This window comes from Papaver somniferum, chromosome 7 (genome assembly GCF_003573695.1).
Source record: "Papaver somniferum cultivar HN1 chromosome 7, ASM357369v1, whole genome shotgun sequence".
NCBI lineage: Eukaryota > Viridiplantae > Streptophyta > Magnoliopsida > Ranunculales > Papaveraceae > Papaver > Papaver somniferum.
In genome coordinates, this window is record NC_039364.1 from 223,855,728 (window position 1) to 223,927,816 (window position 72,089).

The 72,089-nt window shown below is 38.5% G+C and overlaps 3 protein-coding genes across 3 annotated transcripts; 2 read left to right on the forward strand and 1 right to left on the reverse strand.

Moving 5' to 3' along the window:
- The first annotated feature begins 20,615 nt into the window (after window positions 1-20,615).
- LOC113296022 lies at window positions 20,616-21,509 on the forward strand. The gene has a single exon (XM_026544363.1). The coding sequence runs from the start codon at window positions 20,616-20,618 to the stop codon at window positions 21,507-21,509; it is 894 nt and encodes a 297-aa protein (XP_026400148.1).
- A 13,189-nt stretch (window positions 21,510-34,698) lies between these two features.
- On the forward strand, window positions 34,699-44,485 carry LOC113299672 (mRNA-capping enzyme-like). The gene is made up of 18 exons (XM_026548745.1): window positions 34,699-34,963; window positions 35,991-36,146; window positions 37,026-37,155; window positions 37,367-37,518; window positions 38,405-38,488; window positions 38,591-38,653; window positions 39,012-39,143; window positions 39,253-39,459; window positions 40,117-40,236; window positions 40,523-40,572; window positions 41,391-41,553; window positions 41,676-41,813; window positions 42,056-42,178; window positions 42,267-42,365; window positions 42,865-42,954; window positions 43,066-43,150; window positions 43,843-43,973; window positions 44,056-44,485. The coding sequence occupies exons 2-18, from the start codon at window positions 36,015-36,017 to the stop codon at window positions 44,197-44,199; spliced, it is 2,043 nt and encodes a 680-aa protein (XP_026404530.1). The 5' UTR covers window positions 34,699-34,963; window positions 35,991-36,014; the 3' UTR covers window positions 44,200-44,485.
- Window positions 44,486-57,602: 13,117 nt separating this feature from the next.
- On the reverse strand, window positions 57,603-58,981 carry LOC113296023. Its single transcript, XM_026544364.1, has 2 exons — window positions 58,446-58,981; window positions 57,603-58,329 (listed from the first exon to the last, which is right to left on the reverse strand). Exons 1-2 carry the CDS (start codon window positions 58,979-58,981, stop codon window positions 57,603-57,605), a joined length of 1,263 nt encoding a protein of 420 aa, XP_026400149.1.
- Between the last annotated feature and the right edge of the window lie 13,108 nt (window positions 58,982-72,089).

Sequence of the window (72,089 nt, forward strand, 5' to 3'; positions counted from 1 at the left end):
AACGGGTACGCATACTGTCATTCCGGACTAAACTCAGGTGAAACCGTTCGCAAACGGGTATGCAAACTTGGTTCCCGGACTATGACAGTTAAAACCTTTCGCATACTGGTATGCATAATTGGTTCTCGGACCTGAATCACGCTACAACAGTTTGCATACTGGTATGCATACTATGTTGTATCCATACAATGGTTAATTGTTCTAAACTCCCATTTCAATCATTCAAACATCCTTAGAAGACGACAATAGCTGTCTCACACAAACTATTATCTTATAAGTAATTTTCATATGATTGAATGATCAATACGAAACATTCCGAGTCTACATCAAATGACCGTCTCACACAAATCATGTAAGATGTTTCAAGGCGATTTTCACATAATCAACTTTTGATTCATTGTTTAGTTTCCAAAAAATATATCGTTTCCAACTAAACTCGCCATGAATAATGATGAATGTAGTTAAAGCAAAAAGCTTACCAACACATATTTCGATAAAGATATAAGTGAGTTAAACTCATCTCGAAATATCAAATGCGTATAATGTAAAGTCTATATAGTTGTACGACTTAGTCTCAATATGAGATAAAATAGAATAGACTTCTGAGTGATAGATAAGTTTTAGTCTCCACATACCTTTTGTAGATGAAGTTCCTCCAAGCTCTCGTCAGTAGATCTTCGTCTTCAATTGATGAACGCTGTGAAGTCTAAAGCTCAACTACACATTCTATCCTAATCCTAGATATTGTTATAAGTAGACTAGAAATCAAGACTTATAGTTTTGATCACCTAAACTTGACAAACAAGCTTGAGATAGCAACGCTTGCGAGTTCGACCGAGCAGTGCTCTAACACTATGTGATTTATAATTAGATCGTTATCCCGAGGTGAGGAAATCTGTTTGCAGTAGATGAAGTCCAGCAAATCTCAAAATACGGTTCTCATACTCCCGAATATCAGCCTAGATTCTTGTTCTCTTCACAAGAAAAACCTTCTCCGATTTCAATTAATAATCGTTATAGAGGTATATATCTTGCGGAATCACAAAGTTTGAGACGAAGAGAACTTTGCGATTTCTATCAATCTTACCTGAAAGAGATTACTAAAACCTCGATAACAGTGGCAAGATCAGGATACATGAACTATCAAGATAAAGATAGTCGGACTTGGCTTCACTAATCCGTATGTGAAGTCTTTAAGTCATTAACCTAATTATGTTCACAAAGGAAACTTAGGTGAAAAGACGAGAGTACACAAAAACACCACTTTCGAATATCAACCTATAAGTCTTATACCTTGTGTGATTGTCTATGACGAGGGCGAGACAATACGACAACAAAATATTTACTTGATATTAGTTATGATAATAAATCCGATCGACTATTGGAATCAATGTCAAGTAATTCAGATTAACGTACAATAGTATTATTTACTTAATTATAACAATAATTATAATGCGGAAGTAAAGTAAATAACACAAAAAGATTTTGTTAACGAGGAAACCGCAAATGCAGAAAAACCCCGAGACTTAGTCCAGTTTTGAAAACTCTCATAACTGAGCCGCTACAAAAAATTTAATGTCAACTTCGTATAGTTGGGACCAAGTAGACTACCCCTATATACTTAGTTTCCTCAGTATTCATGCACCTTTGACTTCTAGTGTCACGCACGTGAATAACAACTCCTTTGGATCATATTCCAAACAACAAAGGAATGAATTTGACCACTCTAATCAATCTTTGGTAAAAGATAGTTTTGAGTTGTTGACAAAGGCTCTTCCGTTTAAACTAATAAACTCCTTTGTCGGGTATGATCAATCCAAATCCGAAAGTTTAGATCTGGATTCACAACTATCAAATCGTAGGAAACTACCAAATGATAGTTGCCGATCAATACGACTACATGATCAAATTTATCAAAGATAAATATAATCTTAGTCGGATCCTAGCCGATCAAGGTGTATGCAAAAATTCACAAGATATGAAAACTAATAAGAAAATCTTATTCGTCTTCAAATCTTCAATTTCCTTCTCAATAACCTGCACAATACAAACTTGAATACTCTTGTGATCAATCACGCACAAAACGGAGTCCGTTAAAATGAATTATCACAAGATGTCTTTAGATCCATAAATGGTTCTAAAGATCCCGTCGATACTTTGATTAGTTTGAGTAACCCTTATGTCAGAAGAAAAGGTTCTCAAGAATAATCAAACTAGGTGCAATCAAAGTTTCAACAACCATTAGTCAATCAAATCAATAATCGAAAACTAAAATAACAACGCAATTATCTAGTTTCCCATCAACGGTACTCCTCTTAGAGCTTCTTGATCCCACATCGCGGTCGTAAGATATTTCTCCTGATTAGGGTACTCTCCTCTCCGGATAGACGGCTCCACTAGAAACAACTCAAATGAAGTCTGCCTAGCTCTTAGGTTAGTTTGCAAGAAATGCAAAATCAAGTATTTATATACCAAGGTTGTTTGGACAGTAAGGAAATTCCAAAACCAAAAATATTTTCAAGATATTCATTAAAGTACATAATTTCGGATTTCCTATTCTAATTAAATGCCAAACAATATTTCTGAAATATATCTTAGAAAACTTTTAAGATATATTTCTGAGTGATAGATAAGTTTTAGTCTCCACATATTTTTTGTTGATGAAGTTCCTCCAAGCTCTCGTCAGTAGATCTTCGTCTTCAATTGATGAACGCTGTGAAGTCTAAAGCTCAACTACACATTCTATCCTAGTCCTAGATATTGCTATTAGTAGACTAATCACCTAAACTTGACAAACAAGCTTGAGATAGCAACGGTTGCGAGTTCGACCGAGCAGTGCTCTAACACTATGTGATTTATAATTAGATCATTATCCCAATGTGAGGAAATCTGTTTGCAGTAGATGAAGTCCAGCAAATCTCAAAATCCGGTTCTCATACTCCCGAATATCAGCCTAGATTCTTGTTCCCTTCACAAGAAAAACCTTCTCCGATTTCAACTAATAATCGTTATAGAGGTATATATCTTGCGGAATCACAAAGTTTGAGACGAAAAGAACTTTGCGATTTCTATCAATCTTACCTGAAAGAGATTACTAAAACCTCGATAACAGTGGCAAGATCAGGATACATGAACTATAAAGATAAAGATAGTCGGACTTGGCTTCACTAATCCGTATGTGAAGTCTTTAAGTCATTAACCTAATTATGTTCACAAAGGAAACTTAGGTGAAAAGACGAGGGTACAAAAAAACACCACTTTCGAATATCAACCTATAAGTATTATACCTTGTGTGATTGTCTATGGACGAGGTCGAGACAATACGACAACAAAATATTTACTTGATATTAGTTATGATAATAAATCCGATCGACTATTGGAATCAATGTCAAATAATTCAGATTAACGTACAATAGTATTATTTACTTAATTATAACAATAACTAGATAATAACCCGTGCTCCGCACCGGGTATGTTTTTTTGGTTTGATTATGAATTTTTAATGTGTTCCCTTTGCGACGCCGCATTAGCAGCCTTATATCCTTTTTATGGTGCCCGTCAAGTAAGATAATTATCTAAAGTAAATAGATGAAATATTTGGAATAATGTTACATTTTTATATCTATAATAGTCAAGTTTACTTAAAATTGTTCAAAAATACTGGCAGCACATGAACGTCAACCGCGTAGCAGATTCTATTTAAAATAAGTGAGAAGTAAAAGAGTTGAAATGTAGAAATGGAACTCCATTCTTATTGTACTCTTCACATTGAAGAAACCGGGGTGTGGATGTCACTTGTTTCCTTCGCCCTTTTCACTGGTTCAAGTCCATTATCTTTGTTACTGCACCAACAGTTTCTCGTAGCTCCACAAACACTACCTCTTCCTAGTGATCTTGAAAATTCCAAGCAATCCACTAAAGCAATTCTTAATAAATATGCTAACGGGATTTGGAACTTGGTCTAATCTGTACATATCTAATTAAATATACATCCTGGTCCAATGACATTAAGAGACCATTACGGAAGCATGCACCGTTTTGTATCATCATTTGTATGTTTAATAGCTAGATAACAACAGTTTATATGTACAGAAGTACTTGGGTATGGTCCGCAATGCCAAAGGTAGCCAGATTGCCTTGATGTTTCACCCAATGAAGTGGTGGTGCCCTTTTTTCGATCTGCATCAAAACCAAAACAACTAATTAGTCATCCATATTAAGAAGGAAAGAGAGAGGGTGAGAGAGATGTTATATGCTTACCAGTGGAGAGGCATTTGGAAAAAGAGAAAGCAGATGGAAAGAGTGAGTTCTTGGAGGTAGAAGAGGAAGAGTATTTAAATGTATTGGCAGTTGAAGTTGCCCCCACCCTCATTTCCATTGTTGATTTGCTTAATTTTCTCACAAACGCAATGTTCTTACAACACTTTGTCTTGGGTTGCTAGATATAGATGGAACAAAAAAGTGGGTAGTCTTCAGTCAGTGAACATGTGTGGCTGGATAAAGTATGGGACCGATGTTTTGGATGATTTATAACTGATATTTTAGAAATAAAAAAGATGAAAAAACAATAAAATTGGAGTTTTAGGAACCTTCATATCTGATGTTCCGTTTGTAATATTGAATTCCAACAATAGCAAAAAAGTGTGAAATTAAGATAAAGAACATAAACTAAATGTAACTGCACATGTACATCTGCAGTTTAAGATTTCATGAGAATTAAATAGAATTTTATGATTTTTTGAGGTTGCTAACCTTGTATCAAGTTATTAGATGTTGTTCCGGAGCCGTTAAAGATGCTTTTACCCGCCCAATAGTTGAACTCTCACACAGGGAATGAAGACTCCAAGCTTGGTTTTAGAAACATATAAATGATTGTAACTACTCAAGTCTGTCTCATTGTTAATGTAATGTTAGTGGGAATTTGAAAAAGAGATAACCAGAAGACAAACCTTGTAAGCCCTGAAAAATCTCTTCTTCCATCAACATGACTGATTCTCGAACCCATGCATTTCATTTCCCAATGGACCTCAATATTGATCACCCGGATTTGATGATGATAGTTTGTCTGCTTAGGATCTTCTATAGTTACCCTGCCAATGGGGACCATCATTAAAATTCAAACCACAAAATTGATAAATTGATAAAGAGAAATAGAGAATCACTACTGGGAATTTTGGATATATCGAGTTGTCGAGAAAAATAAGATAAGGCGGATTTTGTATCAATCCCGTTGTTAAGAATAAGAATAACTTTGACGCAAAAAAAAAAAGAAAAAAAAAAAAGAGTAAACATAAAAATGAATGAATATGATTAGCGAGTCACATTACCCAAAATCTTCATTATATAACATTTTATTGCTGGATCTAGTATCATCCATCGTCATCATACCTATTGCCATGAAAAAAAAGAGACGGAGAGAAAAAGAAAGTGAGGTAAAGGAGTTTTGTGATTCATTAAACAACTTGTTCTTACCTTATTTTCTGGTTTCTTTTTCGAGTGTGGATCTCCCGGTAACTTCTTTTGGTTGTGGTGATGTACGTGGTCTTATTGGTGAAGAAGAAGTGGGAAGTTATTTACTGACTTAACGAACTTGAAGGTAGAAAGTGTGGCAGTTGTTTACCGGGATTCTCTGTAAGTTACGGGGTGTAAATAGAGTGTCAACTCATGAAAATTTATAGTTGATGTGGAGCCACAATCAATGAGAGATCTCTATTTTGGAATACTCAAACCACAATTGTCCACATCAGCTTTTGGTGTGGTCAGAATGAAGGAGAATTCAATATTTAGTTTCAATTATCATCTTGTTTGATTATAATGCGGAAGTAAAGTAAATAACACAAAAAGATTTTGTTAACGAGGAAACCGCAAATGCAGAAAAACCCCGAGACTTAGTCCAGTTTTGAAAAACTCTCAGAATTGAGCCGCTACACAAAATTTAATGCCAACTTCGTATAGTTGGGACCAAGTAGACTACCCCTATATACTTAGTTTCCTCAGTATCCATGCGCCTTTGGCTTCTAGTGTCACGCACGTGAATAACTACTCCTTTGGATCATATTCCAAACAAGAAAGGAATGAATTTGACCACTCTACAATCTTTGGTAAAAGATAGTTTTGAGTTGTTGACAAAGGCTCTTCCGTTTAAACTAATAAACTTCTTTGTCGGGTAAGATCAATCCAAATCCGAAAGTTCAGATCTGAATTCACAACTATCAAATCGTAGGGAACTACCAAATGATAGTTGCCGATCAATACGACTACATGATCAAATTTATCAAAGATAAATATAATCTTAGTCGGATCCCAGCCGATCAAGGTGTATGCACAAATTCACAAGATACGAAAACTAATAAGAAAATCTTATTCGTCTTCAAATCTTCAATTGCCTTCTCAATAACCTGCATAACACAAACTTGAATACTCTTGTGATCAATCACGCACAGAACGGAGTCCGTTAAAATGAATTATCACAAGATGTCTTTAGATCCACAAATGGTTCTAAAGATCTCGTCGATACTTTGATTAGTTTGAGTGACCCTTATGTCAGAAGAAAAGGTTCTGAAGAATAATCAAACTAGGTGCAATCAAAGTTTCAACAACCGTTATTCAATCAAATCAATAATCGAAAACTAAAATAACAACGCAATTATCTAGTTTCCCATCAACGGTACTCCTCTTAGAGCTTCTTGATCCCACATCGCGGTCGTAAGAGATTTCTCCTGATTAGGGTACTTTCCTCTCCGGATAGACGGTTCCACTAGAAACAACTCAAATGAAGTCTGTCTGGCTCTTAGGTTAGTTTGCAAGAAATGCAAAATCAAGTATTTATAGACCAAGGTTGTTTGGACAGTAAGGAAATTCCAAAACCAAAAATATTTTCAAGATATTCATTAAAGTACCTAATTTCGGATTTCCTATTTCTAATTAAATGCCAAACAATATTTCTGAAATATATCTTAGAAAACTTTTAATATTAGAACCTAATAAACCTTTTGCAGGGGATACGCTTTAATTGTTGGTAATTAAAACATATATATTTGAAAATCATAATTAAATGTTTTTCAATATTTCGGTTTGGGATCACCTTGAGCATCAAGGAATATCTTTGAACAATTAATGATAAGAGTTATGTGCATGTTCAAATAATGTCGACATCTAGAAGTTTCTCATATTAGAAAACCCTAATTTCAAAATCACACAAAAGATAAAGAGATATGTGAATATTGGAAACTAGGTTTTGCTTCTTGGGATCGGTTATACCATGACTCACAATATAAGTTGTGACCGATTATACCATGCTTCCCAAAATATGTTGTGACCGCTTACACCATGCTTCCCAAAGTAGCTTGTGATTAGTTATACCTTACTTCCCAAATTATCTTGTGACCGGTTACACCTTGATTCCTAAGTAGCTTGTGACCGATTACAACTAATTTCCCAGTGTAGCTTGTGACCGGTTACACCTTTCTTCACAAAGTAGCTTGTGACCGATTACAACTTGATACACACTATCGGCTATACCTCAATTCTCAACATAAGTTAAGATAAGTTCTACCTTGTTATCTTGTATTCATCATCTAAATATATTCAATAAAGAACCGGACCAACACACTCATGATTTCCCTTTCGATTATGAAACAAGTTCATACATCTACATCCTTAAACCAATGTAATAAAACATTTTTTTCTAGGATGAAACTACACCTATATGCTACACATAATCAAGTAACTAAATACATAATTGGTGTCGTTTTTAAGAAGTTCAAAATATAAGCGTTATACTTTGTAATTCAATATAATTCCTTGACACTTTGATTAGAATGATATGACCAAGTCTAATCACTAGAGTATTATATATACATCTTTGTATGTTATGTTTTCAATATAATACGACTTGAAAGATATATTAGGAATGGAAACAAGTCAAGTTAGTATTACTAATCTCAAGTGGAAGGATGATATCTCTGTTGCATTCATTACTTCTTCACATTCTTCTGGTCTTCAGAGTAATACTTATATGTCTCAACATTCATAGATTTTCTAGCCTAACCTAAACGAAGTTGATTCTAGTATTTAATTAAGAGACTCTAGATGAGTTTTGATACTAAAATATGACAACCAAACTTGACATACCAACGCTTGGTGGGTTCAACCGATTTATGCTCTAACACTAGGTTAATAGAGAACAACTCTAGCATACAACTAGGACATATGAAAGTTTCAGAGATTGAATTTTTCAGTTGTTTGAGTCTCTCTATTTAAAGACTTTCAAGATCGAAGGTTGCTTAAGATTCAAGCTAAAATAACTTGGGAATCAACTAAATACTTTCTTTGTTTAATTAGATGAAACTCTAATTAGGGTTTCACCTAAGCATGTGAGAAATTCTACTTGAAATCACATAACATAATATATATTATGGTCGGCCGTAACTGAACCGTGTATAATGATAATTCATGGTCGGTTAACCACTTAAACCATAAGCTTAACCATATTCATTTAACACTTTAGAGTTTAATCACAAGTGACTAACTGACCAAATATGTCTTAGAGGTATTTTCAAGAGTTAATCAAATGCCAAACATGCCTTAGAAAAATAGTTTCATTGCATCTGAAAATATTCAGCAGGGTAAGTACGTGTACTAGACCCAATCGGTGAACTCGGATTTCCAAGGTACGTATATCGAGTATGTGTACCCTTTAGGAAATTCTCGGATAGACTATATGTTGATACACATACTGGGTACATATACCATAAGTCAGTTATCAAACTCAGGCTGTTTTGGTATGCGTACTGAGTACGTGTACCATAAGCCAATTCATGAACTCAGGATATTTTGGAATGCGTATTGGGTACGTGTACCATGAGCCGTTACCGAACGAAAGCTACATTGGTATGCATACTGGGTATGCCTACCACTGATCCAGAACCAATACAGTTACACCGGTACGTGTGTCGTCCCTTATTCAGAATTGTAGTAGTTATATTACTTTCTTCTAATCAATTCGAAACATTCCCAAATGACATCAATGACGAATATCATAGCTCGGGCTATTTTCAAATGATTAACTTGAATCAGAAATTAGTTCATAAACAATAAATTATTCTTAACTAAATTCATCAAGTATATGAATGACTATTGCTTTGAATCATATTTCGAGATATTTAACAAGACAAGCTTGACTTGAAACTTCTTATATGCAACATTTAAAGTCCACTTAGTCATACGACTTAGTCTCAAAGATAAAATAGTGAATATTTGAGTAATGTGATGGTTTAGTCTTTACATACCTTTTGTTGATAAAGTTCTTCAAATGACTTTAGTTTTCACTCATCATCAATAGGCGATTCAATGATGTATGATACTCAACTACACACTTTTAATCCTAGTCCGAGACCTGACTAATATGTAGACTAGAAATCAAGATATAGTTTTGTGTAAACTAAATTTGCCATCTGATTAAAAAAAAAAAAATTGACAACAAGCTTGAGATAACAAAACTTGCGAGTTCGACTGAACAATTCTCTAACATTTTCATTGGCAGACTTTATTAAAAGTTCAGAATCATATTCTAAAATAAATTGCTCATAATCTTTTGAGATAACCCAGACTATTCCTTCCATCAACACCTTGTATTCCAGCTTCTCAACTTCATGTTCAACATTCACACCTCCAATAAAGTATTGTCCTTTGGATCTATAACAGGTCTCTACAAAATCTCTAATTATGAGTCCACGACTGCTTTACCTGTTTCCTTTTTTAAAACAAGCATCTAAGTTTATCTTGTAGCAATTAATTGCAGGAGGAACCCAATTATTAGAATGTTGAACCAGTAAGACATTCAGATTTATAATTTGGTTAGAAAAAACAAGACATCACTAATTAACTAGCAATTGAATTCTTCTAATAGTATGGGTTCCATTAGGTTTAAACTTCTGAAAACTGCAGAACATCTATCTTTCCATATCATCCAAGATGTAATCATCAAAGTACACAAGAAGTAGTCCTTCTGATGAGAAGTTTGGCCAGCACAAGAGCTACATACATTAAACCAACTTATTACCCAGTTAAGAAAGCCAGAGTGATCAGAAAGTATGACTGAAACATTTATACCTACACCAAATCAGATAGGCCTAGCATAAGGACAATAAAAAAAGTAAGTGTTTAGCAGATTCATCAAAAGCATTACAAAGGAACAATGTTTCCCCATGTCTTTCTTATATCTAGCTAATTTGTCTCTAGTATCTCATACATTTACAAATCAAAAGTTTTACTCTATTAGGGATTTTAACTTTCCATAGAGATTTCCAGACCTTGGTGGAAACACGGGATAAAGATTGATTATTAGGATTATGAGTGTTGAGAAGAGTATTATAAGCACTCTTAACAGTAAAAAACATCGTATTATTTGGTTCAAGATAAAAGTATCCTCTCCCTATCTAGAGATGTGCATAGCTAGGTTTTTACTAGAAGTATCTGTTGAAAACAGACTTTGGATCAAATTCACATTCCATTATATAATTTCCTGAACAAAAAGTTCACAAACAAAAGTATAGGCAGAAGAGAAGCTAGCATTGACAACAACAATAGGTGGGTGTTGCAAACAACCCACTTATCCAACCGGATTTTTACCCTGTGTCACATCTTACAAACTAACAAGAGTAAGCTTTAATAGTTTCCATACCTTTATATATGCCCATCTATATCCAGGAACAATTATCATTAAGTTTATCAAGTTGCAGAAAATCATTATCTTTAAAGTATTTAGCCTTCAAGACTTGAAAACATGAGTTTCTGGAAATTCTGATTACAAGCTTTCCAAGCTAACTTAGCAACAAGATCTTGATTAAAAAATTTTAGGTTTCTGAAAGAAGACCACTAAAATCGTTAGAAACACAAAGACTCATCTAAGAAATAAAACAAATACCTCTATTTTCTTTGTGCCCCTACCAGAATTTCCTTTGAAGAGAATCAAGCTTAGTAATAATGTTGTTAGGAATGTTAAAACAACCCATCTGACGGGTAGGAAGGAGTTCAAAACAGACTCAACCATAGTAGCTACCAGACCAATTAAGAGAAGTGTTATTCTAATTATTATGCCTGACTTCAAAAATTGGACAATAAGCTGAAAAGATTTTTGTTTGTTTCTACCAAGAAGCAAATGAACACCTAGATAAGTGTCAAAATCGTTGCCTATGTTCATATTAAGATCTCTAGTGAAGTCAGCACAAACACCTGGACTAATCTTATGTTGAAGTAGACACAAGATTTCTGAGAAATTGGCCAGAATACATATCAAAACGTCGATAAAGAATGTTATTCCCTTATAGGAGGGGCTGGGTTTTTGGTGGCTTTGGGTTGTCTATATTAAAGTAGTCGAAATCGTTCCTCGGTCCTACTCGGTTGGGGAGTTTGGAGCGCGGAGCAATAAGTTCGAACTTGGAAATCACCAAAAATCGGTCTAATACTGGGAATCTATTTATTAGATACTTGTATATTTATGATGATAAGTCATAATTTACACCTAATTAAAATTAAAAGTGTAATACTTAAGTGTGTAATATTATTTTTCACCTAATCATAGTTATAAAAAGGTATGGTCTTTGTCTCCATGATGACAAAAACTATCAGACGGACGACGTTTAATACAGACCCGATCTGAAGGTTGGGAAGCTACGGACTGGAAAGTCACGGCTACGAAAGAGTCACCACTACGACAGACTCTCAGTTTTTACCATAAATACAATCACCATAAATTTCCCATTGTCGAAAACGTTAAATACCTTTCCGAAGTTTTTTTTTATGTATTTACGCACTAAACATTCAAAGATCGATAACTAACCTAAATCCTCTCCTTTTGTTTACCAGATATGCCATCAAATCATGATTTTCTCAACCTTAACAGTATAGGTTCAACAGCTCAGACACAACGTCGTTCGAGAGAGAGATGTGAAAAAAACGCTACACAGATTACCAAGGTATGATCACTTTTGCGCCAGGGTTATAGACACTTAATCAGTGTCTTTTCATAGTAGAGACATCCACAGATTATCTTTACAGGGAATCATTGTTAACATTATGCGGAGGATCATTAGTTTATGTAAAGTAAGTTGCCTACTTTTTGATTTTCCAGCGATCCAGATCGGAAACACAATTTGCACGCTGGGAGAAGGTACGCCAAGAGAAGGAAATTGGACAAAGCCAACAACTCACTGACCGCGATGGCCATCCCGGAGAAAAAAACAATACACGTATTGTAACTAAAGTACGCAGAGAATCATTATTATCCTCTTTAATATTATTGTAACGTATTGTAACATTATGCAGAGGAATATGCAAAAAAAATCATTATTATCCTCATTCCGTTGGGAATCAAATAGGTGGTTTCTGATAAGTAACTTGCCTACTTTTTGATTTGTGCAGCGTTCCAGATCGGAAGCACAATCTGCACGTTGGGCGAAGGTACGCCAAGAGAAGGAAGGATAACAAAACACTACATGCATTGTAACAGTAGATCATCACCCAAATTTGCATAACTCAAATATAAGGGCTAAAGTATGGTTACGTAGGCTTAGTTATAATTGTGTTTTTTCTATTTCAAATTATTTCTGATATGATTGATTTGTTTCTGAATGGCCAGGGATCCTGTTAGAATACAGACATCCAACTCAAAACCAATTGGCAATGAGTGGAGAGGTCCTAAGGATTATTAACCGCATGATCTTAGATTGCCCGAACAATGTGGGACTAATAATCTCAACACGCCCCCTCACGTGTAGCCTCGTTGGGTCTAACACGTGGACAATTAAATCGGGTGACGCGGAGTAAAGGCTCGGTCTAATGACTCGTCGCAAATAGCCTGCTCTGATACCATGTTAGAATACGGACATCCAACTCAAAACCAATTGGCAATGAGTGGAGAGGTCCTAAGGATTATTAACCGCAGGATCTTAGATTGCCCGAACAATGTGGGACTAATAATCTCAACAGATCCCGCTCAACTGCTCAGAAAGCACGCCAAAGTAAGGTAGTGCAACAACGCCAGGATGAGAAGGATGAAAACCAGGTGATTTATCTACACAGAGTAATAACAAAAAAAATAAATTAAATATCATATACTAGATAAGTTTAGATAGAGGATGTTTAAGTGCTTGACTTAAACAAAGGTATCTTAGGTAAGGAGATTCAGTCAACTACAACGAATGAAAAGCTTAAGAAAAAACAAGTACTGAAAGACCAAAACCTGCACCAATTTAAGACCAACAGACATTTTACTAACAGGTTCGTTAGATGAATAGATTTAAGACCTGTAGGGAACATGTCCGAGATGCTCCATGCTCGGCTTAGTCATAGTTTGCAAGGACCTTTGGATATTAAGTGATACACTGATAATTATGTGATTATAATTTTTCTTTTCCTATGGGATTATTCCCTATATGCCTTTCCTTCCATAGGATGTTCATGTTCCATGTCAGCTACACGATGCTGCTGACAGTGCTGAGCTTTTACATCAGCTGATTCATATATATATAGGAATCAAAAAGTTAAAAGAACATGCATGAATCTGTTGAGCTTTGAGATTGATATAATAAGTACCTCAACGTGCAGCATACTATTAGGATCGCAAGGATTTTTTATAAACTCGAGATCCTGCGGTGTTGAATTTGTGGGAAACTAAAATATTAATGCATAGCCATATCCCCACAGTTTCAAATGGTATATATGGTTTCTTAATCGAATCTATAGGTGTTTCGTCTCTTGCCATTTTTCGGTAAAAAAAAGGAGATGACAGAACCAGATATTTTAGTTTTATGGCTTAAAAAAAACTCAACAGAAAATGAAAGTGCATTCAGTTTTATGGCTTCCCATGTTAACTGAGTCATTTGCTTAGTATCATTCTTTGTAATTAGTTCTGCACTACATTTTTTATTTGTGTCTGCCCTGAAATAATGTTTATTGTTTTCTTTATTGTTTTTTGTATCAAAATGGACAGATATCCTCGCAATCACGTCGTAGCAGGGCAGACCTGAAGAGGAAAGATGCGCCCTTAGAAGAAGTATGCACGTAAAACTGATTTGCAATGATAAAACTCGATGCTGCGACTGGCGTAGTTTGCACAGACTTTCGTATGCTAATATGTGAAAAATTTAATGCTTATATTGCAGGTCCCAAGGCTTAAACGTTCACGCACATGCTGTTCAAATAATGTCTCAGAAATTACGGTAAGAAAACAGGTAACAATCTCTTAGGAAAATAAGCATTATGGAATCTTGTATCTTCTTAATGTATATTAGAGAGTAGATTATGGCTGTTTAATTGTACTCCAAACTACAGATGAATCCAAACATCTCAGATGGAGATGGTAGTGCAGATCCAGGCGTGGATTCAACCTGCATTCAAATGTAAGAAAGCAAATAATATGTTTGTATTCGTAAATATAAGGATTCTACTAACCTTATGTATTTGAATGTTGTGTACAGACGAGCTGCTGACGAAGGTTTTTCATCAGATGGTCTGGATGAATTCTGTGGTTCGTCAGATAATGAAGACGATATGCATGCACAACAACTACAAAGTCAAAAGGTCGATCAGTTCTTATGTGTTCGTCATTATCTTGGTAAAATGGATATTGAGTGCCTAATGTGTGGAGCACTTCATTGGATGGATGAGAAGAAGTCTATATCAACCAAGAAGAGGATATTCTTAAATGATGGATGAGAAGAAGTCTATATCTTAAATAGAGATATTCTCAAAAAAATTCAGAATATGCTTACAAAGTATAATGAACTATGGGGTAAGTATTACCATGCACACGAGATACTTGGCAATGTAAGTCCCGAAGAGCAAGATGTTAAGGTAATCATGCACTACAAATAAAGCACGGATGAAAGGCGTTATAATTTGCCAACGACTGACGAAGTTTCTGTAATACTACCTGGTGAGTTAACTGAGAAACCTAGCTTCCGGGATATCATACTACATCTGAAAGCAGGTAATGCACTTGACGCATTTCTGAATGTCACCCTGCGTACTTTCCCCTGCATTATGTTTTGCTCTTTCCCTACGGAGAAATGGGTTGGCATCTAGAGATGAAGCAGCTGAATCCGAAAACAGGTAAACATACTGAGAAACGATTAACTTTGAAACAATTTCACAGTTTCCGCCTCTTTCAGCGTCCAAACGAGTACTCTACCATCTTGAGGGGAAAAAAACTTTTTCAGGAGTACTTGGTAGATGCCTGGGCATCCACCGAGCAAAACAATCTGTATTTCCTTAAGAAAAATCAGGAAAAGCTGCGAGCAGATTCTTACAACAATATAAAGTATTAAGGAAAGTGGTAATACTTTCCAAGACCGTAGTGGTTAGTCTATGGAAAGTATTGTCCATATCAGTCACGAACTTGAGACTGATAAGGTAAGTGGTATATATGGAAAGTATTGTCCATATCAGTCACGAACTTGAGACTGATAAGGTAAGTGGTATATATTAGGAAAGGATTGTTTATGTAAGTCATGATTGTGAGACTTATAAGGAAAGTCTCAAATCAGTGTCTTAGGTAAGTTTTGAGAACCGTAATGTATAAATATCTATGAAAGTATTATGAATAAGATTAAGGAAAAGAATTACCAAAGTTTTGTCATGGCATCACGAGCCAGTTGATTGAAAAAAAAAAAAAAAAAGAAGAATGGGTGGTGATGGAGAATCAAGCAAAGACAAGGATATAGAATATGATACGCAAAAGAAGAATCCAGTATATCATCTAGGATCAAGTGATGGTCCAGGTATAATTATCACACCTGTTGTTCTAAAAGGACATAACTATGATGAATGGGCTAAAGCCATAAGAAGATCATTAATAGCTAAGAGGAAGTTTGGTTTCATTGATGGAACAATCAAAGAACCGAAAGAAAGTGAACAGTTGGAAGAATGGGTGGCAATTCAGTCGATGCTTGTTTCTTGGATCAGCAACACATTGGAGCCGTCACTTAGATCCAGTTTGGGAGACTTTGATGATGCAAACTTGTTATGGAACCACTTGAAGAGACGGTTTTGTGTTGTAAGTGGAACACGGACATGCCAGCTGAAGACATCTTTAAGTGAATGTAAACAAAAGCAAACAGAAAGTGTGGTTGCTTATTTTGGAAGATTGAATAAGATATGGGATGAGATGATCACATATATGAAGGTACCAACGTGCAAGTGTGGCAAGTGCGAATGTGATATTGCAACACAGGTTAGTACTTTGAGAGAAGAAGATTTATTACATTATTTCTTAATTGGACTAGATGCTGTCTATGGTTCCTTGCGTGAACAATTGTTGGCAAGAGATCCACTGCCTTCAATAGATGTAGCATATCAAACAATGATAAACTCGGAACGTCTTAGGAAAGGAGATGTAGCCGCCACACCGGAAGTTCATGACAATGTGATGGCGTTCAAGGTACAATCTGATCAACGTCCTCTCAATAACACTTATGATCCAAATAAATATTGCAAGCACTGTAGCAGACAAGGACACTCGGATGAAGGTTGTTTTCAGCTTATTGGATACCCTGAATGGTGGGGAGATAAACCTAGAAGTGGAAGAGGATATGGTAGAGGTGGAAGAACTGGTGGTAGAGGACGTGGTGGTTTTGCGAATGGAAGAGGAGGTAGAGGACAAGGAACGGGAAATCAGGTTCGAGCACATAATCTAAATATAGCAGAGACAAAGCAGTCAAATAACACATATTCCTCAGACGGCTCAGATTTGATGGGAGTAACCGCAACACAGCTCAGACAGGTGCTTGAGTTTTTGAATGCAAAGAAAAATACGTCCCAACTGCAAGGTAAGCAAACTAAACCGAATTGGATTATTGACACGGGAGCTACAAATCATGTCACGTGTAGAAGAGATGACATGATTGATGTGAAAGATATTGTGAAGTGTACTGTTGGACTCCCAGATGGGAAATATGCACAATCTGAGAAAATAGGGACTATTATTCTGCAGGGCGGTTTGAGACTTGATAATGTGCTTTATGTGCCTCAAATAACCTGTAACCTAATTTCTGTCACACAACTTATTGATGAATTAGTATGTACGGTACAATGTACTAACAGTTTATGTCTTATACAGGACCGGTTGACGAGGAAGGTGATTGGAATGGGTGAACGACAAGGTGGACTATACATTTTCTGTGGTGTGCCTCAAGTTGAAGTTATGGCAGTCAGTGGAGCATCATACGAGCTGTGGCATCGACGAATGGGACATCCATCAGAAAAAGTATTGCAAAGGTTGCCGGGTATAAGTAGATTGAAGAAGCATAATGAAGTTTGTGATATTTGCCCAAGAGCGAAACAACATAGAAGTAGTTTTGCTAGTAGTCTAAGTAAAGCCAGTTGTATTTTTGAATTGATTCATATAGATCTATGGGGTCCTTATAGGGCTACATCGTCTTGTGGAGCACAGTATTTTTTAACAATAGTAGATGATTTTTCAAGAGGTGTGTGGATTCATTTGCTTCAAAATAAAACTGCAGTTGAACGAACGTTTCTTGATTTCATAGCTCTTGTGAAACGACAATTTGATAAAGATATCAAAATTGTTAGAAGTGATAATGGTACTGAGTTTAATTCATTGCGTGGATATTTTAAGACTAATGGGATAGTGTTTGAAACATCGTGTGTAGGCACTCCGCAACAAAATGGAAGAGTGGAGAGAAAGCATCAACATATATTGAATGTGGCAAGGGCTTTGAGATTTCAAGCCAACTTGCCAATACGGTTTTGGGGAGAATGCGCATTGACAGCTGCGTATTTGATTAATCGTACTCCTACACCTATTCTGGAAAATAAAACGCCGTATGAAATATTGTTTGGAAAGCAACCTCCGTATAATCAGTTGAAAGTGTTTGGATGCCTGTGTTATGTGCATGATCAAAATAACAAAGGGGATAAATTTGCAAGTAGAGGAAGGCGGTGTGTTTTTCTTGGATATCCATTTGGTAAAAAGGCATGGCAAGTATATGACTTGGATGAAAGAAAATTCTTAGTGTCAAGAGATGTCCAGTTTTATGAGAATAGTTTCCCATATAAGAATGCAACGTCTGTGGTGCAGCAGTCACAGTTGCAACTCGCACCGAGTGATCAGCCTGGTCATTATATTGAGACCGAGGGATTGGTGTATCAGCTGAGACTGCTCAGTTGAATCCAGCGTGTGACTGGAGCGATGATGAAGAGGTGACAGCAACAGCGACAGCAAGTGAGAGTGTGGCAGTACCAAGCGTAACAGCAACAGCAGGAGACGCTGTAGGCATAACAGCAACAGCAGGAGACGCTGTGGCATACCTGATGCAACTGCGACAAACGGAGATGGTGAAAGAGTTCAAGATATGACTGCGACGGAAGAAAACGTGCAGCAGTCCAAGAGAGATCTGCTGAAGCAGTCAGTCCGGGTAATAGTGTTGCTGTAGAAGGTGATATGGGTAAAGGAAAGCGTATGAAAATTCCATCGAGTAGGCTTAAGGGTTTTGTGACGCACACCACTAGAGAAAATGGTCCATCTCATCTTCATACATCACAATCATCCTCCTCAGGTACGCCGTATCCTTTGACATATTATGTTAGTTGTGAAAAATTTTCTACACCATATAAGAAATTTCTTGCAGCTATAACTGCGAGTTCAGCACCTCGCAATTTTAAAGAAGCAATGAGACATCCAGGATGGCGGAAAGCAATGGAAGAAGAAATACGAGCACTAGAAGAACAAGATACCTGGGTTTTGCAAGAATTGCCGGAGGGAAAGAGAGCACTAGGAAGTAAATGGATATATACAGAGAAGTATGATGAAAATGGGAATTTGGTTCGCTTAAAAGCAAGATTGGTGATCTTTGGAAATCATCAGGTGGAAGGCTTAGACTACAAAGAGACCTTCGCACCGGTAGCAAAAATGACAACAGTGCGCACTTTTCTAGCTGTTGCAGCTGTTAAAAATTGGGAAGTACATCAGATGGATGTACACAATGCGTTTCTACATGGAGATTTGGAGGAAGAGGTGTATATGAAAATACCACCTGGATTTGCGAAAGGCAATCCTAATATGGTATGTAGAATGAAGAAATCATTGTATGGTTTGAAACAGGCTCCACGTTGTTGGTTTGCGAAACTATCAACAGCTTTGAAGAATTATGGTTTTCGGCAATCTTATTCAGACTATTCTCTCTTCACTATGATAAAAGGAAAGGTGCAACTTAATGTCTTGGTGTATGTGGATGATTTGATTGTTGCAGGAGATAATATAGTGGAGCTAAATAAATTTAAGACATACTTGGGACAGTGTTTCAAGATGAAAGATTTGGGAAAATTAAAATATTTTCTGGGCTTGGAGATAGCTCGCAGTAAACAAGGCATTTATGTTTGTCAGCGGAAATATGCATTAGACATTATTATGGAGACGGGGTTATTAGGAGCAAAACCAGCAGAGTTTCCAATGGAAACTAATCATCGTTTGGCTTTAGCAACAGGGCCGTTGTTGAGTGATGCAGAAAGGTATCGACGATTGATCGGAAGATTGATTTATCTGGCTGTGACTAGACCGGATCTAGCTTATTCTGTGCATATTTTGTCACAGTTTATGCAGCATCCAAGACAAGAACATTGGGACGCTGCACTTCGGGTAGTAAGATATTTGAAAAAGAATCCTGGGCAAGGAATTTTGTTGCGCTCTGATAGTAGTTTAAGTTTGAAAGGATGGTGTGATTCAGATTGGGCAAGCTGTCCTTTGACTAGACGATCGTTGACAGGATGGTTTGTGCTTCTTGGAGATTCACCAGTGTCTTGGAAGACTAAAAAGCAGTACACAGTTTCTCGGAGTTCAGCTGAAGCAGAATACAGATCTATGGCTGCAGCTACTTGTGAATTGAAGTGGTTGAAGCAATTACTAGGTGATTTGGGAATTCGTCATACACAGGGAATGAGTCTTCTTTGTGATAGTCAGTCGGCATTGTATATTGCTCAGAATCCCGTATTTCACGAAAGAACTAAACATATAGAAGTGGATTGTCATATCATCAGGGATGCGATAGTACAGAAAATTATTTCTCCCTCGTATACGCCCACAGGAATACAGTTGGCGGATATCTTCACCAAAGCATTAGGCCGAGTTCAGTTTCAAGGTCTTTTGTCCAAGATGGGCATTTGTGACCTGCATGCTCCGTCTTGAGGGGGGTATTAAGGAAAGTGGTAATACTTTCCAAGACCGTAGTGGTTAGTCTATGGAAAGTATTGTCCATATCAGTCACGAACTTGAGACTGATAAGGTAAGTGGTATATATGGAAAGTATTGTCCATATCAGTCACGAACATGAGACTGATAAGGTAAGTGGTATATATTAGGAAAGGATTGTTTATGTAAGTCATGATTGTGAGACTTATAAGGAAAGTCTCAAATCAGTGTCTTAGGTAAGTTTTGAGAACCGTAATGTATAAATATCTATGAAAGTATTATGAATAAGATTAAGGAAAAGAATTACCAAAGTTTTGTCATAAAGGCATCGAAGGACTCTGGAGTGGATCCCAAAGATGGGGGAAAGCCATTTGTTTTGCCATCATCTTTTATTGGCGGTCGTAGGTATATGTCTGAGATCTACCAGGATTCAATGGCCATTACACGGTTTCATCATCATCCAGATATCTTCCTAACAATGACTGCAAAAGAAATCAAAAAAGGAAATGTGTTTGGAACAGTTGTTGCGCATGTCCACACGATCGAATTTCAAAAGCGTGGTGTACCTCATATTCACACTCTTATATTCTTGGATGGCCCTGAAAAAATTCACACCGTTGAACAAGTCGACAAGTTTGTTTATGCGGAGTTCCCAGACGAAGAAACTGATCCAGTTTTGTTTGAGACCGTTAGAAAGTGTGTGGTACATGGACCATGTGGCCCGGATTCCATGTGCATGAAAAATGGAAGATGTAGCAGAGGATATCAAAAAAAAAAAAATTCAGAGAGAACAAGTCTGGATGAAGGAGGGTATCCAATCTATCATAGACGCGATGATGGTAAAGAGGTGATTATCCGCAAATCATTCAAAGCAAATAACACAAATGTTGTACCGTACAACCCTTATTTGTCCAGGATGTTCAACTGCCACATTAATGTTGAGGTCTGTGGTGGTGTTAGAGATGTTAAATATATACACAAATATATCTATAAAGGCCACGATCGTGCAATATTAATCGTCGGAGACTGTGACGAGGTGCAACAGTACATTGATGCAAGATATATTGGTCCACCTGAGGCGGCATATCGTTTATATGGTAATTGGATGCATGAAGAAGAGCCTACTGTTGTTCGACTGGCTATTCATCTTCCGGGTCAACAGAGAATTGTGTACGATCCAAATAACCCAATAGATACAGTTAGTACTGCTGCGGAGGACTATAAGTCAACATTGATGGCATATTTTGAGTACTACTGCAACAATCCTACAACAAAAGCATATACATACCAAGATTTTCCCTAGCATTTTAGGTGGAATAAAGGAGTAAATTGGACAGCAAGAAAGCGAGGTTTTGCTATAGCAAGGATGCACTGGGTGAGCCCTAATGCAGGTGAATTGTATTACCTCCGTTTATTACTAACCGTTATTGCTGGCGCAAGTTCTTTCGATGACCTGAAAACAGTTGCGGATGGCAATGTTAAAAAACAACATCGTACATTCAAAGCCGCATGCATCGCGCTAGGGATTTTAGGAGATGACAGGGAATGGTTTAAGTGTCTAGAAGAAGCAGCAGTGATGAAAACTAGAGTGCAATTAAGAAAACTTTTCAAAATAATTCTTTGTGACTGCAATCCAACTCAGCCAGATGTTCTGTGGTCAAAGTTTGGGCTGAGAATATGTGATGATCTACATTTCAAAATTCAGGTTAAGTATAATATTCGTAAGCCAACTGATGAGCAGGTACTTGATTATGGATTGTACCTGTTGGATAATCAGTTGCGTGAATCTGGCAAATCTCTGGAAGATTTTGAAGATATGCCAAGGCCACAACTGACTTGGAGTGATGAGGTTAGTGACAAGTTTGTATGGGAGCATCGGTGCCTTCAACTCGCAGTATGTAGTTCCGAGGTTGATGAAAACATTAAAAAGTTGAATTCAGCTCAATTGTCAGCGTACAATTCAGTAATTGGTTCCGTGAAGAATGGTGATGGCAAATTGTTCTTTCTCAACGGCATTGCGGGAAGTGGTAAGACATTCCTATATAACACATTGGCATCGAGCTGCCGCAGGGATGTACACATTGTTTTAACCGCTGCTTCGTCTGGAATTGCTTCACTTCTTTTGGTGGGAGGCCGCACAGCACATTCGATGTTTAAAATACCCATAGAAATAAATGAGACCAGTGTTTGTGGGGTTGACAAACAGGATCCACAGTCTAAACTCCTTAAACAGGTAGAACTAATTATATGGGACGAAGTCCCAATGCAGCATAGGTTCTGCGTTGAAGCAGTTGATCAAACACTGCGTGATATTGGGAATAAGGAAAGACCATTCGGTGGAATTACCGTTGTTCTAGGCAGAGACTTCCGACAAAAATTGCCTGTAGTACCCAGTATCTGTCGTGAACAGGTTGTTGGGGCGTGCATAAGGAGATCATTGCTTTGGAATGATGTGACCGTCCTGTCACTTCATCAGAATATGCGTCTTGATGCACTTGAGTCGGAAAATGTGGCTTTTGCAAAATACCTGACTGAGGTAGCGATCTTCGTAACGTTACTTTTATACATTTGTTTCATTTTTTTTATTACATATAGTACTGATATGTGCTGGCTGAATATGATAGATTGGTGATGATCCAAAGGAAGTTGTTGATCTACCTCCGTCGGTAACTAGGTGCAAAGATATGGCTGGACTAATAAACATTCTTTATCCATGGCTGGAAACAAAAAAAAAAGGGTATCTCCAGAACGCTTCACTAAACGGGTGATACTGTCAGCACGCAATAAGGATGTACACAAGATAAATGCGGCAGCTATGAATGCCTTGGATGGGGATATGTACACATAACTAGCTGCAGACAAACTTAATGCAGATGATGCTGGCAATACTCAGCGACTTAATAGCTAATTCCTGCAAAATTTAAACCCACCCGGAATCCTAGGTTCAAGATGGAAATCAAGGTTGGATGTCCAATAATGGTCCTGAGAAACCTAGCACCCTCGGAAGGTCTTTGTAATGGTACTAGGTTGTTGGTCACTAGGTGCGGACAACACGTGATGTAAACCAAGATCTTGACAGGTGATAAAGCAGGTGAGATTGTTTTCTTCCCAAGAATAAATTTCAAGCCGACGGCAACGGAGATGAATATCAACCTGACAAGCCGTCAGTTTCCCATCCGTCCTGCTTATGCCATGACAATCAACAAATAACAAGGACAATCTGTGAAATACGTTGGAATTGACCTTCGCACTCCAGTGTTTAGCCACGGGCAACTTTACGTGGCATTGTCAAGATGAACTGCCGCAAGGAGAATAAATGTGCTACTGCCGAATGAAACCAAAAATCTTTCAACGATAAATGTTGTCTACCCTGAGGTTTTATTGTAGAACTGCTAAAATCACATTGATTGCGATGGAGTAAATAGTATGGATTGATCAATCGATTTTGAGAAGGTATTACCGGAACCTACAGCAAGAGAAGAAAATTTAAATTTTAAAGTCATCCTTTCTATCAGAGAGTATACTGTTGGAAGACCTTATATTTTTGACGTATGTCATGTTTCAAATTGGTATTTATTTTAAAAACATATATTAATATGATTTTTTTTTATATGTCTGGGTTTTCGAAGAAGTGGATGTGCTTAACTTCAAGGCTCAACAAAATTGGGTTTTTGATACCACAGGATAATGCTTAACACAGGGTGATGCTTAACTCTTCTGAACTTAAGAATAACTGAAACCAAGTTTGTTGCAAGGTTAGAATGGCGATGGTTTAAAAACCAAATTACTGAAATACAATATCTCAAATAATAATTTATGCTAATAAATTACCCAGTTATCGTATGTGTTTCTGAAGTCTATTCAATATAGTCTGAGATGAGTACTTCGGGAGTAAGGAGTAAAGATGGAATTACTGTTTGAATACCAACTTATATAGCTCAAGAGAAATAGTTAATCAGGTATGAGTTATTTCAAGCACGAAAAGACTCTCATAATGTCCAGGATGAAAACAAGCTGAAAAAACATCTTTCCAGGCATTAAAAAGGTAAACAATGATTTCATTCCTGGAAAGAGAAGAAACTGAGAAATCATATCAAGAACGTAGTAACTGAGAAAATATAGTAGTAGATAAAAGACATGCGGAATATAACATGTACTACGTGCTCAGTCGATAAGAATATAACATGCATCTCGGATACCATACATAGGAGTTGTTGTAGTAACTCAAATTGTGGTTACGTCAAAATATGGTTTATCACCAATGCACAACAATCCAAGCCGGAATGCAGAAATCCAAGTACACTCGGGTGTATTGTCTCAGGCAGTCGGTAAAGAAAATAAACAAAATTGAGTAGAATTGATTTAGGAAAGCTAATAGAAGTTTAGAACACCGATTTCTTTATTGGGAATTCAGTACAAATTGAATTCTATGGAAATACTGTGAATTAATATAGGAAAGCAAATACAAATTCAGTTATTACAAGACAATGATTTCTTTACTTAGAAAATTAATTGAATTTTAATTATACGAAAACACTGATTTCCATGGAACATAGGTAGTTGGTGTTATTATAGGACACTGATAAAATTCCATGGAAAAACTGATTTCCTTAACGAGGATCTTTGAAAACTATATATATAGGACACACGGTCGCTTACATATAACATCTATCAAAGACACTTTTTCAGGACAGAGCATAGAAGAATTCACAAGGTATGCTTCTCTTCGTTACGCTTCTCTTGATTAAATCTCTTTAAAATCATCGGACTTAATATTATGGTTTCTCTTATACTAGAGAAACAGACGTTGCGACAGATCAACATGTCAGGAGAAAATACTCAGAGCATCAACCAAGGTTTGATACTACTGCTTAACTATTCTTATTCTCAATCCCATGCATATAAATAATGTATCTTATTCAATGATATTTACTCATTAATTTTCTACCTGCAGGAAAAAAAAAGCAGCGATCATGGACTATACTATGTTTGATGACCTGGATCCTTCCCGTGTTCGTCAGAAAGTTGTTAAGGAAAAGATTCTAAAGATTTGGAAATCAGGAAACCGCAAAATCAAAGAAGTTTATGGACTAGAACTGCACTTAATGGATGAAAAGGTAGAGAAAAACGTTCTGCCCGGTACATATCTTTTGAATTATATATATACTGTATTTAACGACTATGTTTATTGGGAATCATAGAAAACCCAGATGCATGCAAAGGTGCCAGGGGGCCTAATCGAGGAATTCGAAACCCAACTGGTGGAAGGAAATTTGTATGCCATTGAAAGGTTTAATCTCTCTATCGCGAAAGGAAGCTTCCGAATTGTTGACTATAAGCACGTTCTGTGATTCAACAAGTTCACCAAAGTGAAGCAACTAGACATTGAGCCGGACTTTCCTGAACCCAAATATGATTTCAAAAGTGCTTCTAAAAAAGTGAACGACACCACGTTCTATCTAAGTAAGAGCCAAACTACCTTTGTCTTTATAAAAGCATCATATATCATATATAAGATATGTATAAATTGACTACATTGTTACTTGCAGATGTTATTGGAAGATTGAAATTTGTTTCAGGTATTACCACAGTTGCATTGAATGGACAAAAGGGGACTGAAGAGGATCAGAAGAGAGAAATAATCATAGAAGATACAAAGTAGGTAGCCCTTACTTAGAATTTCACAAAAAAACTATAAACAAAAAGAAAATATATAAGTTTTATTCTAATTTTCTGAATTTAAAATCATTGCATCCTAAAAGTAATTTGGAACGACACAATGAGTTTTTAATATGCTTCTAACATAAATAATTTCAACATAAATTATATCCTTGAAAAGAAAATTCCCAGTAATCTATGTTGTTTAAACATGGGGGTTGATATGAAGGTCACTCTATGGGGTGAATGGTGCAAATCTGTAGAAGAGGGTGTTGTAGAGGAACACACAAATACTCCAGTAATTGTTATCATTATTGGAACGTTTGTAAGCGAGTTTCGAGGTTAGTGGTCTATTTCTAATAAGCCAAGCCATGTGCCAATCCATATACGCAAAACACAAACTAGATTTACCCTTGAAAGAGATAGTATACCAATTTAGAAAAATCTTTTCAAGGCTACACAATATAAAGATAATCAAGTTTATGAATAAGGTGAGCAAAGATCAAATTTTAATGGAATGATAAAATCCAAAAATTCTAACGGGAAAGAAGAGCAAGATCGAAGAAAAAGTGATGTTCCCTAAGATATCATTCCAGCCCAATATTTCAGAGTTGAACATAAATATGCTGAGACGCCGGTTTCCGATTCGGTTGGCGTATTCAATGACGATCAACAAATCTCAAGGACAGTCGGTGCAACACGTTGGCATTGACTTGAAGACACCTGTGTTTTGTCACGACCAACTCTACGTTACTTTGTCAAGGTGCACCGCTGCAAGACGAATAACTGTGCTACCCGAAGATAAATCAGACGGTTTAATACAACTAATGTCGTCTTCCAGGATGTTTTGTTGTGATTTATGAAACAAATGAACAATAAACGAAACTCTAAAAAAGTTGAGGGATTTGTCTTAGCTTAGTATTTTCGGTTAATGTTTAATTATACTATTATTTAGGTATTAAATCTTTAATTAATATAAAATTTAGATACTGAATAATTAAGTAAATCTCCATATTATATCTTTTTCGTTGGATTATATTATATTTTTCTTTTTCGTTGGATTATATTATATTTTTAGCTATATAAGCCTAGAACAACTTTTTAAAAATCGACAAGAGGTTGAGCGTCGGCCGTAGACCGGCGTGATACCTAGTTAAATTAAAATTTCAATACTTAAGTGTGTAATATTATTATATTGAATATATTTATGCACTTTTTTTTTGAAGCATACAATTTATTATAATAAATTTAGTTTACAACTTGTCGTGGGTATGTGGTACCCACAGAGTCTTGAAATCAAATGAGACTGATTAAGGATGGGATTGCCTGGTCCCAAATTTTGGTTGAAAAATTTCCTGCTTGGCTTCCATCCGCTGCATGGTTTTCTAATCCGTCCGCTGCTTGATTTCCTTCCCTGTAGTTGTGTTGTATAGCGACTTGCGGGATTTGCCTAAGTCTCATTTTTATTTCTTCGATCATTGTTGTTGTGTGCCAAGGTGGCAAGGTAGTTGATGTGATGAACCTCGGGAGGTTCTCCAAGTCTGTTTCAAATAGGATTTTAGGCCATTGTCTCTCTGATGTTGTTCTTGAAGCCAATAGTAAGGCCCATGTTTCTGCAGTTAGTGCTGTCGTAATTCCTAGTGGTTGAGCCATAACTATTAAAGTTCGTGCATCAGAGTCTCTACAGATGAATCCAGCTCCTGCAAATCCCGGATGTCCTCTGGCTGCTCCATCTGTGTTAATCTTAATCCAGTTGATATTCGGAGTGGACCAACCTACCAATATTGTTGATGTTCTTTTATTTGTTATCGTGTTGTTGAATGTTGGTGTATCTCCTGATATGATTGGTGGTGAAGCGTGCAGTGCCCAAGAAAATTCTTGTTGTAGTTTTTGTGCCCAGTCTACGATTTCTTCTGAAGTTGTTTGTTTTTGTTGGTAAATTAGATCATTTCTGGATAATCATAGGGTCGAAAATAGGAAACAGACTGAGGAGATTATAGATATTGATGTTGGATGCTGGAGGATTTGGAATATGGTTGTTTGTGGAGTTAAAGTGAAGTTTGGGTTGGGGTTGGTGTTTGGTGCATTTTGAAGTTGGTTGAATAAGATGTTCCAGGAAGAAGTCGCTGTTGGACAATGAATTAAAAGGTGGCCTGCTACTTTCGTATCAGTATTGCATCTAGGCATATGTCTGAGTTGGTCAAATGGATTCGATGTAAGAGAGAGAAGGTCGGTAATCCTTCAATGATGGCTTTCCACAAGAAAAGCCAATTTTTGGTGGACATGGTAAGGTCCATAAGAATTTGGTAGGTGGTAGAGGTGTGTGGGATGGTTGACCATGGGTTAAACATTTGTATCCTGAAGATGTGGTGTAATTTCCCGATTTTGAGTGCGGCCAGATAATTTTATCTGGAGTATTGTTTTGGGGTAGGTGGATGTAGATGATTTTCTGAATTGTTGGGTTGGGAAAGGTGTTCAATTTTTCATGATTCCAGGAGTGGGAGATTGGGTCGATGATATCTGCTACCATTTGGATTGAGTAGCATTGTGTTGGATCTAGATTGGTAGAGTGTGGAATCCAATTAGCCTCTATCAGAGTTGATAATCCATTTCCAATATGATGGAAAATTAAGTTTTGCATGGTAGGGATAATTGATGCTATTTGTCTCTATTGAGGACTGGAAGAGGAAGGAATGGCAACGTTTCCTTGTAGAATTGGTTGTTCATTGCGGTATTTTGCACTGAAAAGACTTCCGCATATGGAATTAGGTTGTTCATGCAAATTCCAGATTCTTTTCAATAGAAGGGATGTATTATGATCACTGCTTTTTCTTATTCCTAATCCCCTTTCGGCTAATGGCTTTGTTGCTTTATCCCATCCTATAGGGTGTATTTTTTTGGTTGTTAAGTCATATCCCCAGACAAAATTCCTGGTTATACGATCTATTTGTTTGTGTATATTTTTGGGAAGTTTTTGTGTTTGCATTATGTGATTTGTGGTAGGGGTTAGGGATGTTTTGATGAGGAAGAGTCTTCCGGCCGGGTTAGGCATTTTTTCATCCATCCTTTTGCTTTTCTAGCCAATCTTTGTAGGAGAGGAGCGAAGGTGTGGTTTGCTGCTCTTCATTGTTTAAACTGTATGCCTAGATAGGTTGGCGGTTTTGATGTGGTCGGCATATTAAAGAATTGTTGAAGATCACTTATTTTGATTGGGTCTAAATTAGGATGGTGGATGATTACTGATTTGGCAGTGTTAATTACTTTCCCTGCAGAGGAGCTATAGGCCCGTAGAAGTGTTTTAAAGTGATGGTTACTCTGAGTTGACGCTTTAAAAGTGATCAGTTAGATCATCTGCATACATTAGGTGAATTATGGGAGGTGCTTTTTGTGAAATGTTAATTCCTTGAACTAATTTTTGGTTTTGAAGGTTTCCCAGGTTTGTGGATAGGATTTCAGCACAGTTGATAAAAATATAGGACGATAGTGGGTCTCCTTGTTTGATGCCTCTACTTGGGGTGATGTATCCATGAGGTGTACCATTAATTTTGATGGAGTAAGTAACTGTTGTGATGCAAAACATAATGTAGTCTATAAAGGCTGATGGGAATCCAAGTTTTGTAAATGAAGTTTTGATGAATCCCCAGTCTAGGCTGTCATAGGCTTTTTGGATATCTAGTTTGACAGTTATTTCTGTTTGATAAGTCCCATATGAGGGGGTTACAATATTTTTTTCTTCTAATTTTCGTGTAAGCGAGGCCAGCTTGGAAAAACAGTTAACTCATTTTGTTAAAAAATCGGTCCAAATACGCAAAATCGCCCGCCTTAATCACTAAAGACCAGAAATGGCTTAGAATTAAAAATCTCCTCGATCATATAATCTGTAGCGGTTACACGGCTACACTGGTCTATGTTACAACCTTTAAGAAGAGTAGAAATTAACATTTAATCCCAAATATATTGGGCTTTGGACGCTCTAGTCCTGCCTCCCAAAGCCTAGTATTAGGAGATCCAAATTTACACAACTTGGAACGAGTTAATCCTTTTCTAAACGATTCAACCCAAAGCGTTTTTTTCTAGTGACAAAAATACCCATCAACGAAATGTGATATTCCTTTTCCATCATAAGTTAGTTTCTGGTCATTCATTTTTCTTCCTGTGTCGAAACTCGAAACAACTCTCTCTAGAAGAGATCCGGAAAGCAAATCTCATCTTAGCGAAAATTCCATCCCCAAATGTAAATCTGATAATCAAACAAACACTTGATTCAATTTGAGAAACCTATATCGTCATCATCGGTACCTTTTCTTGAAGATTTAGGGGAAAAGTCGACGGATTCGATTGCCAAGCCAATTTGTTTGAAGATTTCATTGTTGATAGCGATTTCAAGGTTTGGTACATTCTTTAATTTGATTGGAACTGTCACTTTATTGATTTTGAAATCAATTTTAGAAAACAAAACTATGATTTCAAAAACCTAATTACTTTGAACTAAGTTCGAGTTTCTTATCGATTTATTCTAATCTATAGACTACAGTGAATAATCAACCATCTAAATTGAGGTACTGCACATTTTTATACCTTGCATTTACTCATAGACGCTGCATACTGTTATTATTGCACTTACCTTCTTTGGTTCAATCTCATAGCAAATTGATCGAAACAGTGCATTAACTATAACCGTTCGCATTCGATCAAATTTAATTCCGAAAAAGATGTACTAGTATATCCATATATGGAAATCATTAGTGATTGAGCTCTCTACTTTGTAGTCTGCTCTTGTCATAATTACGTTAACTCTATCTATAATCCTATTGCTTAAATTTTAACTTTCACTTTGTAGTTTTCTCTTGTCATAATTACGATAACTCTATAATCCTACTACTTAAATTTTAACTTTCTGATTCTGTGATTCCCATTACTTGTTCTTTGTCGAGGTTTTCATTTTCTGTTGCAATTTCTTATCTTGCGGATCCGAGTGGAGACTCTTGGGAACCTTTTTTCTAGTTGTAGTATTCTTTTTACTTTGTTCTCACTTAGGCTTAGTAATTGTTACAGTAGCATTAGTGGTTGGTTTACCTGCCATTGTAGTTCTTTATATCCCTGGTTTTGCGCTTTCTTGTTTGAATATTCCCCTGAAAATTTGGTTATTATGTCGACTATTATTTTGTTGATAATATCTATCTTAGTATTTGCTTGCTCGAACTACTTTGTTGGCTCTTTAATCTTGTTGCTTGATTTATGTTAAGCTTTTAGCAATCCTGAGTGGAGTTCATTCTTAGGTTTTAAGGCCCTGGATTTCTTGTTTTCCCCTCTTGTTAGCTTCTTGTGTGAATTTTCTTTCCTCCAAGATTGGTGGTATTCTGCTTAAATCTTATTAGCATAATATACTGAAAACTTTATTTTTCTCTGGGTGCTCAATCACTAATGATTTCCATATACGAACGTTTTTTCGGTTGGACATTAATTCATCGGCCAAAAAAGAAGAAAATCATGTACTGTCGATTTAGTTTGTTATGAATCTGTTGAGAATGTAGCAACCACTATATGTATCGGACATTAATGTGTGGGTCTCATTTATTAATGCATTTGATTTTCAGTACCTTCTTAGTGGAAAAATGTAAATGCTAAAAATTCAGTTCTACGATGAACTTGTAAAAGAAGGGGCCACTTTTCTCTTTTCCGTAAAGCTGAGCTGAAAATGCTTTTTGATATGCATGGTACTGAGGTGAGCTTTCTTGCTTGTTGTACCACTTACGCTACTAGTGAAGTTGTTAACTATTAAATGAAAAGATCTTGTTGTCTTGCATCCATGTTTAAATTAGATGTGTACATATTGTACACCTATGATATAAGTGTACAGTGTTGTACAAATGTGACAGAAATTATACGTGTGCATAAAAACCAATTCTAGGACTCTTAATAAAATTTTAGTGAACAATATTTTTACATTTCTTGGACGAATCAGTGATGCTATGAGTCACTGAGTATTGGGTACGACAAAAATTACATGTGTACATATTAGTACACTTATACTATAAGTGTACATTGTTGTACACATGTGACAGAAATTACATGTGTACATAACAACGCACCCTTTATAGACCCAATTCAAAATGTGAATAATGTCGTGCTTTCTTTGTTAGATTGTTTACATTATGAAATTCTAAGCCGGGACACACAGAAAGGGAAGCAATTAGGAGTACCACTCAAAGTAAAGTAAATTCACTTATTGGTTTTATTTATCACCACGCTCTTGGAATGAGAATGACTCTAGGTTATATGCTACTGATCTAAGAATAGTTTCATATTATTGCTCGTATTTCAGGGCCAAAAAAAAATGGATTGCTCCCATATCATGGGAGCCTTTACACTTGAATTCTCCATGCCACCGCTTTGCTGCTTCAACCAAAGATGGGGATGTATGTGTTTGGGACATTTCATTCATAAGATGTGTTTTATCTCTTACGGGACACACATATGCAGTAGCTTTTGTTAAATGGAGTGGGAAGGGAGTTATATATTCAAGGTACACTTTTTATTTTATTTTATTATTCCAAGGACGGACACGTACAAATGTTCAACAACTTCTCTTCATATGAGTGTAAACTTTGTTGCTCTAAACACTAATGCCAAAAGTAATTGATAACCAAACATATTAGCTCTTGGATAAAATTATCTAAAGGGTTCAGCTGAGTTCACTTACCAATTCAGTAAATTATTACAATTATGATACTACAATTGAAGTATTGGAAACTACACAAGGCAAGTTGATTCATGAGTTGAAGGTAAATCTTTTCTTTGTTGCTACTGGTTAGTGATTCAAGTTTCACTCCCCACACCCCGTTTATTGTTCAAGTTTTATGGATTTGTATTCTTTTCATTGAGATAATTATTTTGATTTATTGAGTTCATGAGTTCTAAAAAGAAATATTTTGTTACAAGAGATATAGTCGGGATAAAATTATGAAAATATCCTGGTTGAATTACTATTGTGCTTGATCCAGCATTGAAAGCACCTAACAAGGTTCTGATACTAGACAGACAAAGATATGTGAAACTTTTGTCCTTGATTTATGATTTATTTATTTTTTTTGAAATAGAATGGGATTGGGTTGAAAATTTTAGATTGATTTGTTTCTCATTTATTTTATGGTCATATAATGAAAAAATTAGTTTGATTTCTTATCTGGCTCTCTACAATCTACAGATACTTTAAACACTTGTTTTACTAGTTTGTGCACATTTTGTTTTTGAATCATTAATGTGTACATAGTTGTACACATGTTATTCATTTTGAAGTTTAAGAAATTTGGGAAAGCACTAATGTGTATATAGTTGTATACACATGTTATGTTATTCCATTTAGGTGTACATAGTTGTACGCATGTTATTTTGTTTGTTCCGACACGATACACAATGGTCATAAATTCTTTAATCTCTGAAACACGTGTATTTTTATGGGTAATAGGGTAAAAAAATGTCCTGTTTGTCAGCTAATAAACTCGATATATGTTTTTGCTACTCGTGTGTGCAATCCCTGTAACGTTAACATTATGCTTCATAATCATGTTATGTGTTAGCTTGCTGTAACCATCCGCGACTCTAGTACCATAAACCATTACCCCTAACATGGTAGACACTGATCTTTTACTCTTAAATCTTTAGGCAATAATAGGTGTATACAATTGTACACATGTTGATTTGGAGGGGTGTACCTATTGGTGCCTCTGTGTAATTTCCATGAAAAAGTATGTTTCTGCGTGATTATGGATAATCGATTTTATGCATGTGTTTAGGGGTGTACATATTGGTGCACTGGTGTAATTCCCATGAATAAGTAGGTTTGTGTGTGGTTATGAATGATCGATTTTATGAATTTTTTGTAGGGGTGTACGTATTGGTACACATGTGTAATTCCCATAAAAAAGTAGGTTTGCGTGTGGTTACGAATGGTCGGTTTTATGCATGAGGTGTACATATTAATGCGCTAGTGTATTTTCCATGAAAAAGTAGATTTGTGTGTGGTTATGAATAATTGGTTTTATGCATGTTTTACAAGGGCGTACATATTGGTGTAACGGTGTAATTCCCATGAAGAAGGAGGTCCGAGTTTATGTATGAGTGACTAATTTCATATATGTTTTGTAGGTGTGTACAAAATGATGTACATGTTAAAAACTGATTGCATAAGCTTATGAATTTTTTGTGCATGAGTACTTTTTTTGTACACAACGATAATTAAATTTTTTAAAAACTGAAAATTATATAGTCAAATGAGTACTCTTTTTGTAGATTTTGGAAAGAGCTTTCGGAATATATAAAAGTTGTGAATTTTGGAGTAGTAGTGCGAAAGATAAATCGTTTTAAAATATTTTTTATATTATTTAAAATTGGTGACATCATTAGGAATCACTTTGGACTAAATTATAAATATTTGGACTAAATTGTAAATCAGGAAGGTTATTTATGTATTTTTCATATTTTAAATAACATTTGGACTAAATTGTACCTAATTAACTCAGAATGGACTAATCCGTATTTATGTGCGCGTTTTTGGATTAAACCGTTTTTTCCCCTTAAGAAAATTTGGAGAGCATAGTGCTTGGCCTAGCAATAACACAAGAGTACCACAAAAGATTCACCAAAACAGAAAAAATAAAAGCCGTATACAGTAAACCCTGTAAAAAAACAGAAAACTCGTTTTTTTCGGTTAAAAGAAAAACCTATATAATCCGACTCAGTTTTACTTTCACGGACTCCACCTTTCTCTCTCTCTTTCATTTTTTTTCTCTCTCTATAGACTTTCTCCTGAAAGAAAACAAAAACAAAAACAAAAATTGTATTATTACTGACTCTCTCTTTCTCCTCTTAAGTCTCTCACAACCTAAAACAGAAGTACTCTCTCCTGTTCCATTTTTTTTAACCTAAAAAAAAACACAAGCCAGAAGTTATGGGGATGGATGAATAACACAAACTACTGAAACACATCAAACACGCACACGTCTCTCAGATTGACTCCTAGGTTTTTCATCTCGATCGTTTTTTGTTTCAGTAGCAGCAAAACCCTAGCTCGGTTCTCTATACCACGATTCTTTTAAGGTATGTTTTTTTTGCCCTATTTGTCAAAATTAGTTATAGGTTTCGTTCAATTTTTTTGGTAGTAATTTTTAGGTTTTTAGTGTACAATTATGTTTTCGTGCTTGTATAATTGGGTGTGATTCAATTCATTTATAATTTTTGCTCATGTACGTTGGAGGGGATAAATACATGTTTTGCACGTCGGAGAGGGTATTTTTATAACTTTACATTGTGAACGTTTGATTAGATTATTGGTGACCATTTTGGTGCGGAAAAGAATTTAAGGGAAGATTTCATATTGATTTCGTTGTTGTTGTGAGGTTGTGCTTACTAGTTGTTGAATGGTTAACTAGTTAGTAACTCAGGTTCCATTTTTTTGGTTCCTCTGGGAAGTGTGATAAACTAGGGATTTGAGTTGTATTTTGAAGGGCTTAGTTCGGTACCAGGTTAGGGTGATGTTTATGTCTTTTTCTTTTTTATGTAGCTCTTATGCAGACCCTTGTAAAAGTGATAATCTACTTTTACAAACTTTTACCTTCAGTATGAACAAAGGGAGTGATATATGAGACTGTAATATTTACAATGTAAATAACATGAATATTTATGTGGTTCCGCTATGCCTACTCCATGGGGTATTGAATTTTGTAAAGATAAATGATGGATTAGAAAGACCCATAAATAATTAAGCTCCACTAACCAATTTCCACATTTGACTTGCCATACCCCTACTGAGATACTAACAGTTCACCATTTTCACTAAATTGTTGGTGCATTTTGCTATCTTATCATTTGTTAGATAGATTTCCAGTATTTTGCTGTTCAATAAGCATTTTGGTTGGTTTACTAGTGTTGAGTTGTATCGCTGAACTTGCAAGTTACATAGGGTTAGGTTGTTGATGGTTTTTACACTTGCAACATTTAACTTTTTTTTTTTTTAATCTCCTGATAAGGTTAGGATTGGATATTGAAAGTTATTTACTCGTTACTGATCTATGTGACAGCATTGACAGGCTAATTATTTTTGTTTATTTTTTCCCTCTTAAATCAGCGAATGTAGTTTAGTTGATGTTGGATGATTATCTCTATGGATTTGAATGCTTCGCCGTTACCTGAAGATGATGAAGAAGAGATATTTGGAGCACAAGTCGAAGAGGAGATTGCACATGAGGAGCACATAGAGACTGCAGTTGAAACGTTGCGCAGAGTATGATTCCTTCTTTAGTGCCTTCTATATTTCACTTCAAAGGTTGATTTGCATGACAGCTTTTTCAGTTATTAGTACCCTTGTGATAAGTTAAATCTTCTAAATGACTGGCTTCTTTAGTTAAGATAGAGTTCTCTGTTTTTGAATTTCACCACGGGAACCTTTGCATTCACTCATATAATATGTGAAAAAAAATCAATTGACAAGCTTCTAGCCTAGACTTCTTCAATTTCATATATCCTGACGTAAACCCTCTCAGTCACTTGACTCACCTGTGCAATAGTCGAGGATTTTCGTGAGTTATCCAGTACAATATGGCTTAAGAATTAAAAGGTTTGCTTTCTGGCAGTTTATGGATCTGCAAAGAGGTTAGGTTTTAAAAAAAAAATTCCAACTTACTTACCCCTTTTGATTACTATATACAACCGTGTAAAAACAACAACACTAAAAGAATACTTTACTTTGTTATCATACTTCTGAGTCTAGCTAAAGTTACTTATAAATATGTGATACAATACTTTTCCTCCCATATTAGTAATGTTAGTCCATATGTATGTTGTAAAAAATTAAGCTTTAGACATTGCCTATTTGCTTTTATCTGGATCTTCTATGTGCACTTGTGCTACAATAGTGGTTCTTTCATGTTTAGGTACACTTTTTCCTTCTTTTTCTTTGTATTACAAGTACGTCCTCATTACATCAAATATTTGTGTTTAGATGTAGTATCTTCCACATCCTAAAATTCTTGAATATATCTTATATGCAAATGTGTATATATATGTAAATTATATGTTATATGTGTGTACGTGTGATGCTGGGGAATTTTAAAGTGCATCAATGTGTGTGTGTATCTATTGATCTTGATATTTTATGTCTCAGGAGCGTGAAGAAAGACGGCAACGATTAAAAAGAGATTTGCCAGATGAGGGTCCAAAACGCGTTGTACAACAACCAAGGAGAGAACCTGTCATTAACACAAGATTTTACGATAAAACCAAGCTTCCACCTGGTAGGTAGTATATACTTGTATTTTGTACGTCGATCTCTGGAGGTTTTGATCATGCATTCTGATTGTATTTTTTTCTTCTTTTCACCCTTATAAGTGTATATATTCTTGAGGACTCTTTTAGCTGAATTAAGTGAATTTGTTTTCTTCGTTGTTTCTGTATCAACAATGATGCCTTTTCATCTCTGACTTCCTATATCTTGTCATATTTCAGGTTGGCTGGATTGCCCTGCTGCTGGTCAGAACATAGGGTACATAATTCCTTCTAAAGTTCCTCTAGGAGAAACATTCAATGATTGCATTTTTCCTGGTAAAAGATACTCTTTGAAGCAAGTTATTCACCAGCAAAAAGTTTTAGGAAGAGAAGTAAGTATATCGAATACTAGATACTATTCCTCAATTCATTATGGAAAAATCATTACATAAAGATGTAAACTTTAGCTCGTTGAATGTTACTTACTGAGAGAAGTTTTGTTTATTCTCTATATGCATGTCTAGTTTCTGTCTCCTGCATATTTTGGAACTCCTGATAATTCTGAAACTGGTATCATTGTTTTCCACCTTTTGTGTTTTTTCCTCTAATCTTATTCACTCACCAGACTATTATCACGCGTACCACATAGATAAAAACATCTCGAGTTTCGACTTGTGAAATAATTGAAGTCACGGAAAAGTATTACTATTGTGAAATTTATGAGATTGGTTTTCAGCCTCTACTTTTCTCTCATTGCGATAGTTACAGATGTACGGTAGTACAGATAAATCACTGGTTTTATTGTATGCGAACCACGTTGAGGTCTGAAACTTTTATTTGGTGCGGACTCCTTAGTGCACAAGTTAACAAAAAACAGTGAACAAAAAACAATCAGATTTCCTAGACTTAGGTTGCAATTTCTTAGACTTTGGTTCACTTGTATGAAAATATGATTACTGTGGCCAGATTTCCTAGCAAAATTTGTTTTGAAATAAAGAAAGCTTGAAGTACTTCGTAGTTCCACACGTTTTGGCATTTGATTTTGTATCCTTTGAACTGTTTGACTTTACTAGTTCCTTCGAACTTTCACTACCAAAGCGTACCGTTTAGCGTTTGCTATCGCTTCTTTTTTCATCGTGTCTGTCAATATCCACTATCTTTTAGCTCCACTCTGCCTCTTATCATAGCTTATGGTCATTTTTTTTTTGAGAAATTATATCACAGTATCAGATATCTCTGAGGATCTGCTAATAGTACCTTCTGATGTTCTTTCTGCAGCTTGGTTTAGTCATTGATCTGACCAATACCACCCGCTATTATCAACCGTCAGATTGGAAGAAACAGGGTATCAAGCATGTTAAGGTGAGAAGTAGATTGCTTCTTATATATTTCTCCACAATTTTGGTCCCCTTAAATTTTATTAGATTAAGAGGATCTTGATTCTCAAATTACATTTTGACGTAGATTGCGTGCAAGGGTAGGGATTCAGTACCTGATCCCGAGTCTGTGAATACATTTGTTTACGAGGTATGCTCCTTAAGATCTTCATTTTACTTGGGGGTTTTTATATACTTACTGTGGTGGTTTCCTGGTGTGGAATTCGGTTAAATATTATGCTTGCTTTATAATTGTTAATATACACTGGATCACTTGGATGAGAGTCATGAGACACCAATTTGAAGTTGATATATAAAGAATAATGCTATATTCATAGTGCAAACTTCAGAAGTGGTGCCAAACCGCTGATATTACTCTGTAGAACTTTTATTGTTTGCACCAAGTAGTGCCTTCTACGTGGTTTCATGCCAGGTTTAATCTTTTCGATATTGTGTTTCCCTGTAGTCCAGATGGGATACGGTGTAATTGATCTTAAATGATCTTTCAGGTTTTACAATTCTATTCGCGTCAGAAGCAAACCAAGAAGCATATCCTTGTTCATTGTACTCATGGGCATAACCGTACGGGGTTCATGATTGTTCATTTTCTCATGCGGTCACAGCCGTTGACTGTCTCTGATGTGAGTTTAGCCTGTGCATGATATCCTATGGGTTTGCCTCCGTGTTTTTTTCATCTACTGAGATTAATGATGTGCAATTTTTTCCGCGACTTTCTGTTGGCTATCCCAGGCAATTCAAACTTTTCAGAATGCACGCCCTCCAGGAATATATAAACAGGAATACATTGATGCATTGTACGCATTCTATCATGAAAGGAGGCCCGAAAATGTAATTTGTCCCAACACTCCGGAGTGGAAAAGATCATCTGATCTTGATCTGAATGGTGAAGCTATGCCTGATGATGAAGATGATGGTGGTATTGTTACTGCTTCCCAGGTGTGCACTCTGCCGTAAAAAACTTTGTTCATGTGTGGGCTCTTTTATATCCATACTTTCTTTAAAGTATATATCTTTGTATCTTGAAATATAAACCACGCACGAGAAATGACGTCCCATTTAAGTTAGTTCACCAGTTTATTTATTTACATCCAGTACATCCATCAATAACAACTTAATATCTTTGTATCTTGAAATATAAACCACGCACGAGAAATGACGTCCCATTTAAGTTAGTTCACCAGTTTTTTATTTAGGAGTTAATACTGTCAGTTATCTCTATCTGTGACAAGTCTCAAAATAAGATTTAATTTTTCGTGTGAGGTTTATTTCAAGATACAAAGTTATTAAGTTGTTATTGATGGATGTACTGGATGTAAATAAATAAACTGGTGAACTAACTTAAATGGGACGTCATTTCTCGTGCGTGGTTTATATTTCAAGATACAAAGATATATTTCAAGATACAAAGTTATTAAATTGTTGTTGATGGATGTACTGGATGTAAATGAATAAACTGTTGAACTAACTTAAATGGGACTGACGTCCCATTAAGCTGTAATTGTTTACTAGCTCAATGTACCCCTTCAATAAGTTGGAAGATCTTACATGCAAAGTTGGAGTTCTACAATGTCTTCACTGTTTGGTTGTATGCAGGACAACCAGGTGCCAACTGAAGTGCTGACGAATGATGACGTTCTGGGAGATGCAATACCGTGGGACCAACAGGAGGCAATGAGACAATTCTGCTATCATAGTCTAAAGCTGGGAGCAGGGGTATGTGTCTTGGATTTGCCATCTATTTTGACGTTAAATATATGTTCATGCAGAAGTGTAATACATTTAACATTGGAAAGTCTAGTCATTTGAACCATTTAGGGGGTTAGGCCAATACACACTTCTTGCTGATTGTTTTGTAATTGCCCAGATTGTTTTGTCTGTGTAGGATTATATTATTAGGTACTTTCTGATGTTTGTCTGAAAATAACTTGACTTTGCAATCCTGATGTATAGCCCATTATGATTTAAATCAAAATATATAACTTATGTTTTTGCTCCACAGGCAAAAGGAATCACCCAGTTTCCTGGATCACACCCGGTTTCACTCAACAGGTTCAATATTTATTTCATCCTTATTGTGGATTAAAATGCTTCTCTGCATTGAGTTTATTTCCATGTTGGTTACCATTTTAGGCTCATCTCTGAAGGTGGTCAGCATAATGTTTATAGGCTTAAGCACATGTTGCTTGCAAATTGTGCTTCTCTTCCCTTTTCTTGATGTTGTTTTTCACCAAGGAAACACCTGGAATTATTAAATCACCACATTGACTAATAGGTTTGAAACACAAACTATCACAGACAAACCGGGTTTCAACTTCTTTAAAGCTGTCCAAATAACAGAAATGTAACTCGATAAGATTGGAAATATGCACGTGAAAATAAGGAATTGGGGGAGCTCTTTGTGACCAGCTTTATACTGATGGCACAATGGGTGAAAATGGCTTAGAGTGAAGTTGGTAATTTCGTCAGTTGGTCTTTTTCAGTATGCCTATGCAATCTTTCAAAGTATCATGTTCAGGAATAGAAGGTTATCCTAAGTGATTTGGAAGGCTCATCTGGATAATTATCACTAAAAGCAAAAGGAACTTGCATGAAAAACTTATGCTAAAAAGTATTTTGGAGTAGAAAACTGCACTAGTAACTCAGTATCTTGTATGTCCTGGAAAGGCAAAAAACCACTAGTTTTGGGATTTGTCTTATGCATAAGGTAAAATGGAGTAAATGCACATCATATAAAGCATAAAACATAGCAAGAACCCGAAGTGAACAAGCAACTGGTGCTTAATTCTTTTCTGGCCATGTAATGTTCACTGCTTGGTATTAGTAGAATGTGGTTCTTGTCTTGTGTAACCTCATCATGTCTGATGCAGGGAAAACTTACAATTGTTGAGGCAGAGGTATTACTATGCTACATGGAAAGCAGATGGTACACGATATATGATGCTTATAACTTCTGATGGATGCTTCTTGATAGATAGAAATTTTAATTTCCGAAGGGTTCAGATGCGATTTCCTATGAAACAAACGAACGAGGTGATATTTATTTATTCTCCGACTTCACTTTTTTCCTTCTGTCAGAAAAAAAAAACTTGTCGTTTTTGGTCTTACACAATAATCTTGTTCCATTTTCTAACCGTTGATTTTCACTTTCTAAGGGTCTCGGAAGAGATACTCACAATCTAACACTACTTGATGGTGAGATGGTAATTGATACCTTGCCGGATACACAGAAGAAAGAAAGAAGATACCTGATCTACGATCTTATAACAATCAATTCAGTATCTATCATAGAGGTTAGATGAAATTGTTTGTGGAATGTCATACCAATTATTTGCATCTTTCTTCTTCTTTGTTTTTCAAGTTTTGGGCCCAAGAAATCACGTGGGGAGTAGGTATATCAGTTTCTTCAGGTTGATTTAAAGTAAAACATGGATGAATTTTGTTTTGGTTGAGGTTTCATGTTTTTTCTGTGATTGAGCACTTGGTTTTACCGTTACGTGACATTAATAAGGCTGGGTAATGAAATTTGATGCAGCGGCCTTTCTGCGAAAGGTGGAAGATGCTTGAGAAAGAAGTTATTGAACCTCGTAATCTCGAACGCCAGTATATATATCAAAGCAGAAATCCTTATTACAGATATGACTTGGAGCCATTTAGAGTATGTAGAATAAGTACTTCAATTATAGATTATAGATGGTAGTATCCTTCCTTCGAGTTGGAAAATTAATGTGCTTGAGTTTGATCAGGTTAGAAGAAAGGACTTTTGGTTGCTATCTACGATTACCAAACTTCTACAAGGATTCATTCCTAAGCTTTCACATGAGGCTGATGGTCTTATATTTCAGGTACTAAATGATTATATGATTATATCTAGGGGTTGTGTACACCTCATTTTCAGAAACAGTACTTTATGCCGCGTTTGGTCAAAAACACTTCTGTTTTTAAAAACAGAAACAGAAAACTTTAGAAAACTCATTTGGTAGAGGTATTCTCAGAAAACGTTTCCATTTGTTTTCTGTTTTTGGAAACAGAAAAATGAAAACAACAAATAATCGTTTTCTGTGTTTTTCTTTTCTTTGCTTTTCCTACATTTGATTTAGGATTTAGTTTAGTTGATTTTCCTTGATTTTCAAAAATAGTTTTCAAATTTTCTACCAAATAGCTTTTAGAAAATGAAAACAAGAAAAAAGGGTATGTTTTTAAAACAGTAGAAAACTATTTTTGAAAACTGTTTTTAAAAATCGTACCAAACAGGCCCTTACGTTTTCTTACATTCGGATAAACACAATTACCTAGCCTTGGTCACTGATATATATTTGTTCTGTTTTCTTTTTGTTTGTCCAGGGTTGGGATGATCCTTATGTTCCCCGCACACACGAAGGGCTTTTAAAGTGGAAATACCCTGAGATGAATTCCGTCGATTTCCTCTTTGAGGTCGTGCCATTAACTTTATTATTATGTCAATCATGATGTTTAGGGAGGTTCTTTTCGGGCATTAATATGTACCTTCTCCTAGCTTAATGTAAAGGGTGCTCGATATTGTAGGTGGTTGATGAAAATCGTCAATTACTTTATCTATATGAACGAGGGAAGAAGAAGCTGATGGATGGGAATCATGTTGACTTTAAGAGTAAGCATGTAGTTCCTTTTTCTGCACTGTGATATTTTTTCCATCATTTAACTGTTACAGAGGCCTCTGTAACACAATATTATACTTTATTTGTTTCTTGTATTTCTTCTTTAGTGAATACATCATGCTCTAGCATTCAAGATATTTTGTTCAAATTATATTGAAGATCTCATAATCTTTGACCTAGAAAATCCCTCAAAATGAGGACTATTTTCATCAACTATGTCCATCCTGCAAATAAGTTTTCACTCATTTTTGTGTATCCTATTTCCCTAAACCTTATGATGGATACACAGAATGTAGGACCCATTTTCTTTTCAACCGCTTAACATGGATTGTCGTTTTTATGATAATAGGCAACCAGGAGTTATGGAATTACATAGGCAACCACTTACTCCATAAAACACACGTGTGCCATGATACACAGTACGTAACTAGCCAGTCTTTTAAGTTGCAAATCCTGGTGGATTGAGCTATTCACGAGTATGCAATACCACACGTGTAGTATTTGTTTAAACATGATTTTTCTCTGGATTCTCGTGGTTTAATACATTAATTTACTTTCTGAAACTGGACTTACAGTTGCGTTTTAGTGCATGTTTCTTTTTAAATTCTAACATTCCTGCATCTCCTAGTTGTGATTACTTGGATGGTTTATTCACATCTTACATCCTTGGAACAAAACATTGCAGATGGAGAAGATCCGTCAGAATTATCAGGAAAGATTATCGAGTGTTCCTGGGATTCTGAGGAACAAGTCTGGAATTGTATGCGTGTCAGGGTAGATAAGTCCACCCCGAATGATATCAATACTTACAGGAAGGTTGGTAGACCTCTTCCTTTGCATATATTGACTGAACTTCTTCCCAAAAACGACATTAATAAGATCACTTGATTACGAGCAGGTTATGCGGAGCATAAAGGATAACATCACAGAGGAGGTCTTGTTAGAAGACATTGGAGAGATTGTCCGCTTGCCCATGTATGCTGATCGGATAATGAATGACAGCAAGGCTCACAGCAGGCAGCACTCAGGACGACGAAGGTGATCTGCACAACAGATTCCAGCCCAGGGTTTTTCACCTAAATCCTAAAGCACATACACGCCGGGTGCATGTACTAAGGCAATATTGTATAATTGCTAAATGCCGATATTCCTTTTATGTAGAATTAGATGTATGGTAGATATGGGTTTGTCTAATCAATTGAAATGTAGATGGTATTAAATTTGCATTTCTGCTTTTCTAATAGTGTTCTGTTTAGGAGAATATTATTACTGAGTTATTATTATTTAGTTGCAGTTTGAGTCGGCACTACCTTTTCCACTTGCTTAAATCTGTGCAGAAATATTACCACCATTCTACGTATCTTTTACCTTTTGATTTATTCATTAGAAATTTCACTTGTGTGTCCTAAAGAATGCAGAAACTTGGGTAGTGTCTCTTCATTAATATTATCAAGTGCACAGTTGTGCAAAGAGACGGTTGATTGCTTTAAGTTGTATAATTGAACCCTGGACCTTCACAACCTTGGGAGTGTGGGTGGCAACAGGTATTTTGTGCGACTGGAGTTTGGATCTCACCAAGTGTGGGGGTTGCACTTGTGTGATGCAGCTAGTTGGGCACGTACTCAACTTTCTTAATTTCAGCAGAGGAAAATAAACAAGGGAGCATTAATCCCTTGGAGCTTGAAAATAAACAAGGGAGCATTAATCCCTTAGAGCTTCTCCAATTGAATGTACGTGAGGGAAAAAGTCTCAACCCCATAAAACAAAAATTCTAAGTGAACCGCCCAAAAAAATTAGGGCAAAACCGCTCCTCACAGAGTTTTAGTGGCCCCCACCATAAAGGATCCCCTGCTGTCCTCCGGTGGGGCCTATTGGGACCCACAATAAAAAAAATGTGTGAGAGATTTTCAGATAGTTGTTTTGTCCTCCGGTGGGGCTCACTGGGACCCACGATAAAAAAAATCTGTGAGAGATTTTCAGATAGTTGTTTTCATGTGGTTTAGTAGCTCGGTACGTCTAGAATCACCCTTCAGAAAAATCACCTCCAACCCATTGATGTGAGGATGAGGTGGCAAAAAAAAAGTTAGACATCCTCTGGATGAACCTCTAATTTTATACATTCACTTAGAGGATGTATTTCCATCCTAATCACATTTTTACTAATAAAAATCAATGAGAACAATAATTGAATTTTTTTTTAACCAATTATGAACCTACAAATAAGTAAAGAAAGATGACACAATCTAATGGGTTGAAGATAAAATTTATTTTTTCCTAATATTTAGGATTTTGTACCTAGAGGGTGTCTTAAAAGTGATGCCACGTATGAGACATCCACACTCACCATTGGAGAAGCTATTATGGTGTTGATTCGAAAAGGTACAATTTAAGCCACTTTAATTCGCACCCACTTTCCAAATAATATACACTTTACTAAAACGGCCTTAAGGTACAAGTTTAAGTAAAGCTTTTTTTTATTGTATGGCTTCTCTAGCCCGTATAGCAGAGAAAAAATAGTAGAAGACTTGATCACTGGAGCAGCAAGATGGAGAATCTTCACAGTGATATGTTAGAAAACATATTTTCTCGATTACCTATCCAGGCAGCTTTACATGCCAAATGTGTATGTACAACTTGGAGAGCAATCCTCCATAAGCCAGGTTTCCTTTTCGCTTTCTCTCGTGATTATGCATGTGGTTGCGAACAACTTTTCTATGAAGATGAGTATGATCATTATGATCATGCAAAGATGAACTACTACCACTCTAACGACACACTAAGGGAGATGGAGTACGGAAGATTTATCATCGAATCCTTCCCTGGAATTATATTGGTTGCGTCTTGCAATGGTTTGGTTTGTTTTGGCAAATATATTAATCGTGCTCAAGGCATAGATCCTTTTCTAATCTGCAACCCGGTAACGAGAGAATCTATCTTTGTTCCGGAATATAATTACTTTGAATTGCCTCTGGATAAATCAACCAAGAGGCTTCGGTTTGGTAGTTTAAATAGTGGGTTCGGCTATTGTTCTTCAACGAATGTTTACAAGGTTGTTACAATATATCGTCATCAAAGGGAACTTAAGCTACATGTTCAAGTATATACTGTTGGCGGTAAGTGGAGATACATTGGATTAGTTGACTGTCACAATGGTTACATAATCGGTCCAGCACCAGGCATCTACGCAAATGGAGTACTTTACTGGTTACAGTATAGGGATCATAAGTTAAAAGAGTGCGAGATTATGGCCTTTGATTTGGAGACTGAAAAGTTCAGTTATATCAATCTGCCATGTTCTAATAAAGAATTTGAACTCAATTTGCTGGGGGGAAATAACTGTTTGTATCTAGTTTATACAAACAACACAAGTTCTCGCTTTGACATATGGGCATACAAGAAAAATAATACGAGTACTGAAACTTTCTTTCCATTTTTTGGTTTTCTGGAAAACCTCCTTTACAGAAGTTCGTCGTCTTGGATTAAGGAGTTTAGCATACAGCTGGAAATATGTTGTTGTAAGCCATTCGCAATCACAAGGAGCAATGAAGTTTTATTGTGGTCCGAACACGAGCGCTGGAAAGAGTGTGGCTGTAGACCTAAAACTACAACCTCTAGCAAGAGACTCTATTGCTATGACCCTAAAACTTCAACCTTAAACCAACTTTGGGACGATACGGCCAAAGGTATGCAAGGTCGTCTTGCCATTGAGGTAATTCCTCACACACAGAGCATTGTTTCCTTGGAACAATTGGGAGCAGGTAAGGCTAAAAGTGGATTTGCAAAATTTCTGGAAAAATTTAACCGATCGAGAGGTGTTAAAAGAAAGAGGAACTGCTAATCAGGGAGAGAATTGTTTCATGTTTTGTCGCATGTCCCTTGACATTTTTTTAGTTACTTGTTTAATTTTTATTTTTGATAAACAATTGTTGAGGAACTGCTAATCAGGGAGAGATTTTAGTTGAGTATTGCCTGAAAGGTGCAGAAACTCGAGTAGCGTGATCCTCCTCATTAATATTCAAGTGCACAATTGTTTGTGCAAATAGATGGTTAATTGCTTTAAGCTGTAAATTTGAACCCTGGACCAAACCTTTGGAGTATGAGGTTCCAGATGATTTGTGTGACCGGTGTGAACACATAGATCACGATCGCATCCACATGTTCACAAACAATGTTCGCATACAATCATTCATTATAAAACTGAGCACGGTATGCATAAAACTACGAGGGTGCGATGACTCATCGACTCAGAGCCTTCGGGCTCGTCCTTGTCTAGTCATATGTTATTAACATTGCTAATCGTATAACAGGATAAATAAAAAATTGAAGCATAAATATAAAGACATAATGTAAAGCGCTGAATGTAAATGAGACGATGATTTACGTGGTTCAGCACTAAGGCCTACATCCACGGGATTGGTGTTTCACTATGTATTGAGGGATTACAAAGATAGTCAAATGACTTTTAAGTGAGCAAAGATGCTATGGGGAAATGGGGAAAGGGGAATCATACTTACTCTTCCTATTCCTCTCTCCTATGTTCTTCTCTAATTGCTAAAAATTGGTCCACCCCTTCTCTCTTAGTGGAGAGGGGTATTTATAGGGTTACTACGTGGGATCCACTTCTGAGATCAGCTGTTATCTTATCTTCTCGTTCTTTGTGTCAATCCCGCTGGTATCTTCGTCTTCCACGGTGTCCCCAACGGTTTATGCTCGGTGACGATGAGTGACCTCTTCATCCTCCACAGATTGGTCGACACGTATGCTAATCTAGGGTGTTTAATGCGGGTGGTTGGGCCGTCTGCACGCGCCAGATAGTTGTCTGCTGCCCCTGTCACATCCGTGTCAGTTGGACTAACCCTCGCCGTTGATATTGGATCTTTCTCGAGATCGAATAAAGTGAATCCTAGGGTGTTCTTAGGTGCTTCACAGTAACCCCTTCCTTCAATGCTCCTCGATTCTCAGCCGTCAGATCCGTCAGATGATGATCTTATACTGATGAAACGTGTTGCTTGGATATCCACGCGTGGCATCATATATCGATGCTCCAAGCTGTGCGTCCTCCACGTGTGTTTCTCCAGACACATGGCGAGTGATGAATTATGTGCATACAATTTGCCCCTTTTCTTCTGACTAAGGCGTCAGTTGAAGTTAGAGGAAAATCGTCCTCACATATTCCTCATCTCCTTCAATGCTATAAATAGGAGAGAGAATGTTAAAAATTTGAAATAAATTTCTTTCCTTTATTCTCTTGTCAGTTCATAATTCTTTCTCTCCTGAACCTTCTCATTCTTCTCTTCTTGTTTTCTAGCCATTAAATTATACTGGTGATATTGCGAGTAAGATCTTCCTAGGATTTTTCGAAGTTTGACTGTTGATGTTGTTCATCGTCTTCTCATCGCACGCTTCAGCTCATAAAGCTTTTGATACAGGTATGAGATTATTCTTTCGATCTTGATTGTTTGTACATCTTCTGCTACTGTGTTCTTAGTTTTCTGATGAAGAACAAATATACAAAGTATATATACTTGCACCTGTTCTTTATCACAAAACTTACGGATTCGTACTCGAAGATTTAAGCTTATCCATGATGTTCCCAATTAAGTTAGGGTTCTTCGTTTTCGGTGAATTTAGGGTTTTCAGTTGATATTTTTGATGAAATGGTAGAAGTTTTGACAAATTTCACGTTTTATGATCTTCATTTGCTTCTCTGTTTGTATCTTTATCTTGTTTTTATGCTTCTTCGTAGGTATGGCTGATCGTCAGCGGGTTGCTTACCAAATTCCGCCAAGCCCTTATAGGTCTCATTCACATAGAATCCCTGACATATCTCCGCCAGGGGGTGGTTCGTCTAGGTATTCACAATTAGATCCTTGTGATCAGAAGACTTCATCCTCTTCGGGTCTGAGGGATTCGTCTATCAAGAGAGAAGATCAACCGAAGGGTCCTCCTGGCTCTAGGTATGCTGTTACTCGTCCCTCTGCTCCTCCGCGTGCTGGGCCAACAAATACACAGACTCCTTCTCCTCATCGTGATGAACCGCTGGATGTTCCACCTCTTCGTTCCGTTCCCCCACCTTCAATGCCCCACCAGAGGCCTTCAGCTCCACCTCCAGTAGTCCCTACTAAAGGAAAATCTACTAAGGGTACTGCTTCGAAAATTGATTTATCAAAGAATCCCCCCACTAAGAGGAAAGCCTCGGATATGAGTCCTCCGAAGAAGCCTTCGTCAAATCCTACTGATGATTCGGACGCTGCCCCAGTAATTCGAAGCGTCACGGTTGGTAAGAAGAATGTCACATTCAAGCATATAGATCTTGTCGCGTTCAAGGCAAAGCATGAACTCGACGCTTTCGAAGTTAGGTTTTATGCTCCCGATGATGATCTTACTTATGATTTGATTTCAAAGTATAAATACGATGAATTCCATTTGCTGACTACGGTGGGGGCCTTCGAAGCTGGTCTCATGTTGCCATTATACAAGTCAGGCGACTCTTTCTATTATGATGTATTGGCTAACCGCGAGGGTTCCAATCCACACACCCATAGCCGTTCTGTGTTGCAGCTGACTGGGAACTATCTTCGCGCTCTTAAAGAATGCTATCTTCGGAGTAAAGGTGAAACGATGATGACCTGCTATGTTCCTAAACCTGCTGAGAGAGACTGGTATACTCCCCAGAATTTCAATAGTTCTTTCGGAGATTATATTAACAGTAGGAATCGTAAGCCATGGAGTGTTGGCCTTCATAATATTGCTGCTCCTCGTGGTGAAATTCGTCTCTTAAGTGAGGTGAGTGATGCTAAGCTGAAGTACGTTCCTGGTACCGAAGGGTCTACGCAGCGGAAGATCTTTCCTGCTCGTGAGAGGATTAAGCGTGATCATGACTATGAGTGGCACGCTACTGTTATTGAAGTTATCGATCCTTGGGCTTACGGCTGGGTACCTGGTCTGCATGGGTGGCGCCCTGTTGCCGGTAGTCAAGCTCGTGAGACTGCTCCAGCTCGTTATGGAAATTTCTTCCCCTGGCGATTGAAATTTGAAGGTATGAATTTTGAGTATGCCTTCGAAGCTGTCAACGCGGATGAGGAAGAAAGTTCTGATGCCACCCTTCCTTCGAAGAGTACTGCTGCTGTCAAGGTATGGCTTCTTCTTATATTTGGCCCTTTCCTTCTTGATTTGAAAAAAAATATTTTCTCAAGGGAAGAAGGAAATAACCTTCGGAATAATTCCATATTACTCTGTAGGTGACGAAGAAGAAGAAAATTGGGCCCATGCAATCTTCTACCGCTGCTGTTGACGAGATAGAAGTTCCTGATGAGGTTAACAACCCTGTGAACGAAGAATTTGTTGAAGAGGAGGAACTGACTGACGAAGAGGAGCATATTGGGAATTCCCCCCACAATCACAAAGATGGTAGTGGAGCTGCCGAAAAGAAAAACTTGGCCCTGGTGGTGGCGGAACTGGTGAAGAAAAAATTCCCCCTGGTGGCGGTGGTACCGGTGAAGAAAAAATTTCCCCTGGTGGCGGTGGTACTGGTGAAGAAAGAATTTCCCCTGGTGGCGGTCCTTCTATTCAAGAATTCTCTTTTGGAAAGATCTATTCTGTGGGTGAGCCAATTGATATGAGCGCTGCCATGGGTCTTGCTTCGGAGTTCTCTCTGATTTCCCCAAACGATGATTGAGATGTTCTTGACAACTCTGACAAGGGGAATACCGCAGGTGAGAAGACTGTCGACGCGGAAGAGAGTTCTGATGGTGAAGATGCAGATGTTCTTGCTAATAGGGAGTCGGAGGCTAGGAAAAAGTCCGAAGATAAAAAGAGTTCTGACGCTGGGAAGAATATTGATGCTGGTGAAGCTTCCACTGAGTCTCTCTTGGAGGATTTTCCGCAATCCTTAATGCGCGAAGGTGATGATGCTATCCTTGATTGGCTGATGAAGAAGAACTTGATGTTCGTACCCAATCCTTCTCCAATACTTCTTGGTGAGAAGAATTCCGATGCCTATACTCGTCGGATGATGGAACTGTCGTCCGAAGAGAGAGTTACAGTCATGTGGGATAAGGATTTGAGGGTTGCGTCTACTAATCTTCTGGTTGACCCCCCATCTACTGTTGCTGACATGATGGCCATAGCTGATGGGTATCAGTATGGTTTTCCTCAGCAGCGGATGCTTGAAGTAAGTTGTCTTAATTTCCCATGAATTGCAAGGTGTTCCGCTGTGTTATATAATAATCATCTATCTCTTTGAAACACAGATAATGAGGAGCGAGCACTACAATCATACTCTGTATCAGTTCTTCAGGGCAAAGTTCCTTAAATTGGAAGCCAAGCTTCGCCATAGGGAAGAGGAATTATCTGCTGCTGAGACGGTTATCTCTGCCAGAGATAAAGAGATACTTGAGCTAAAGAACCGTCTGAAATGAAAAGAACATCTTGGCGCCGCAGAAGAGAAGCTTCGCCATGAGTTGGCCTTGGTTCGCAGTGAGTTGGAGCAGACTCGTAAAGATGCTTCGTCTTCGAAAGGTTCGTTTTCCTTTGTTATCTTCCTCTTCGTCACTCCTTTTCTGTACTTGGCGTTCTGTCTGAGTCTCCCCACCCTATCTCCAGTGGGTGATGTCCAAGAACTGATATGGCTTCGGAATGAGAAGACTCGGCAAGCTTCCCGTATCAAAGAATTAGTAGAGAAGATTAAAAGCGAAGCTGATAAGTGGAATTCTCATGCCGATGAGCATAATACCTTAGTGGATGAGTGGCGAGAAAGACGAACCCTGTTTGTCTATTTGTAGAATAGTTATAATAATGATCGTCGTCAGTTTAATGGTGCTCTATTGTGGACGCGCGATAATCTTCGTGAGGCTCGTGAGTATGCTTCTTCCCTAGAAGCTAGAGTAACTCATCTGGAGGAGGAGTTACGCCAGGCTCATTTACCTCAGGATTCCGAAGACAAGGACAATGTACATCTTCTTGTTCGGGAAAGAGACGATGCTAGAGCTGAGGCTAATGCCCTTAGCAAAGCTCTAACTGCGTCTCGGGACGACGTGGCTCGTTTAGTTGAGTCTGAGAGAAGTCTTGAGATGAATATGTACAGGCTTAATAAAGGGATAGAAGAAATAAATAACGAAGTCAATCACCTTCGTCATCAGGATTCCATGAAGCAGGTAGAGTTAGACGAGTGTCAATTTGCTCTTACGACCCTTCAAATGGATTATAAGAAAATATCAGATGAGTATGACTTTCTTGACGAAGCCCGTGATTCTGTTGTTAATGAATATGAAATAGCTTCGGCTAATGTGGAAGGTATATATTTATTTTATCGTGTGTGGTTCTGCAGTTCCATCGTTCTAACCCCTTATGCCTTTTTTCAGAGCTCGAGGGGCAGCTTCGCGCTGCAAATGAAAAACTTGAAAAGGCTCAATCTTCCTTAGTGCAGCAGGAGGGCCAAACCACATATTATAAGGGCTTAGCTGGATCTCGGGATGAAGCAGCGAATGCGGCGGCTAAAGAAGTAACCCGGCTGTCATCTCTGTTGTCGCAGGATGAACTAAAGAACACCATCATCGCCTATAAGGCTCGTTTTCAGTTATCCGAAGAGACTAACAAGACCCTGGACAAGATTGAGAATGACCTTAAGACAGAGCATGGGATCGTCAAGAATTACCCTCGTCGTCTTATGCTTGAGCCCCTAACTTACTCTTCAGGTCCTTCTTAGGGTGGGAGCGTGCCTTCGTCGAAGAAGAAAAGCCCAGTTGATCAAGCTGAGTCATCCAAGTAGATTCCTCTGCTTGTTATAGAAAGTTGATCTTTGTTGATTACATGGCTTCGGGCCATTTTTTGTTGTATTTTTCATTTCTTGCTTATTTTGCCGAACTTGTAATCAACTTTTATGGAATGGATCATCGTTAATTTGGATATGTACACCATGTATTTTACCTGCATTATTAGTTCAGATATTGTTTAATTATTGAGTTAATCGAATTTAAGAGGTAATGAATTAATGAGTTATAAAAGATGAAGTGTTTGAGCGCGATGCCGAAGGTATGTACCTTCGTTATCGTCTTGAGACCTATCACCCCGCTGGCTAATCCTTGTCCAGAGGATTCCCAGACGGTGGGGGTCGAGGAAGCGTTCTGGGATATGTGGTGATTTATTGAAATATTTACATGCACCCATTCCGTTGACCCGTTGCCTTGCAATTGGTTGGGTATCTCTTTCTGCCGGAAGCCTTCCCCATGGTCTTACACTCATAGACGCTGATAGGGGAGTCCTGAGAGATTGTAGATATCTACTTTCCCCAATATCTTGTTGTATTGACGCAGCGTTCCCGGGTGTGTAATGCGTCATATTTACATGCATTCATTCCGCTGATACGCTGCCTCCTTAGTTAGTTGTGTATCTCTCTCTACTAGAAGCCTTTCCCATGACCCTATAGTTGTAGACGTAGTTAGGGGATCCTTGAGAGATTATAGGTGGTTACTTTCCGCAATTGAAATTTTGCGAAAATCTTGTTTGATTGATAAGTTGAGGTCTGCTATTCCTCATCCAGAGATAGAAACATGCCGAGCGGATGCGCCGTCTTCTTCTTCTGGTGTTCTTCACGCAGATGCAGAGCTGCGTTGCTTTTCATGGATGGTATGGTTTGAGATATTTTACATTCCATGGGTGCCTGAGGACCTCTCCTTTTAGGTTACGCAGGTAATAAGATCCATTTCCTGCGATATCGTGTATAACAAAAGGTCCTCCCCATGTTGTTGCTAGCTTACCCCACTTCTTCTCTCGCTGGTATTGGGGTATGGTTCTCAGCACATACTGTCCTTCTACAAATTTCTAAGCTTAACCTTTTTTATTGTATTCCCTTGCCAGTATTCGTTGATAATTCTCCATCTTATGTAATGCCGTCTCCCTTCTTTTTTCGAGATCATCAAGCCTTTCCAGCATCATATCCGCTGTGAGGTTCTTTTCCCATGCTTCGGTCTTCGTAGTTGGCATGATGATTTCTGTAGGGATGACGGCTTCGGCTCCATATGTGAGTAGGAACAATGATTCTCCTGTGGCTGATCTTCGTGTTATTCGGTATGCCCATAACACGTTGTGTAATTGCTCACACCATCGTCCTTTATGCTTGTCTAGCTGATTTTTGAGAATGAGGGCAAGGGTTTTGTTCGTGGATTCTGCTTGGCCGTTGCTTTGAGGATATATGGGTGTTGACTTGTTCTTTATGATTTTGAAGGTATCGAAAAGCATGTCGATGTTTTTCCCTTGTAACTGCTTGCCATTGTCGGAGACAATGTCAGCTGGGATTCCAAACTTGCAAATAATATTTTGGAAGATGAATGTGAAGCCATCCGAGTCGCGGATCCTTGCCAAGGCCTTAGCTTCTACCCATTTACTAAAATAATCTGTGGCTACTATCAAGAACCGTCTTTTCCTGACCCTTCGATCATGGGACCCACGATATCTATGCCCCATTTTGAGAAAGGCCAAGGACTATCCACAGAGTTCAGCTTTGTTGCAAGTGCGTGGATCCTTTTGGCAAAGCACAAGCATTCTTCGCATCTTCTTGACATTCTCGCAGCATCTCGTATCATCGTAGGCCAGTAATACCCCTGAGTTTTTGGCTTGTCTTCCAGGGATCTCATCCCGCTATGGTTACCTGCGTCCCCATAGTGTATGTCCTTCAAAACCTGATGCCCTTGTTCTCTTGATAAGAAGCGTAACAAAGGTCTGGGGAAGGATTTTTTGTACAAGATTTCGTCTCTTAGGTCGTACATCCCTGCTTTTGATTATATTTTCCGAGCCTGCTTTAGGTCCGTAGGAAGCATTCCTTCTTTGAGAAGTAGATGAATTTCAGATCTCCAATCTTCTTCATTACTGAAGTCTTCGTCTTCGTTAGCTCTCGTCATGATATCATTCTCCTGAAAGTCGTCGGCGATGTCTTCCCCTACATCATCATCAGTGATACCTTCCCCTACTCTGTATTCCCGATTTGCAGCGCAGAATTCCTGGGACATGACTGAGGGTTCGTATACTCTAGTTATTTTGATTGCCTTGACGTCTTCGTTCTTTAACATGGACGATACGTAGGCTAAGGCATCGGCGTGTCTAAGTTCCAATCTGCATAAGTGTCGGAACTTAATGCTTGGTATTTGGGATGCTAGAGTCTGGACCAGATCCATGTTTGCTGACAGGGTCTCATCATAAACATTGTATTCTAACCCTATTTGTTGTATGACCAGTTGTGAATCGCTTGTTAGGCGCACATCGGTTATACCCATTTCTATTATCAAATGAAGAGCATGTACAACATCTTCGTACTCAACGATGTTATTAGTGTGCCCCTTGAATTCCGGCCTGAATGCATGCACGATCCTGTCCCCAGTGGGGGTGGTGATTACAATGCCTATACCGGCGCCTTCACTATTCTTTGATCCATCAACAAAAACCTCCCATCGTCTTGGGTTTGCAGGTTCGAGAATGCCTTCGTCAGCTTCTGGTATGTCCCTTACCTCTTCGTCATTGTCCAGAGGTAAGTCCGCTAGGAAATCCGCCAAGACTTGTGACTTTTGGGAGTGTTGGACTTCATGGATGATGTTGAATTGGTCGAGATGGGTGTTCCACTTTGCTATTCTTCCTACTTTCCCTGCGCTTTTGAGGACTGCCTTCAATGGTGCTTTGCATGGAACGAGGATATAGTGAGTCAGGAAGTAGGTCCTTAGTTTTGGGTGGCCCACACCAAAGCCGAGATGAGCTGTTCGATTTTCGTGTAATTTCTCTCTGCTGCGTTGAGAGTTTTGCTGATGTAGTAAATGGGCTGCTCTATCTTCGTGTTTGTTTTGACCAGTATCGCGCTGACGACATCTTCTGTTGCTGCTATGTAAAGCGCCAGTACCTCATAGGGGTCAGGTTTTTGCAGGATTGGGATCATCGCAAGATATTCTTTGATATTCTGGAAAGCTTCTTCGCATTTTGCGGTCCATTCAAACTTGCTTCCATTTTTGAGGATGTTGAAGAAATGTTTGCATTTGTCCGATGACCTGGCGATGAACCTGCCCAAAGCCGCTAGGGATCCGTTGAGCTTCTGAACTTCTTTGAGGTTCTTCGGGGATGTCATTCCTACGATGACCTGGATTTTTGCGGGATCCACTTCGATGCCCCTCTTCGTCACTATATACCCAAGGAATTTTCCTGAGGTGATACCGAATGTGCATTTTTCTGGGTTCACTTTCATGTGGTGTTTCCTTATTGCCTCGAAGATGTCCCTCAGATCTTGATGGTGATCCTTGCGCAACTTGCTTTTGACGAGCATATCATCTACATAAAATTCTAAAGTATTCCCACTCCATGGTTTGAAGATAGCATCAACCATCCTATGGTATGTTGTCCCTTCATTTAAAAGTCCGAAGGGCATCCTTGTGTAACAATAGAGGCCGTGTGGGGTGTAGAATGGTGTATGTTGTTGATCTTCTTCTGCCAAAGCTACTTGGTTGTAACCAGAGTATCCATCCATGAATGACAGTTCTTCATACCCTTCGACTGCTTCAACTAATTGATCGATGCTCGGAAGTGGATAACTGTCCTTTGGGCACGCTATGTTGAGGTTGGTGAAGTCGATGCATATTCTTACTCCTCCGTTCTTTTTTGGCATGATGACCATATTCGAGATCCACGTCGGATATTTGACTTCCTTGATGAATCCTGCTTCTAACAGTTTGCGGAGTTCCTTTTCGATCGCTTTATGATACTCTGGTGCCACCTTCCGCACTTTCTGCCTGAAGGGTGGTGTGCCTGGATTTATACGAAGTTCGTGCTGGATTATCTTCGGATCAATCCCTGGCATGTCTCCTAACTTCCATGCAAAAATATCTGCGTACTCCTTGAATAGCTTGATTAGTGATACCTCTCTTTCTTTATCCATTACAGTTCCTATCTTGATCATCTTCGGGTCCTCTTCGGTCACTCTGTTGATTTTTTTCACAGTTTCTACGGAGGTGAATGTGGGTTTTGGTTCCCCAAGGAGAGGAACATTCTTTAATTGCTATCTGGTAGGCTCTTCGGCCTCCTTTGTGGTTAAAGTGCTTTCCTCAGCGTTTCCAACTATATTCTCCTTTGCAAGGATTCTTCCAGAGATTTCTTCCAGATAGGCGTCAATTGCTTTCTCTTTCGCAGCTTCTTTGTTTCGAGCTCTTCAGGATTTCCGCTGCTCATCTTGTTCGTTATTAATCTGATTTTGTAAAGCCCGACACTCTCGTGCGGTAACCTGATCTCCTTTTATTTCCATTACCCCTTCGGAAGTTGGAAACCTGTAGTACTGGTGATAGGTTTCCGCCACTCCTTTGAGCTTGTGTGCTCATCTGCGGCCAATAATGGCGTTATAGGGCGAAGATGCATCTACTACAGTGAATCGAGTGTCAACCTTCATCGGTCCTGCATCCACTTGTAAAACGATGTCTCCTAGTGGCTTTGTTGCTGCACCGTTGAACCGTAGATAGTATAGTACAAAGACATCAGTTGCTCGTCATTAAGCTCCATCCGTTTGAATGTGTCGTAGAACAGAATGTTGACTGAGCTTCCTCCGTCGATGAGGATCTTTTTGATATTGCATCCCGCTACTGGCAGCGTGAGAACCAGGGGATCGTTGCGATCCTCCATATCTTCTTCGATGTCCTCAGCGTCAAAGATCATAGGTGCATCCATCCAATGTTCGTGTTTGTCTACTTCTACCCCATCGATTTTGTACAGCTCACAATAGTCCTCGAATTGCTTTCTCAATCTCTTCCCTATTTGCGCCGTTAGAGATGGCCCTGTGGCCTCGGAACATGAGATGGTGTTAACGGTTCGGTTTCCTTCAGGCAGTTGAACTTGCTTGCTTCGCTTGGCCTTATCATCGGTGCCAGCCTTATGTACGTACTGCTTAAGATCTCCTGCATCAATCAGTTTTTGAATCATTATCTTGAGATTCTTGCACTTCTTGGTCTGGTGGCCGTTGAAACAGTGATATTCACAGTACTCTTTTGACTTCTCCGACCTCGGAGGCTGCTTTCCTTTGGACCATGGCCAATAAAGGTTTTCCCGACCCTTGATCTCCCTTAGGATGCGCGCATAGCTGGTGTTCAATTTTGTGTAAACCTGGTCTTCGAATTTCCGATCATAACGTCGACGATCATCTCTACGTTCTCTCCTATGTTCGCCAGGTCGTTCATCCTAACCGCCCCTCTTGGATCCGCTGGCTTGTTCTATTGAGTTGGTTCGCTGGGGCCTTTGAGCCTGGGATTTTCTCGCTGAATCTCCTCCAACCTGGCATGTTTTTCTATAATCACTCGAAGATCTCCCTCGGTGGCAGGGATGGTACCATGAATTTTGACAAACAGCGGGCTCATCCTGTCCAGACCCCACTTGTAGCAGTTGATGCTAAGTAACGGATCCACATTCCCTATGGCTTGACAGATCTTGTGCCATATATCAGTGTATTCCCTGATAGTCTCCTTATATTTGATTGCTAGTGAGAAGAGTTTATCCATTCCGGTGTTGACGACCTTGTTATACATGTAAGTTGCCAAGAACTTTTCAGTGAGCTGTTCATAGGAATCAATGGAGTCCTGTGGCAAGTTGTCGAACCAAGACAACGCAGATCCCTTTAGGATTGAAGGGAAATATCTGCAAAGTATGGCATCGTCGTAATCCCACTGGGCTAAGATTCGATTATAGTATCGAAGATGGGCCGCGGGATAGCTGGATCCATCGTAACACTCGAAGGATGGGACATGACATTTCTGGGGAATGAAAGCCTTGGCTAAACGCTGGGTTAATGGGGTAGTGTTTGCTTCCTTCATTACTTGCTCGAGCCTTCCGCCCCCTGCTTAGCTTTTAGTTGCTTGATCTCCGCCATCATTTCAGCACGAAGATTCTTCATTGCACGTTGCTGCTCCTCATGAATGGTGGATCGTCCTAGCCTTGGGGTGTCACTATCGAAGTAGTCTGAGTCCTCTGGATTATAATCTGGATCGGGCCTTTGATTTCCTCTTACTTCTCTTCGGTTTAGTGGCTCTGGATTATATAAAAAGGCGTTGTCCACCCTTTTATTTTCGTATCTTTGGCTTTATCTCTGTAGCGGCAAGCCTCTTTCCATCAGCAGTCCAGGTGAGCCAATTATCCTTTCTTTCATATAGATCATCATAGAATTGCATCCGTCCTCTTCACAGGTATCGTCTCGCGTCTTTTCTCATAGTTCTCCATTTTGGGTTCTTCATTATGTAGATTGCCGACGCAGACATAATGTAAACAATTTTTTTTTTTTGTAGTGCACAATGGGATCTTCCGGTGATGATTATACCTTTGACTCTTCGGAGAATTTTTTTGAAGTCGACGAACCCAAGTTTTCTTCACATGAGGAGATATTAAACCAAATCAACCCTTTGTTCCATGCAGCCGACCGGATTATACAAGGCATGTCTCTCACCCATCTACGCATTGTGCGGGTGCGTGCTCAGGCTTTCATGGATTTGATGTACATGAAGGAGAAGTGGAGACATGATGAAGCATCCCAGCAAGTCGGGAAATATCAACTTGACAAAGTTTCCCCACATCCCAATATCAGAGCTGAGAGATCGCTTCTCGGTTGAAACGACGAAGGACTGAGCCTGAGAAACTTCTGGGCGGGAGCCGGTTTGATTACCCTGTCCATAATGACATCGTAATCCTTTATTCTGACATGAATGAACTGGAGCATCCTCAAGAGGTTGTTGTAAAAGTTCCGGAGGAAGATGTTGACACGGCTTGCAAGACTGAGGAAACTTCTGGAGTGGGGGCCGTAACTGCTGTTGGGGAAGTTGGAGGGATCGCTGAGGATGTTGTCAAGGTAGATGGGGAGGCGGTGGAAGCATATGTTGGAGTCGTTGGAGAAGCTGTGGGGACACATGCTGGAACTGCTGTCGAAACGGATTCCGAATGGGATGTTGAAGTTGATGCTGAAACGACTTCTGGATGGAGTGTCGAAGCTGCTGCTGAAAAGGCTTCTGGATGGAATGTTGAAGCTGAAACAGCTTCTGGATGGGATGTAGAAGCTGCTGCTGAGATAACTTCTGGATGTAATGTTTGTTGTCGGAGAAGGTGCTGGGGCAAGTGCTTGAAAAATATCTGATGGAGGCGCCATTGACCAAGGTGTTCGTCATTGACAACTGGTTTTCCCATTTTGCGATTTCCTTCCGTAGAGAAAACAATCTTTTCGTAGTTTGTAGATATTTTTGATACTTCGGTTTTTCTTTTTGTTCGTGCGACTGAAGCCATATTTCACCAAGTAATATTCTTTCATTTATGCTTCTTTGTTAATTTCACATCTTTGATTGAATGAATAAAATCTTCTGGAAGAGACCTAAAACCCCTTTTGCGAAAAACAAGTTCTTCTACCCTTCCAAGGCGATTCAGCGGATGGGAAGCCAAATCACATAAATGATGCAGCAATAATGCTAGTAGGCGTGTCACATTCTCTCAGTTTAGCTACTTCCATGGGAACGCCTCGCATCCCGTTGGCAACAGTAACTCAAAATAGGAAAAACAGTAGCAATGATTAAGGATTTTGACCAACCTTTTATTGGATTTTTCCTCGCAAATTACACAGGACGTCTGTGACATGCCGCTTGGGTATGTAGAAGTGTGAGCCTTCACAAGCTAGGAATCACATCGTGAGAAGTAGAGAATCCTCGTCGGGCAAAAGTTAAAGCCAGATGTTCTTGAAGGAAGGTGTCTGTGCCGCCACTCGATGATCTTGTTCCTTTTACATTCCCTTCTTCAGTATTTTTTTTCTTTTTTCGAATAAGATATTTCTTGTAGGGTTTGGTTTTTTCTGGTTTTTAATTGATGGGTAATGACTTTATGGGTTTTCTGGATACTTTTCCCTTGAGATGATTTAGGAAAACTTATTTTGAAATAAAGATGCTTTTAATTAAAATTGAAACCCTAACAAGCAGTGCAATCATTTTGGAGGGATTACAAATATTGTAGGGAAAAAAAGGAAATTACTGAAGGAAATACTTAAAAGGAAAATGCTGGAAGAAAAGGTAGCACAACGTTTTAGGTATATAAGGGCTTGAGCCATCGTGAATGAATTGTCACGCCTTCCAATTTGTAGGCATTGATGAGTCTGCAGTAACCACCCAAGATAACATCTTCCACCAGGTATGGCTCGTCTTCCCTTTCTTTAGGTGAATCAGGTTGAGCGGCTAGCTTCAGTGTTACATCTCCAACTTGAAACGCGGTCGCCTTGATTACCATATCTCCAATTTGAATCGGGTTTGGGCATTTTGCAACCACTTGATTTTTGAGCTCGTTATCTTTGACTGGGGCGGCTTCCAAATTTTTGACAAAGAATTTGAAAGGCCCAGCATCCCATTCACATCTCTTAATGACGTCCGGGTTGATAACTAGACCGAGTCCCCATGCCTGACCGAGAGGAGAAGTGACTGGGCGCAGAAAGGTTTGTTCAATAAGACTTACTTGTGTTCGGAATCTTCAGATGAACGTCTACGGGCTTCCTCCAGGTAATTGAATTACCTTGGTAAGTTGTTGACACGACAACATGTGATCTTCAGGGTTGGATGGCTTGTTGGAAATTCTTTCGGGTATCGACACCGGCACAGGGGATACTCCTAATTTCGCTTTATTGCCATGTACCCATGAGCGCCTCAGAATCATGTCATAATTTGAGAGTTCTTTGACAATGTGGAATTTGCCATGTGTTAGAGCATCTTCCACCTTAATTTCAAGGTTGATGTAGCCATATGCGTCTATTGCTTGTCCTTCCAAGTTTTTGACCACAATTGGGGAAGGAATAGCCTCCTGCTTCGAAATTCTCGCATCTCTCAGAGTCTTGATGGTAACGATGTTGAAGTCAGAGGCCGTGTCGATCAATGTGCTATCAAGCTCGGCGCTCCTCAGATAAACCGTGGTCAGCAGTCCCAAGTCGCATTTTCCAGTACTGCTTCCTGAGAGAGCTTGGGGTTCTGACGCGGTTTCTTCAATAGGAAAAAGTCGCTTGCCCGACATAACGCAATTAAGGGCTGCAAATATATCTTGAAGATGCGCCTTGGTGAAATAGAGAATTTCGCATACATGTTGCATCATGGATTGCACAGTTTTGTGAACATCGTCCCCAGAGAGCATGCAATTCCTGACTGGAAGAGGATCTCTGTGAACTTCCTCATTGCCCTGTTGAAGTTCTCCTGCCTCCACCTTTTCTTTGAAGATACGCTTTAATCTATTGCAGTCACTGGTCGGGTGATGGAAAAATATGTGGTAACGACAATACTTAGGATTGCCATTTCCTCTCCGGTTGGTGGGCGCAGGAGGCAGCTTGATGGCATCGTCCTGGATCCATGCTTCCAAGAGTTTAATTACTTCTTCGATTGGGAACGGGAAATCTAAGGCCTTTTCTCCGGCTTCTGGATGCTGCGCAAGAGCCTTAGCTGCGGTCTTTCGTGGTGGAGCCGCCTGATGTTCTCGCATTGTGCGCTTGGATTGTTGTTCCGTCGCTGGATCCTTCCTTTTTCCTCTTTCACTTACCACGCTCATATAGGGGCTAGTGTTATATTGCTTGTTAATGAGGCGTCTGTTTCCTCGAGTTTCGCGTGCGTCTTCAACCTTGGCTGACCTGGTTCTTTCAAACAATGCTGGTGCTGTTGTGGCTGACCGTTTAGCAGCCTCATGAAGTTCAGAGAATGTCTGGAATCGCAGATTCTCCAGTAAGGCACGGTAGATGGGAACCATGCCATTGATGCAAGAATCTACTAATTATTTTTCTGTCACATTTGGGTCGTGACAATTCAGCACTTGAATTCTGAATCTTTTGACATAATCATTTGGATTCTCATTGTTTCGTTGAAACATCCTTCCTAAATACGAGTAAACAATTTTCTCAGACACAAAAAAGTACTTATTGTAGAAAGTCGTAACCATGTCATCCCAGTTGGATATGCTATTTGGTGCAATGCTGTTGTACCATGTGTATGCTCTTCCGGTAAGAGACTTCGAAAACTCCTTCAAACGGAGAACATGATTGTACTCATGCTCGCCCAAGGATTCCAAAAATCGAGAGACATGTTCACGTGCATTATCGGTGTTGTCATACAAGGAGAATTGAGGAGAAGAGTATCCTCTCGGAAGAGGAATTTTTTGTACTTCAGAAGGATATGGGGGTTGATGCTGATGTATGTCCGCAGAATCACTTTTGTCTCGATTTCGAAGAAGTCGTTCCAAATCTTCCCGTGTGACAAAATTGGATGTTTGATTCCTCTCCGCTGGAGCTCCTGAATGAGTCTCTTCATCTACAAAGGTGCGCCCTGCTGAGTTATCAGTGCTAGGAGTATTGAAGTTGTTCCTCGTTGGCTATGGTTGGCGTGATGCCTGTGGTAGGCGCTCCGTCAGTGTCTTGAGGAAAATAAGCACTTCTTTCTGAGTCGAAGCCATTTCCGTCTGAGCTCTAGCGAGAACCTCCAGTCTTTCCATCAAATCAGCAATGATAATATGGGATCGGCTTCCTCTGGCTCCCCCAGTTTCTCGTCCTGATGGTGGAGTAGCAGCTGCTCTGGTGACGGTTGGAGGTTTCACACTTGAAGAAACGTTGGGGGCGGCGGCAGCGGCCCTGGCTCTAGTGACTGGAGGTGTAGCGCCTGAAGGAATGCTTTCCGCGCCGCTGGTGTTGATAGGTGGCGTATTAATGCCACTGGAAGGAACGTTAATACTGAGTGTATTTTCAGCGCTAGTGTTTTCAGGGTTTGTTGCTGATCCAGACCTGAGTTCTACCATCTTGAGATCGGGATTGAAAAATTAAATTGGAAATTATAAATTGATATTGTAACCGAGAGATTAATCTCCCACTGTGGTCGCCAATTATTTGTGGGTGAAAACTGTTTCTGCTGATTTTGGTAATTTTGGGTGTGTGGATGAGAAACGAATCTAAACCCTAAACAATGCACTGCATGGGAGTAATTTTCATTCGAGAGATCAATCTGTACAATCCTGGCCTAAACCAAGAAATGGTCGTTCCAGGCTTGCTTCGGTCACAAAGTGAAGGAGAAGGGTTGGTCTTAGGGAGGGAAGCGAAGAAAGTGTTGAGACCAGAATCGTTGATTCTGAAGGTGTGGTTGTTTACAACTTGTATCAGAAAGTAGAACTGGCTAGCAGAATGGAAAGCTATCAGGTGATTTCTGGATACTGTGTTGTTGCTGACCAAAAACTTGTTCTTTGGTGAAAATAGGTGAAGCCTATTTATACAAGTCATATTGAAACGTACCCTGGTCTCGTAGGAAGTGGAAACGATTGAGTGGTGGAAGAAAAGAGTAACATGTAACCGTCAGTCATTATGCTTCCATGATGAAGGAAGTGAATTCGTTTAAACCGTTACTTTTTTACCACCACTAATTATCCTTCTTCATGACACTTTCTTGTAACGGGCGCATTGCACGCCGCACGCTGTAAACCTCCAGACCAATACCCTGATGATCATTCCCCAGTTTGTGACATGTTTGATGTCTCGAGTGTTTTCGTGGAAAACACGTAGCACTTTGATACGTGTGTCAAGTCAAAGTAAGGGGACTTACCGCAGGAAAATATCATGTAATGATATTAGGATCGTTTTGGCTGGTCGCCTAAAACTTGCCACAGGTTTGTCAGTTCGGTGGTGAACTTCAATGGCTGAGATCGCATCTCATGAAGGAGGGTAGCCGTTGATTATGGCTACCTTGTGTTGGCGCCTGATAATGGAACGGTGGTGTTTTGGTGTACGCCAGTGATAATGTGGCATGGATGGTATGGCTCGTGCATGCCAGTGGCACGGTAATGCAAGTGGCGCCTGACGTAGCCATGGCCACTAGATTTAGGCATCTGGTCGTCTGAAACTTGCCACAAGTCTGTCAGTTCGGTGGCGAACTTAAATGGCTGAGATTGCATCTCATGAGGAAGGATGGCCATTGATTATGGCCGCATATTGTTGTATAGCGAAGTGGTGCCATTGGCATAGTGGCGCGTGACGGAGCCATGGCGTAGCGGCATGCCAGTGGCGTAGCCGTGGCAGCTGTTTTTGGCATATTGGTGTTAGACCCAAATATGGTTTCTGGCAATATTGGTCTTGTTTCTAAGTTAATCTTGAGGCCTTAGGAGAGTCACTGGACTCAGTTGGCATGGCAACTTTTAGCCAAATTTGGGTTTGGCGCATCGCAACTCTATTTAGCACGTGCGGCATGACTGGCATAGTTAGCACATGTCAGTGGCACGAAGTAGCGCCTGGCATAGCCATGGCCGCTAAACTTTGGCACCTCGGTGTTGGACCCACATGTGGCGTGGAAACATTGTCCCTGTTGACACATCAATCCTAACGCTCTGGGAAAATGTTACTTGGCTTGGTTGGCGTAGCCACTTTGCCTAAATTAGGGTTTGGCATGTCGAAACCCTAATTGGTGCGTCTGGCATGCGGACGCCGCATGGCGACACTTTTTTGTACAAACGGTGACATAGCTACGCCAAAGGAACTATGGCAAGGCCGTAGTGTGGAAACGGCCACATGAGTAAGGATTGTCGTGGTGGCTATGATTTGGCGCCATTCCTAGGGCTTCCTGGTCCCCACACGGCTCGTGGCATGTTGTGGGGCCGAAGTGGCATTATTTGTGTTGCGAAAGTTAGGGTTTTGGTTAATGTAGGGTCGTGCTTCTGACTAGAAAACCCTAATTTGAGCTTATCATGGCGTTGGCCCCGAACATGAGGTAGGTTAGCACGTAGGGCGCTATTTATGGCATGTTGCCACGAAGTGGCATGTTTGTGCGGTGGAGTGGCATGTTGGCGTGCCACTCAACTTATTGGCGCAACATGGCACGTTCGGCATGTTGGTGAGGCTTTTCGGAAAGCCAATTAATATGTTGTTGTGGCAGGGTGCGTTTGGCTTGCCAATTAGTATAGTGGCACGGCAGGGTGTGTTTGGCGTTTAATGTATGGTGACGAGTTTAAAGCGACTTGATTGGTCAAGAAAACGGGCCGGCCAAACATAAGGCGCGGCCACACCTCTAGTGCTCGTGGCGCATTTTAAAGTGACCTGATTGGTCGGTAGGAAGGAGAGGGGCCGGCCAAGCATGGGCGTGGCTACACTTCTGGTGTGAGTGTGGCGGATTTTAGAGCGACCTGATTGGTTAATGGGAAATGGGGCCGGCAAATAAGGGCCCAGCCATAACTTATGTGCGTGTTGCGAGTTTGAGGCGACCTGATTGGTCGAGGGAAATATGGCCGGTTTAGGATGGGGCGTGGCCAATGGCAAGTGGTGCCAGCTGGCATAAGGCATGGACACGCCTCCCTTTGCTACTACGGCTCCCTGTTTTCTGATTCTGGGCAGGTTTTTGCACCTACTAATCCATGGCGGATTAATTACCTAGTTTGCCTAGGCCTACTTTCGACAAGCAAGGTCTGGTATACTGCGAAAGGCGCAAAAGTAATTGATTGAATTCTATGTGTTGACACGGAATTCTTTAGGTTCATAGCCAGAGAGCAGCATGCTTTCTGATTGAATACCTTATGCAAAGACCTTATCCTTGATATTTGGAAATTCGTGCTACTCTGATGCGAGTGAACACGAATTGTCATGCCATATCAACATTAAGGGTTCACCCGGATAACATAGCATAGAAAGCATTCAAAGAAACTTATATTAAGTGAATGTAGGCAAGACGCCGAAATTTACAGAACATGGGATGATTGCTACATGCGCCAGTCTGGATAAATTTCATGTAATTATATTGAATGGTTCAATAAATATGCCAGCGGAGAGTTTAACACTCATGGCTCCGTTTTCTTACAGAGTGACGTCACATCAGATGCAAGGTTTTACAATTTTAACCCTAAGCTAAAAACCTCCATCAACACACCTCAATTAGTTCTCAATGCTGGTTTCACCGCACCATCAATCTTCTTTAGACTACCACATGTATTCTTGTCACAGTTCATGTCCAATTTCTTTGCAACCAAATCTTCATCTCTCTTTTTATGCACACCAGAAATTTTATGCAACTAAACTTCAAGGTTAGATGGACTCTTTACAACAAGTTTTGTTGCACCACTGATTGCCGAATCCTTGCCAGCTTTTCCTAAAATCTTCCCTTTAGCTAAAACCACTTCAACTTCCTTTGAGATTGAGATGTATCCATTTGATACCTTACCTCCATTGGCATCTTGATCTTCTTAACATATGAATCAGTACCACCATGTCCCTTATCACATCCAGTTTCTTGCGCACTATTCAATTATGAAAGTAATGGGGTTAAGACTCCTCCAATCACAGTGACTGTAGAATGGGATGAAACATTTATATTTTCTTTGCTGACGTGATTTACGTACATCCCCTACATTGATCTTCTCTATCCCTTCACTACCGAAAACATTCAAAGGTATTATTTTAATTTCTTCATCAGTTACATTAGTAGGAAAATTTGGAGATGTACCATCATTTTATCCTTTCATTACCCTTGTCATAAATATCAATTGAGCACCTTTCTTTGGTGTCCACCTAGACTTCAGTTTTATTCGACCAATGCTTGGTTGAACCCACAAGTTTTGTTATCTCTAGCTTGTTGTCAATACTAGTTGAAAAAAAATTATTTCTTGATTTCTAGTCTACTAAATCAAGTCTCTGAAAAACCGGGGGTCTAACAACCACACCCAATATTTCGTTTAGGTATTATGTATGGAATAACTCCAATATATTTCCAAGAGAATCAACTAGACAGTCAGACTCAATCAAGGAAAATACATCCAAGAGTTATATCTCAATTTCTCAAATTAATATGTGACCGGACATATTGAAATATGTGAGCCGAATTAATATGAGAAATAACTTGGATGGTACCAAACACCAATATCCAAGTGTCAATCAATTTCAATCAACAACCAAAGGTTGGATTCACAAATTGATTGCACTACGCACAACCTGTGATATTTCAATTATATAAAAATATAACGCCGAAAAGAAATAACACAGACACCAAAATTTTTGTTAACGAGGAAACCGCAAATGCAGAAAAACCCCGGGACCTAGTCCAGATGTGAACACCACATTGTATTAAGACGCTACAGACTCTAGCCTACTACAAGTTAATTTCGAACTGGAATGTAGTTGAGCCCAAACCAATATCACACTGATTAAGGTACAGTCGTGTTCCTTACGCCTCTTGAACCACGTTGGATTCTTCGCACTTGATTCCCTTAGCTGATTTCACCCATAACTAAGAGTTTCTACGACCCAATGTCAAAGACTTGATAAACAAATATGTCTCACACAGAAAAGTCTATTAAATAGATAAATCTATCTCCCACAGAAATACCTACGAGTTTTTGTTCCGTCTTTTGATAAATCAAGGTGAACATGAACCAATTGATACACCGGTCTTATATTCTCGAAGAACAACCTAGTAATATCAATCACCTCACAATAATCTTAATCGTATGGAAGCGAAACAAGATATTGTGGAATCACAAACGATGAGACAAAGATGTTTATGACTACTTTTTATCCTACCTATCGGAGATTAAATCTCGAGCAAATATTAGAGAAGATAGTACTCAATACGGTAGAACAAAGTAAGATCAGAAAACACAACTACATAGAAAATAGTTGGGTATAGCTTTAGAATCCCAATGAAGTCTTTAAGTCGTTAACCTATAATGGTTTTAGGAAAAACCTAGGTTAAAGGAGAATCGACTCTAGTCTCAACTAGTATCACGCAGGAGGTGTGGGCATTAGGTTTCCCAGTTGCTAGAGTTCTCCCTTATATAGTGTTAGAGCACTGCTCGGTCGAACTCGCAAGCATTGCTATCTCAAGCTTGTTTGTCAAGTTTAGTTTCCAAAACTATAAGTCTTGATTTCTAGTCTACTTATAGCTAAGCTTCGGATTAGGATAGTAAGTGTAGTTGAGCTTTAGACTTCACGGCGTTCATCGAATGAAGACGAAGAACCACTCAAGGGAACTTGTGGAACTTCATCAACAAAAGGTATGTGGAGACTTGAACTCATATATCACTCAAAAGTCTATCTACTCTATCTCCTATTTGTGACAAAAGTCGTATTGCTATATAGACTTCAATTATACACATTTGATATTTCGAGCTGAGTTTATCTCAGTTATCTATTTCTCGAAATATGTGTTGGTAAGCTTCCGCTTTAGCCAAGTTCATATTTTATTCCTGACGAAAGTCAAAAGGTGATCATGTGAAAATCTCCTTGTAACATCTTACATGATTTATGTGAGACAATCATTTGATGTATACTCGGAATGTTTCGTATTGATCATTCAATCACTTGAAAATTGGTTTGAAACTAATAGTTTGTGTGAGACAGCTATTGACCTATTGTCGTCTTCCAAGAATGTTTCAATGATTGAAATGAGGGTTTAGAACATGTAACCATGATTGGATATAAACATTGTGTGTATTCACATTTGTGTAAAGTCCAAAACCGGGAACCATGGTATGCGTACCCGTACACGTACTGGTTGGTTGTTGGAAGTCCGGGAACTAAGTACGTGTACCCGTACGCGTACTGGCGGAAGTTCAAGTTCCGTGAATTTCAGCTGGAGTTTGGAAGTGTAATATGGTATGCGTACCCATACGCGTACTGGCGTAACCAAACTCGGTCCGACTACTTGGGTATGCGTACCCGTTTGCATACTTAAGTAGGTTATGTTCTAAAATCGGTTTGTTCATGAACTAATACATTTATATAATAAGGAATGTAATCTTTTGCAAACCGTGGCTATAATGTTCACGAAATGATTCGAGTGAATCAAAATCGATTTTTACTCAATTGTGTCTTGTATACTTCTATGAGAATATGAACAATTGAACAACTCTATAACTAGTTTCATTTGAGTCATTTGAACTAGCTGTAATGAAGATGAATAAGGTTGATATAAAAGTGCTCATATGGCTGACCATTTGTTAACTATTGTTGAACCAACTAAGTGTACACGTTTAGGTACAGTCACCTTTATCTAAGTACATTTCATTTGTGTATAACAAGCTAAGTTCGATCTAACGGTTGAAAGATATTAACTTGAATCTAATCAAGTTTTCATCTAACGGTGAATATTTAATGCTTTGTTACCAAGGTAACATTGGTTTCAAACCCTAATTTGAAGACTATATAAAGGAGAACTTTAGCAACTGGGAAACCTAATCCCCACACCTCCTGTGTGATACTAGTTGCGACTAGAGTCGATTCTCCTTTAACCTTAGGTTTTTCACGAAACCCTGTAGGTTAACGACTTGAAGACTTCGTTGGGATTGTGAAGTCAGACCCAACAATTTTTTTGTAGTTGCGTGTTCTGATCTTCCGGTTTTCTATTGTGTTTGAGTACTATCTTCTTTAAGATTTGCTCGAGATTTATTCTCCAATAGGCAAGATTCAAAAGTAGTCACAAACATCTTCGTCTCATCATTTGTGATTCCACAATATCTTGTTTCGTTAATCGATTAATATTATTGTGAGGTGATTGATAATACTAGGATGTTCTTCGGGAATATAAGTCTGGTTTATCAATTGATTCCTGTTCACCTTGATTTATCAAAAGATGGAACAAAACTCGTAGGTATATCTGTGGGAGACAGATTTATCTATTCAATAGACTTTTCTGTGTGATACAGATTTTTTTATCAAGTCTTCGACTTTGGGTCGTAGCAACTCTTAGTTGTGGGTGAGAACAGCTAAGGGAATCAAGTGCGCAGAATCCAGCGTAGTTCAAGAGGCGTAAGGAACGCAACTGTACCTTGGTCAGTGTGAGATTGGTTAGGGCTCAACTACATTCCAGTCCGAAGTTAACTGGTAGTAGGCTAGTGTCTGTAGCGACTTAATACTGTGTGTTGTTCAAATCTGGATTAGGTCCCGGGGTTTTTCCTACATTTGTGGTTTCCTCATTAACAAAATTTCTGGTGTCTGTGTTATTTCTTTTCCGCATTATGTTTGTTTATATAATTGAAATATCACAGGTTGTGCGTAGTTCAATCAATTAGATAATCCAACCTTTGGTTCTTGATATAAATTGATTGACACTTGGATATTGGTTTTTGATACCGTCCAAGTTATTTCTTATATTCAATCAGGCTCGCAAATTCCTATTTGTTTGATTGCGGATTGAATTGAAAAATTGAGATATAACTCTTTGATATACTTTTCTTAAGACTGAGTCTGACTGTCTAGTTGATTCTTTTGAAAATATATTGGAGTTAGTCCATACAGATTGCTAAGCAAAATATTGGGTGTGGTTGTTAGACCCCCGTTTTTCAATTGGTATCAGAGAAGGCAAACACATGTAAGACCTCATAAGTCTGTGTTTGTAGCGATCTGACTCCATGGACAGTAAAGTCTTGATAAACGCTTCACCAGGATTTAACTCTGATCTTAGAGAAAGTTCTTAAGAGCTTGTTATTCTCCAGGAAAAGTTGGATGAACAAATCCGGATCAATTCTGATTTTATTGCAGAAATTGCAAAGTATAAGGATTTGAAGTATGTCAAAGTTTCTTCAATGGATTTGAATAACCCCTCTAAATCTTCTTTGAAGAATTGTCGCAAGTCAGGGGATAAAAGAGGTTTAGGCTTTGTGAAACCTGATGTGACTCAGAACCACTCAAATAATATTAAAGATTTTGGTCCATGTATAATCTGTGACTCTCACAATCACTTTCAACATACATGTACATCTTTCAGGAAAAGTTTAAAAGTTGCGAGTAATCTTCATAGGAAAGCTGAACAACTATTTACTTCTCTAAAAAGGTGTACAAATCTAACAAGAAATCCTGAACGGGATATTAGTGTTAGCATGGGATCTTTTGCTCTAAAATCAACATCGCCCTTTCAATGGTTTCTTGACAGTGGATGTCGCCGACATATGACTGGTGATCTCTCGTGGTTTGTGAAT

Coding starts and splice junctions, on each gene's coding strand:
- LOC113299672 (XM_026548745.1), top strand. CDS start 36,015: ATGATTATCTCTATGGATTTGAATGCTTCGCCGTTACCTGAAGATGAT. Junction 37,519..38,404: donor AAAAAGTTTTAGGAAGAGAA/GTAAGTATATCG, acceptor TTCTTTCTGCAG/CTTGGTTTAGTCATTGATCT. Junction 42,366..42,864: donor CTGATGGTCTTATATTTCAG/GTACTAAATGAT, acceptor TTGTTTGTCCAG/GGTTGGGATGATCCTTATGT.
- LOC113296023 (XM_026544364.1), bottom strand. CDS start 58,981: ATGAAGGAAGCAAACACTACCCCATTAACCCAGCGTTTAGCCAAGGCT. Junction 58,330..58,445: donor ATTATAGAAAAACATGCCAG/GTTGGAGGAGAT, acceptor TGGCGAACATAG/GAGAGAACGTAGAGATGATC.
- LOC113296022 (XM_026544363.1), top strand. CDS start 20,616: ATGTCTGAGATCTACCAGGATTCAATGGCCATTACACGGTTTCATCAT.